At 39.0% G+C, this 72089-nt stretch overlaps 2 protein-coding genes across 3 annotated transcripts in view; one reads left to right on the top strand and one right to left on the bottom strand.

Annotated features, from left to right (window-relative positions):
* Window positions 1–15951: 15951 nt before the first annotated feature.
* On the top strand, window positions 15952–49518 carry smarca5 (SWI/SNF related, matrix associated, actin dependent regulator of chromatin, subfamily a, member 5). The gene is made up of 24 exons (XM_020533953.2): window positions 15952–16274; window positions 19933–20016; window positions 24778–24944; window positions 27682–27782; window positions 28972–29072; window positions 29333–29512; window positions 30507–30662; window positions 31621–31752; window positions 33061–33129; window positions 35210–35319; window positions 36472–36698; window positions 38433–38554; window positions 38820–38972; window positions 39772–39904; window positions 40438–40586; window positions 41509–41628; window positions 41728–41838; window positions 42648–42761; window positions 43539–43661; window positions 45598–45730; window positions 45900–46018; window positions 46167–46379; window positions 46533–46643; window positions 49234–49518. The coding sequence occupies exons 1-24, from the start codon at window positions 16137–16139 to the stop codon at window positions 49297–49299; spliced, it is 3132 nt and encodes a 1043-aa protein (XP_020389542.1). The 5' UTR covers window positions 15952–16136; the 3' UTR covers window positions 49300–49518.
* Window positions 49519–53674: 4156 nt separating this feature from the next.
* The window catches only part of hgsnat (heparan-alpha-glucosaminide N-acetyltransferase), a 38528-nt gene continuing 20113 nt past the window's right edge, over window positions 53675–72089 (bottom strand). Inside the window, exons 8-18 of one of the 2 annotated variants that reach the window (XM_020533951.2) lie at window positions 71638–71714; window positions 71135–71165; window positions 69574–69734; window positions 66810–66925; window positions 63716–63837; window positions 61162–61288; window positions 58113–58199; window positions 57404–57481; window positions 57249–57319; window positions 55624–55736; window positions 53675–54671 (exon numbers count right to left, since the gene is read on the bottom strand). In XM_020533951.2, coding sequence (XP_020389540.2) covers window positions 54490–54671; window positions 55624–55736; window positions 57249–57319; window positions 57404–57481; window positions 58113–58199; window positions 61162–61288; window positions 63716–63837; window positions 66810–66925; window positions 69574–69734; window positions 71135–71165; window positions 71638–71714 — 1165 coding nt within the window. In that variant the 3' untranslated portion in view covers window positions 53675–54489. The remainder of the gene's footprint in view (window positions 54672–55623; window positions 55737–57248; window positions 57320–57403; window positions 57482–58112; window positions 58200–61161; window positions 61289–63715; window positions 63838–66809; window positions 66926–69573; window positions 69735–71134; window positions 71166–71637; window positions 71715–72089) is intronic. The other variant, XM_048602532.1, reaches the window with a different exon arrangement.

Below are 72089 nucleotides of genomic sequence, written 5' to 3'. Positions count from 1 at the left end.
TCTGATTAAAAATCTACCTATCTCAGCCTTGAATACATTTAATGACAGCCCTCTGCAGTACAGAATTCCACAGATTCGCGACATTCTGAGACAATACAATTTCTATCCTAAAATCGGTGACTCCTCACTCTGAGATAATCATTGCTCCAGTAAATGGATTGCCTTTGATTTGATCATATGGATTATTGATTAGTTCAGAACTTTACAGGAGTTAAATAATTGAAGAATTCACAGAAAGTTATTTCACTTTAGAAAATAGTTTAAGCAAATGTTTAAGGGTCAATGCAACCTCAGCGCTGCATGTTTGGATATATTTACAAGTTCATTAACTTGTTTGATGTTATGATCTGCTTTTTGAAATATCTCCAAAATTTGAGTCCTTTGCCCTGTTTCTTGAGTGTTAATTTCCTCATGTAGTTTGGCCACATTCTGCTCTGGATGCTCTAATTGAATTTGCATTTTCCACTTTGCTGTTTTGATGAATACTGATTAGAATGTCACTTAGGTTTCTTCCATATTTGCAACATATTTAGATTCAATATACAATGACAATCTATCTATTAATATAATGTGCTTCATTCTGACATCCAGTGTGATTGCATTTATTTATCAGCGTGGTGATATATTCAACTAGATTGTTGTTCTTTATTGGTAGCATTATTAGAGGAGCTGCATCCTGGGGCAGTGGGTATGCTATTACCTGATTGAAGGCTGCAGCAAAAATTGATTGGATTAATGTTGAAGAAAGTAATAGAGATTAGCATTATTTATTTGTTCTCGGAATGTGGGCAGGGCCACAGCTGTCACCTCCAGACAATCAATTCCTTTTTTTAATAAATTCTGTCAAACCCTCCATTCCCAGCAACATCCTGGTAAATCTTTTCTAAATTCTCTCCAATTTAATTATATCCTTCTTATAGGCAAGGCGTTCAGAACTGCATACAGTACTCTAGAAGAGGCCTCACCCAAGTCCTGTTACTACCTCAACATTATATCCCAACTCTTATATTCAAAGGTTTGAGCAATGAAGGCAAGCATGCTAAACTTTTGCATCCAACTCTGAAGGCACGATGACAGTAATAAACAGGAGTCCAATAAGCAGAATCATAAACGTTACATAACAGTGGAGCTAAATGCTGAATAATAATGGATCATATAGAGTGTTCTTCTGCAATATTTCATTGAAGAAATCAGTTGCTTTGTTAGTTGAATTTTGAAGTTGCTGAAGTGGGATGACGCTTACAATCCTGTGCAAATTAGTTCTAAAAACTAATCTACTGTGTGTCAAGGAAAGGACACTAATAGTTTGCTCGCAGTCTGATCATCTGCTTTTTATACCAGCTGATTTTGTTTTACTTCTTACAATGCATGAATGAGAAATTATCAACACCTGTGAGTTACATATTTCCTCACTTATGTAAACTCACTTATGACAGTTTTGACCCCAAGTTTGAAGATTATGGGATCACATCTAATGGTCATACAAATGTTAGGTAAATACAATGATTCTTTCTTTTAAACTGATATGTTCAAGACTAGGGACATTGGTACTCAGCAATATGCACTGGGCAGGCAGTCACAATGTCCAGCATTTCCTAATCAACTATACAATAGGCTTATATAGCTTTGTCCTCTTTGCCTTACTTTAAATATTATCAGCCCTCTGCCCTCAGAAGTTCATCACATCATCACGTGTGTGATTTATCTACTTACAATGAATTAATCATTCTGGACTCTACAAATAGGAATAGAAATTAATTATGTATTAGGAGACAGTGCCATGTCCATTGAAAGCTGACCGGAAAAATCAATAAACTAACCAAATTTAGGATTCTCAACATCCATCATCGATGATAGGTTTTTATTCCACAAGTAGGGTTTCAGAACTAAAAGGACAATCTATTAACAAGTAGCATCCTACAATTTCCTCCACCTCTAATTTAATGCATTTCAAAATTAGCCCAGCATCTAAAGAGGTAAGGACATTTAAGAATTCATGCCTTGCCCCAAGTTTCTTCTGTTGTCTCTCTTCATGCCATCTGGTGATTTCATATTGCCTCTGCTTTCCCCAGTCTTCCAGACTGCTTTTCTCCAGTCACTGCAGACAGAGGAAAGGAATTCCCAAGACCCCAGTTCCGGTTTACCTAAATTCTCACATACGGACATCCTTGTTTCACAGACCTTGAGGACCCGGTAAGCTCGTGCCAATAGCAAACTCAACCCAGAACATGACTTTGGAGATGCAGACATCATCCACTTGGCTGACTTGAATCCCTGACTTTAATGCAATTCCAGAACTATAGGGAACTTACAGCGCAGAATAGGCCGTTCACCCCATTGTGTCTGTGCCAGCCTTCTGTTAAAAAAAAGTCTAGAACGAATCTCCATTTAATTTTCACTTTTTTCTGCTTCAAATATCTATGTATTTTTCTTTTCATGAAATCTGCCTGAATGGTTTCATGTATCAAAAATGTTCCCACAATTCCTTGTGTAAACATTTTGTTTTAAACCCCTCATCGCTGTAATACATTGAATTGAGGATCTCCTTATCACTGACTCCACAATCAAAGGAATAGATAACACCTACATAAGACATCAAACTGAAAATAATTATTGGAGCAAGTGCTTTTTACACAACTTCAACTCTCCTGCCATCTTAGCCATTACATTAACCCCATTCACGCTGATGTTTAATGGGAATTACTCTGCTTTCATACTCCCTTGCTTATATTTTTCACTTTCTGCCACCATTAAAATCAGTTGAAAAATTACCTACAACATTTTTGTCATGTATCTCTAACTGTATAACATGCAACCATAAGGCCTGGTAGTGCATTGATAGCATCACTACCTCAGGTCAGATGGTCCAGCCTCAAATCTCACCAGCCCTTGGAGGAATGTTGTAACATGCCTGATCAGAACAATTTAAAATATACATATAAACAATGAACAACTTTCTCTCTGGTCTCCAAAGTGGAAGAAGTCACCTTGACAGCATTCTCTACTGTATTCCAAAACAAAATGGAAATGATACAATAATTAGAACTGAGTGAAGTGAATAACTCAACAAAAGTTAGAGTTGACTGCGTAAAATATTAAATTGTCAGATAAATAAAACAGTTTTAGATTAAGAGAAACTTTACTGTCAATATTGCTTTCATTTCATGGTTTATATTTTCATAGACTCCAGCTTGTCATGTCATCAGAATAAATTCCAGCATCAGATGGATTTACCTGCCTTTAACTGTAGGTAATTAAGTAGACTAAGAGTTACTGGAATGGATGCATCAATGGCTATATATTGATGATACTTTTCCCATTAGCAGTGTCAAGGATGTGAGTAACAGTGACAGGGCTGGGTTTATGCTCCATGTTTGTTTGTTCTGAGGACATCAAGAGATAACTCATTGGATGGGGAAATGTGTAAGCCCATTGGTTACCTCACCTGAAGGACATTAGTGAACCAGTTTCAATCATCCATGATCATTACCTGGTGCCAACCCATAAACTGATCAGACTTTGCTATCAATGGCATAGAAACAGCACTTAACCCCGACCACAAGGTAAACCTCAAAAATCCAACGAAAATGTTCTCTGACGTGGATTTCACCTTTTTTGGGCTTAAGACATATCACCCTCAAATTTCACCACTACTCACGCTCTATATCAGACATATTCACCTTTGGGAGACAGGATGTGCTAGAGGTGTGCTCACCTCACTGAGTAATATAAAGGTAAAGTTAGACCATAACACCATAAGATATAGGAGCAGAATAAGGCCATTCATCTATTGAGTCTGCTCCACCATTTGATCATGGATGATATGTTTCTCAATCCCATTCACCTGCCTTCTCCTCATAACTTTTGATCCCCTTTCTGATCAAGAACCCACCTCTGTCCTGAATGCACTCAATGACTTGGCCTTCACAGTCTTCTATGGCAATGAGTTCCACAGATTCACCATCTTCTGGCTGAAGAAATTCCTCCTCATCTCAGTTCTAAAGGATTGTCCTTTCACTCTGACACTGAGGTTTCAGGTCTTAGGCTTTCCTACTTGTGGAAACATCTTCTTCACATCCATTCTATCCAAGACTCTCAGTATTCTGAAGGTTTCAATGAGATCCCCCTCATCCTTCCAAACTGCACCGAGTAAAGACCCACAGTCCTCAACCGCTCCTCATATGACAAGCCCTCCATCTCCAGGATCATTCTTACAAACCTCCTTGGGACAATCTCCGATGCCAGCACACCCTTCCTTAGATACAAGGCCCATATTGGGCCATAGTCCCAGAGGGCCATAGGGCTATTCTGACCTTGGAGAGAGATGATTGCTGGTGAGCTTAACCTAACCTGCACAGTTTGTGTTACTCTATATCAGAAACCAACCATCCAGCCAACTGAGCTAACCAATTGCCAAAAGTGTAATCATGAAGGTACCAAACCCAGTGGAACTCTTTGGAAATTGCTGTCAGATTCAGCAACTGATTCAAATGGATATGACCTTTTTTTAAACTGAGAATATCCAATCAACATTACCATTCAGAAGGAAGCCATTTGGCCCATCCGCCAGCTCCTTTTCTTCTCTTGGTTACAGCTAAAAGCTGGGGGTTCTCTTCCTGCTGTTGGAGTTACATATTAGGCGATCTGTTTTACTGAATATGCCTTGACTGAACTTGCCTTTGCCAAGGATGTGTTTATGGATATTACTATCTTGGAACTGTTTAGTGGTTAAATAATCTATTATTCTGTTAAGTTTTCCAGTACAGTTAAATTATTTCAATTTGTTTTTTCTTTTGTTGTATTTAACTGCAGTATACAAATAAAGTGTGTTTTGCTTCAAGTCTGGTGGTTTGTATAATCGAATTGCATCCAGAATGCAGTGCCTGGCACTTACTTTTAAAATAAGAAAAAGTTAGGGTCTAGGTTATATTCTGAACATTTTGAGGAGGTTTGGTCTGGCTCAGATAAGGGTGGTTCCTTGAGAGAATCTTCATCCACAACACCCAAGTACAGCTTTGAATTGTTATCCTTACCCATTTTAAGACCTAAACCCAAAATTTGCAGGTGAGAAATTCTGCTCGAAGATTGATGTTATGTATGGTTTTGACCAGTACACTTTGTGGAAGAATTCCAAGAAGTAATAACATTCTGAACTCCATTTCCAAGGTGCTGTTTTCAACAATTACCCTTCTGGCTATGTACGACCAGGATTTCTCCTAAGCTCATACAGACTGCACAATATCCACTGTATCAGGATGTACCTTTATCATTGATGATGTTGCTATACCAGGAAGAACAAAGCAAAAACATGACAATAATCCACACTTATTGGTACATGCAACAAGCAATGAAGCATTGCTGTTGTTAAGATCATATTATTTTATTTTCTTTCCTTTATTTGGTTGTGGACTAAAATGGAAAATGATTGCTTCTAAAACCAAGGGCTAGGGAAGAAATTGCTGCACTTTTGAAAACAAGTTACTTGAACTCATTTTAAGTTGTGTTACATTGCTGCTTTGTAAGCAATGTGGGGGCTGGGGGGTGGGGTGAGTGACTTCAGAGGTCCATGCAGAAGAAATAAACTAGGGGAAATGCAATACGTGAGTTTGTGTGTGAGTGAGTGTGCCTGTGTGTGTATATGGAGACTGATTCGGACAGGAGCAGACAGCTATTGGATTATGCAATTGTGCCCTGTTGTGGACACCAATGATCATCACCCTGACAACAAATCTCTGATTGGTTTCTGGGCAGTCAAACAGCGTGTAGGCGTGAACAATGCAGAGCAAACGTTTTCCAGACTTGGAGAAGCCTTCTCACTGCTGAAAGTATAGGTTCTGTGTCTGTAACAGTCTACAGTAAAAGCGCCTGAAGTCTCCTTCAGGAGTCCTGAAGAAAGCTTACACCCAAAACGTTGACTGCTCCTAATCTCCAGATGCTGCCTGGCCTGCTGTGTTCTTCCAGCCTCCTGTTTGTCCACCTCGTTTACCTACCCCTTTCATATCTCTCTCGCTCTGGACTCTCTCTCCACCTTTCTGCTCACCTCTCCCCTTCAACCCGCTCCCCCATTTGGGCTTCAGCATAAATATCACTTTCTCCAAGCTACTAACAGTTCCGATGAAGAGTCACTGGATTTGAAATGTTAACTCTGCTTTCTTCACACAGGTGCTGCCAGACCTGCTGAATTTCTCCAGCAATTTCTATTTTTTGTTTCAGATCTCCAGCATCTGCTGTCCTTTGTTTCATTGAAACAATAATTCTTATTAAGAAGGAATCTAGTCAGTGTTTTCTGTTAACTTTAGCCCATCAGCTCCATATATTGGTATTTTTGTGAACATCAATTTTTTTATTCATGTGTGGGACATGGGCATCGCTAGCTGGTCAGCATTTATTGTCTGTCCCTAGTTGTCCTTGAGATGGGGTGGTGAGCTGTCTTCTTGAACTGCCACAGTCCGTGTGGGTTGACCCACAATGCTGTTAGGGAGGGAATTCCAGGACTTTGGCCCAGGAACAGTGATGTATTCTCAAGTCAGAATGGTGAGTGGCTTGGAGGAGAATTTTTGGGTGGTGGTGTTCCCATGTATCGGCTGCCCTAGTCCTTCTATATGGAAGTGGTTGTGGGTTTGCAAGCTGTTTTTTAAGGATCTTTGCTGATTTTCTGCAGGGTATCTTGTAGATAGTATACACCGCTGCTACTGAGTGTCGGTGATGGAGGGAATGGATGCTTGTTGATATGGCGCCAATTAGTGGGCTACTTTGTTCTGGATTATGTCAAGCTTCTCAAGTGTTGTTGGAGCGGCAATTATCCAGGCAATCTCAGTAAATTGATTCAGGCCCCAAAGCCTGCACCCTGCCCCTCATTCTTCCACAAATTTTTCCCATCGTTTTCTCTAATTCCTCAGCTGCCTCCTCATTTCCGGTCCCTCTCACAATTTGGAAGATTCTCCATTTTGTTTAAGTCCAAGACCAGGACCCAGAACCAACCCTTGAAGTCCGCACTCAGTACTGATCTCCATCCTGATCTGAGTCCTCTAAGCATCGTTCATTGTTTCTGATCCTTCAGCCAACTTCTTATCCATTCCCAAAGTATCTTTGAATCCCTGCAGCTCTGAGTTTAATGAGTAACTTTTCATGCTGAATTTTATCCAGAGATACTCTATGTCAGAGGGCTGACTGCATTTTGCTGGAGCTGTCACTCCATGAGAGACTCTGAGGAGGCTAAATGTTGAGGCCCAAGCTGACAACACAATTGAGTGTGCCCTCAGTACCCAAACCCTAGGCTCTGGAATTCCCTCCTTATGATTTTCCTTGAGGAGCACTGAGTCCCTCTGCTCGCTTCAGCCAGGTTGAGCTATTGCACAGTGTGGGTCTAGGCATAAATGCTTTGCACTGGTGCCAATCCCAAAGAATATGATGCATTAGAGATGAATGGCACATGTAAAGTTGGGAATACATCTTTGTTGATTTTTTTTTCACAGGCGTTTTCCAGCTTTCAAGATCATCATGAAACCTCTGAGATGTTGGCAGTCTCAAACTGAATCCTCTCTCTTTACACTGACCAACCACACCCTCTGCTGGCTTTTATTGATATAACAGTTCTATATTGCTAAGACGGTCCCTACAGTTTAAATTAATTATGGATCCTAAGATGCTAATTACAAAGTTACTTGCATTTAATTAGCATCTTTAACAGAGTCAAATATCTGAAAATGCCTTGCAGGAGGGTTGTCAAAGGCGATTTGACACAAAGTCGCTGAGGAAGACAGATGATCACAATCAAATAAATAAATTTAGTGAGTGTCTAGAAAGACTGTGGTAGAGAGGTCTGAGGAAGGAATCCCAGACCTTAGGTGCTATGCAGCTGAATGTGTTGTCACCAACTGTGAACGAATCAAGATCAAGAGTATCAAAACACCATTGGAGAAGTACAGAAATATCAGAGGGTTATAGGATCTGAGGAGTTTAAGGAAAAGGGGAGCAGTTTGGTGATGGACACATTTGAAAACAAGGATTAAAATTTTAGAATTGAGGTGTTGTTGAACAGGGAAACAGTGTAGACTGTCAATTCCAGGGGTAATGGACTTGGTGTGTGCTCTGATGCTGTAGAACGTTTCAAGCTTTTCTTTTAATGTTGTATCAACATGAGCTACATGATGTCATGCATCAGTATGAATGTCTTTACTTTGTTTCTAGCCTGATCTCTTCTTAGTGAAGATTTGTTCAACTGTTGGGAGCTAAAATAAAACAAACTTTTGTGAAGTCATGGATTGCAAAACACCCATGAATGACATTCACCACATTACTCTAGGAAGAGTTCACTACTTCACTGAAGTGCCAAATTTTTACAAAAAAAAAGTCTCTTCATTATATTCTTGTATCATTTATTAGTGGAAGTGTCCTGTTTGTAATGAATAGTATCAAATAGTATCACCCAGATCTCTCATGTCTAAGTATGAAAAGCTGAGAAGGAAAGAGGAAGGAAGAAATAGAAATCCAAAAGAGGAACAGACAGATAAGAAACCAAGAGAAAGTGAAGTTGGTAATGAAAGAGAGAAAATGACAAAGAGAATATAGAGGAAGGGAAACAGAGACTGTAAAGAAGAGAGGCAGAGAGATGGAAGAATAAAAGACATGCAGACTAAGAGACAAGGACAAAGAGAAAGAGGAAGAAAGTCAGACATACATTGTACATCTGGGAAGAGACAGAGAGCAAGAAAGAGAGATAAAGACACAGCAAAAGTGAAAGAGGCCAAATTACATTTTATAAAACATGAGACAGCTGTAAGGAAAGAGAAAAAAATGAAAAAAGAGGAAGTTAAAGGTAGAACAAAAAATGGAAAGGACAAGGGTGGTCATTAAAAAAAAGTGATACAACAACTTGTATTTCTATGATGCCTTTAATGCTGCTGAACCAGGTGCAGCAACAAAACCAAAAACTACATTTTCTCAATGTATGCACTTCAGTGATAATTGAGCAATATGCAAGGGGTTTGACCATGTGTAAATGAGACTGTAGTTCTGCATCCCTGGAATACTGACTGAGTGACTGGTGTATAAACCTAATGAGGAGCACAAGTGAATGCCACAATCGCACAAAGCATTTGTTACTGATATTACTAACAACCTAATTTTCTGTGTTTGAAATAAATTTGGAGAATTAAGAGGTAAATATTGTCCAAGTTACAATCTATAATTTTATGGCTGCATTACAAAATCCTGTGCAACACCCTGTGCCTCATTAGTGTGTTTTTGAATGCAAGATTCCTCCTCATTCTTCCCCACCCCAACTCTTCTTCCTAATCATGCAGATGGTAGCATTGACTACTTATAATAAGGTGGCTCACATTAATCATCAAGAAGTGTCACTTTTACACAAGCAGGTTCCTATTTGTTATAAATATTTTGTGCATGTGCGGTATCCAACTCTGCTCCTCAGTTTATGCATGTGATGCATAACCTCCTTCTTTCATCCTGTTATTATGGATTAAATTATGCATTTTCCATTTCCTCTTATGCCCACTCACCCATCCCAGAGTAGACCTGGAACTTATGATCCAGCCATGTGCACTGAGACTTATAGAACCAACAATCTCCATTACAAATGTAACAAGCACAGGAAACAGCATGTCATGATACTTGATTTTGTCTGAAGAAGGTCGTTCCTAATCAGCTTTTTTTCAGTTGCTTACATAACACAGGTTTATGATACTTTTGTATTCATTTGAATTTCAGCCTCATGTAAATTACAGCTCTGATCAAATCATCTCTGCAATAAATCTACTAGTCCAGAACCTACAAGCCCCAAGGCGGACAAAACAGGGCCACAAACACAAAAACAGAAGCTGCTGGAAAAGCTCAGCAGTTCTGGCAGCATCTGTGAAGAGAAAATCAGAGTTAACATTTTGGGTCCGGTGACCCTTCCTCAGAACCCTTCCTGCCCCTGGTCCACTCTTCCTTCACCCTCAACATACCCCCACAGCACCACGGCACTTTCCCCTGCAACTGGCAAAGGTGCAACGTCTGCCCATTTACCTCCTCCTTCCCCACTATCTAAGGGCCCAAACATACCTTCCAGGTGAAGCAACAGTTCACCTGCACTTCCCAGAATCTAGTCTACTTGCATTCGCTGCTCACAATGTGGTCTCCTCCACACTGGGGAAACAAAGTAGAGATTGGGTGACCACTTCACAGAACATCTACGTCCTGCTCACAAAAAAATACCCTGAGCTACTCTGAAAATGAAGAAGGGTCCAGACCCAAAACGTCAGCTTTCCTGCTCCTCTGATGCTGCCTGGCCTGCTGTGTTCATTCAGCTCTACACCTTGTTATCTCAGATTCCAGCATCGGCAGTTCCTACTATCTCTGATATGTGAATGTGTTTTGTTATGATTGCTTTATGTTCAATAATTTTTTGAACATGAGTTTCAAGATTATGAAGGCCTGGATTTTTTTTACCAGTTCAGTGAAAGTTTAGTTGAACTTATTTTGAACAAGGCATTTCTTGAAAGACACATATCTTGTGAAAATTACTTGTTTACTGCTTTGATTTATGACTGCCATATTACAACTTAGCCTTTCAGATTGTTTGAAATTTTTAATCAGTGCCCTGTCTGGCAAAGGAAATGAGCTACCCAGCTCAGCTTTCCTGTTTCTGGAAAATAAATCTCTTCTTGTGGGTACAGTGTCAAACTGGTTCACTCCAAACCCCGATTGTCCTCTTAATGGGCATTTGGAAGAATCCGCAATAAATCCTGAGGCAACTGTGTTAGCAAAGATCCCAGAGACAACTACCAGCATTTGGTGAAATCCCTCTGCTCAGTGTGTCAGAGCATGAACCATCATCATTTTTAGCCATCTAGAACTAAGACTTATTGGCCAAATGTGTTTTCTTTCCAAAAGCGAATCTCTACAGAGGAGAATCTGATTTTTTTTTCACTTTAACTAGTGTGTGTGTTTAGCGCAATAAACATCTATTTAAATGTGCAAGCATTTATATTTTCATATTAGAAACAAAGTGTGTTAAGTATTTTTGCATTGTCAGCGAATATGTTAGCTTAAAATAAATCAATAATGTTCTCTTTGTGAAAGAAACTGGACCTTTTTTTAAAGTCTAATATTGAGAAAGTAGACAATTAGTCATATAAGGAACACAGTAAAACAATAACATTTATGTTGTCACTCTTGAGTAGTGGAACTAGAGAACTCAATCATATCATCATCAAATCCCTACAGTGTGGAAACAGGCTCTTCGGCCCAACAAGTCCACACTGACCTCAGAGCATCGCATCCAGACCCATCCCCCTATAATCCACCCATCCCTGAACACTACAGGCAATTTAGCATGGCCAATCCACCTAGCCTGCACATCTTTGGACAGTGGGAGGAAACCCACGTAGACACGGGCAGAATGTGCAAACACCACACAGACAGTCACCTGAGGGTGGAATTGAAACCTCAGTGGCCTCCTGACCTCAACGGTCTCTCCTTACCTCAGACACTGCTGGGGATTCTATTGAATTTGATCCTAGGTTGTTGCTGAGGAGCAGTTCAATCCTGTCCATAAGTAGAGAGTGGATGATTCACACAGTCATGATTGGGAAGGGAATGAAGTTTTTTAAACTCCTCAAACAGAATTATTTCTTAGAAGTTATCCTAAACGGCTTCTGGTTAAGTCTCCCCATACCCACTGATCAAAAAAAAATGCTGCTTAAGCCTTCTAAATACCAAATACATCTGGTCAGGCTGTTTCGTAAGAGTATGGAATTTTTGACAGTATGTCTCTGGCACTAACTGATATGCACTTAAAAGACCCTTTTTTGATGCCTGGTAATCAGTGGCACTTTACTTGGACAAGACAAAGTAAACTTCACGAGCTTTATCTGAAAGCTTACTTTGCTGTAATAAAAACCAATGGTGGACTGCCCACTGTAATTGCTGTGTTGTGTGCTTGAAAGAGATAAAGAAGGCTTCCAACTCTGCTTCATCAAACATAGAGATTAAATGAGCAAACTGAATTTTCTCTGTCTATAAGTCTGTCAATATCTATGGATCAGTTGTGAAGAATAGACAGCGGATTCTTGATGTTGCAAGTTAATTGAAGTCCTTTGCCATTTTTCTTTTGACGGTGTTTGGTTGACTGCGCTCAGAATGAGAGAGTCCTCTTCTTGTCCTGTTTCATTCTGACTGGCTGGGTATGTGGCTTCTAATTCTTAGAGTGAGAGAGTAATTCACCTGCAATACAGGGGCAACTAACATAAGAACTAGGAGCAGAAATAGGCAGTTCAGCCCCTCGAGCCTGCTCCACCATTCAATATGATCATGACTGATCTCAACTCAGACCCAACTCCAATTTTCTGCCCACTTTCCATAACCAACCCAAACCATTACTGATTAAAAATGTCTGTCTCCTCCTTATATTTACTCAGTGTCCTGTCTTCCACCACACACTCTGGGGTAGTGAATTCCACACATTCACAACCCTTTGGGAGAAGTTATTTCTCCTCACCTCAGTTTGAAATCTGCTACCCCTTATTCTAAAACTATGACCCCTTGTTCTAGATTGCCCCACAAAAGGAAATATCCTCTCTTCATCTACTTTGTCAATCCCCTTTAGCATCACCTATACCTGAATCAGATCTCCTCCCATTCTTGTAAACTCCAGAGTATCAGCCTAAGCTGCTCAATCTCTGTTTGAAAGACAAATCTCTCACCTCTGGAATCAATCTAGTGAATCTCCTCTGAAATGCCTCCAATGCAATTACATCCCTCCTTTAAGAAAGAGGATCAAAACTGTCTACAATACTCCAGGTGCAGTCTCACCAATTTCTTGTACAATTGAGCAACACTATTTACATTTTTACTCTATTCCTTTCGCAATAAATGCAAAGATTCCATTTGCTTTCCTTATTACCTGCTGTACCTGCATATTACTGTTCTGTGATTCATGCACCAGTGGGTAGTTCTTCAACTGTGAATTACACAGCACATTAGCACTCAAACCAGACTAGTACACACAAGTATCTCAGCTCACTAGTATAGCTTCTTCCAGTAGCACACACAGGTCAGGGTTGAACTGGCTTTGAACTCTTGTTCTTGTGTATTCATGAAAGGGAAGACACAAAACATATCTCTTGTCCAGACTGCTGTCTGTTCAGTGTGAGTTAACTCCAAGGAGATTACAATTTGATTGTCCTGCTTTTTCTCCCTTTTAAATCCATCACTTTAAAGTTTCCTTGACACTTTGTTGGTTGTGACATTCCAGAGTCTCTCTCTCTCTCAAGATAGCCCACTGAAACTACATCCATAGTAATTTTAGTTGTATCAGTCCATGTTTGAATTAAGATTTGATTTGTCCGTTGGTGATCTGGGTTTACGAATTGTAGTCATAACGATGACCCTTTTCAAAAATTAAAATGGGACACCAGTATACCCGAACTATTATGGATATGGTTACTCAATGCCCAGAGGCCATAAGCTTGAGAACAACTACTGCTAAGGTAGTGATAGAAAAGCTAAACAAGTTCTTCACTTGATTCAGATTACTTGTAGAAATCCAGTCAGATCAAGGATTCAATTTTATGTCCACACATTTGCAGGAAGTTATGAATATTGTGGATATAATGCAAAACTTTCAGTATAACCTTCATATACATAAGGAGCTTAAGAAAGATGCAATCAAACCTTCAAAAAGATGTACATGATAAATTGTCATGAATATATGTGTGATTGGGACAATGGATTGGAATTTCTTTTGTTTGCCATGTGAAGGTCATCTAATCAGTCTGCTGGTTTCGTTCATTTGAATTAGTGTGAGGGCATGACATAAGAGATCCTCTAAAAATTATCAGAGAAATATGTTTAGAATAGAGGGATGAATCCTCCATGTTACTCTGTATATATGTGATTCAGGAGCAGCTCAAAGAAGCCTGAAAAGTAGCTCAATAACATCTTACAGCATCCCAAGCCATGAGGAAATGGGCCATTAACTACATCAAATCCTGAACATTCAACAGGGGATGTTTGTATTTCTGTCTTCACAAGATGAATCATTTGAAAAATGGCTCAGCTGTTCATACAAAATAGTCAAAAAAGGTTGGTAAAGTACATTGGTTCAGCTGTGTCATATTTATATGTTGAAGCAATACCATCACCATAAATGAAATCAATTGAAAAACACTCTGCCTGTGTCTACAACTGTCGTGTTTCAGAGTCTGCCTTGGAGATTATATAGAATATTTTGTTGGTAGCCAGCCTGGGGAAGGAAAAGAACTTCCCAGATTACCTCTCCTGTTTCTGAAGCGATGTTTTATTGTAGGTTCATTGTGGTATGTAGAGCCCTGATCCAGTCTTAACACTGATTGTGCACCTGACAGTGATTGGAAGAATCTTCAATACTGTGTTTTTCTGAGCAAGCTACATTGGCAAAGAAACCAGATACAATCACTGGGGTTTGTTGACCTTCCTCCGAATACCAGAATGTCAGTCCAACATTCCACACCTTGTCTTTTTCTGTAGCCATCAACAACTAAAACCTAATGCCCAAAGCACCTTTGTTTCCCCAAAATGCATCTCTGCAGCATGCAATCTGATTCTTTTTCCTTTACCCAGCATGTTTACGCACTTTTCCTTGCATGTTTCATTATTTCAGAAGTGAATTTTTATATTTTCAATTGCAAACTAAGTCTGTTAACCAGTGTTGCAACATCCTGAATAAGCTTGTTTATAAAAATCAATAATTTTGTGTTGCTTGCTTGATATTATTTTAAGTTTAATATAGAGAAAGTGCATGACTCACCATTTAAGGAAGCGGGAAATAATTAAATTTATGTTTGATGCAGCAGGACTAGAACCATCTCAGAAATAACAGGATTAGTGGGGCTAGATAATGGTCACTTCCAACAATATTTTCAGGAACTAACCAGGAAATAAGCTATTTGAGACATTAATATATAACGTAGGATTAATTAATAACTTCATTGTAAAAGATCAATTGGGCAAAAATAATCATATGATAGATCAAGAGAGATTACACAATAGAGAAACTAAAATGACCAATGGTTGCTAAGTTTCTAGGACCCGTTGACCTGCGTCTTAGCTTCTTGAAATATGTAACTACACAGTAAGTGTTGGATTGGTTATAAACTTCCAAAATTCCACAAATTCTGGAAAGGTCCCAGAGATCGGAAAACTGCAAATACAAGAACTCAGTTTCAGAACGGAGGATCAAAGAAAGCAGAAAACTATGGAATTAGACTGTAGTTTTTCGTCATCAATTCCATTCTTTTATTCCCTCCTACTACCTTCCAACCTGCCCCATCACTATCCTACACCTTCCACACTGCCTCACCACCTCTATCCTGTTCCCTGGACACTCTTCAATCCCTCCTACTTCACTACCTTACACGTTCCATGCTGCCTGGGCTACCTCCTCCCTGCCGCCTAAAGATGCCTCATACTGTCTCAGCTCCCTGACCCTTCACTACCCTACACCTTCCACAATGCCCAGCCACCTGCACCTTGCCTTGCACCCTCCTGCTTCTCTGCGCCCTTCCACCCTGCCCTACACCCTTCCTCACCGCCCTGCAACCTTCGACACTGCCCTGCAACCTTCCACCCTGCCCTACACCCTTCCTCACCGCCCTGCAACCTTCCACCCTGCCCTGCAACCTTCCTCACCGCCCTGCAACCTTCCACCCTGCCCTGCAACCTTCCACCCTGCCCTCACCCTTCCTCACCGCCCTGCACCCTTCCTCACTGCCCTGCAACCTTCCACCCTGCCCTGCACCCTCCTGCCTCTCTGCAACCTTCCATCCTGCACTCTCTATTCCCGCCACCAAACTGTTACTTAGCAACAGTTCAAACCAAAAGTAACAATCCGGGTAGGTTCTCGCGAGTGCGGTCCCTGGGGGCGAGGGGGCGGAGCTAAGTCTGGCGGGATTTGGTGAGGGAGTTCTCGCGAGAGCCGGGCAGCGGCGGAGGTGGATGAGTAGGCGGTTGAGCGGAAGATCGGAGCCGGCTGAGGAAGCCGGAGGAGCCGACCCGGCGGTAGAGTGGTGTTGGAGGGAAACGGCGTGAGAGGTCGGCTCCGGTGAGGCATTCTCAATTCAACCGAGGGGAGGTACGGGAAAGGAGAACGGAACATGTCGGAAGCCGAGGAGAGGCCGAGCGCCAACTTGAACCTGAACCCTAACCCGGCCGAGGGGCAGGTGGAGGAGGCGAGCTCGAAGCCTGGGGCGATGGCGGCCGAACCCCAGATGCAGACTCCGGGCACGGACCAGGTGAGAGGGAGAGAGATCGGATCCGTCGACAACCCCGTCCTCCCGCCGCGAGAGCGGCCGGTTACCCGCCTCGTGTTCATCCTTATCGGGTCCCCGTCATGTAAACAACCCCGTTCCTTCCATTGCCGGTTTACCGCCCGGGTCCTGTCTGCCCTGATAACGGGTGGTGGGAGGGATGATGGGGGCGGGGGGAGAATACGGTCGCCGGCACTCGGTGTGTGTTGGGGGAGGGGGAGAGGGAGAATAGGACTTGGTCCGTCGCTGACGGCGCACGCGCAGTCCGCTTCCCCTTTCCCCCTTCTTTGTCTGATCCTCTCCCCCTTCCTCAGGAGGAATCCTCCACCCGGGATCCGCTACGCCAACCCGCAGAAGGTGCCAGAGGAACCCTGAGGGTCTCTGGAAGCCTCCGAGAAGAAATAAACGAGGCGCGGGGGGTTGGGGGGGGTGGAGGAGGAAAGGATCAATGAATCTTTATGGCTCTGCTTCGTTCGCTCGCTTCACTTTCTCTCAAACACATAGTCTCCAATCATCTCTACCTCCCACTCCCCACAACTTCTACCCCCCAATACACAAGCTCCAAAACGCCCCCTCATACCCTATTTAACCCCCCTTCTCTCACACCCTCCCTAACTCCCCACCCTTCATATACCTTGTTTAACCCACATTTTTCTCTCTCTTTCACACACTCCCTTTGTCCCTATTACACAATCCTTTCACGTTCCTCTGTCACCGTAATCCCTTCTGTCCCCCGTTTGCCTTATCCAGCATTAGCCCATCCCCAAACCACCTCCTCCCTTTAAAGAGACGTCAGTGTCTCAGCTAGTCTCCCGCATCTGCTAACTTCAGAAAATACTCATTAATGTTTCAGGGCCAACATCTCTGACAGGGGTTAATTGCAGTTTTAATGCATTTTATTCTGGGTCTGATTGCTGGTCAGCAGTGAGTAGTTTTGTTGGTGCCCTATTTTCATCCCTCTGCTACTGCTGTTCTTGGTTTTGTTGAAGTGTCTGTCTATTCAATACTTCCTGATTCCAATTTGGAATTTGACCCACTTATTCAGCTGGGCTGGTTTTGTGGTACCAAGGAAATAACAAGAACTTTTGGTCTGAAGCCCAGATGTAACTTTACTGTCGTTCTTCCGTGCTAGTTGGCTGTGTAAAAGGTAAATTGTTTAACAATTTTGGGTGAACTACTGGCCAAGCTATTTATAGCCAAATCAGTATATTTACTTTGATGAAGAGAATCATCCTACAAGGTATTGTTTCCAAGACAGAATGCTCATTATGCCAGTTTATATCTCAAGATGGTGCGACAGTGGTTTGATGGAGATCAGGCAATTTGTTTTTTGTTTCAGTTTAGAAATTGAGAGAATAATTTTGATTAAAAGACAAAAGACATGACTACTTTATAATAAACTGGAAAATTAATTTATTATTGGTACATGAACCTCAAATACAAGGAGTTACACTTCGGAGGAAAATTTAAAAGTTTGCACAATGCTAGAAAAAAATGCAACAAAGGGATCTCTGGAGTCCATCATTATAAATAAAAGTGCACATTAGGAAGACCATTTTAAAATTGTAAACTAAGCACTTGCGTTAATTTCTTGGTGGCTTACCTGACATATACTGGATGAGCACAGGTTTCTCCCCATCTCAAGATTTGAAATACTGAAGGCAATTGTTTTTAGGCCCCACTGTGAATTCTGTTCCCTAGCCACCAGATGCTTCCCCCTCATGGTTGCTTTCTGAGAGTGAGCCAGAAGATTTAAAACTTTTTGACCTCCTGACTGTGTATTCACACTGTTACTAAAATATTCCACTTCCATTTAGTAGCTGAAACCTTTATTGACATCATAACTGTCCCATCGTAATGGCCACCCTCCCATTTTCCAAACTTCATAAACTTGAGCTTATTTAAAATTCTATCTGTATTGGCACCAAATCTATTTACCTGTCACCTCTGTGTTTGCTGTCCCCTAATCTTGCAACACCTTGATTTTAATATCTCCATCTTTGTTTATAAATCCTTTATTACCTCGCCCAGTACTTTTTCTGTAATTGCCTGCAATCCTGCCAGGTCACTCTGCTGTTCCATTTCTGGCTTCTTGCACATCTCTCATTTTAATTATGTTTAGCTGCCTAAACATGAGCTTCTGAAATACTCTTTCTAAAATTTTCTGTCCTCTAAACTGACCTGTAGATTACATCGATCCTAATACTTCTATCTGTGGCTCATTGTCAGTATTATGTGATAATGTTCCTGTGAAGTGCTTTGTATGTTTTATGTTAACATAGTTTAATCACCAATTTTGTATTTATACACTATCTCTCAACACATTGCACAATTCTGGTTTCTATTTTGTAAAGAGCTACGTAGGCACTGGAAATGATGTAAAAGAAAAACCCACAAAGATATACCTCGAGAGGCTATCCTCTAAGGAAATAGCTGGAGCTATTTAATCTCAAAGAGAGGCTGATCCATGGCCTAACAAGTATGCATACATACATTTCCTCCTTCTTGTGAGCCCTAACTCGGTACTCTTGGTTCTCAGTCAGAAAGTGATTCAATTAGCACATCAACGCGTTGAGAACTGAAATTGGGCCTAATTCTATGTTGTCAAGTTTACCTTTCAAGTGAGACGGAATGGAAGGGTATTATTAAACTAGAGAGGGTTCAGACAAGATTTATCAGGATTTGTTGAGAATGGAGGGTTTGAGATATAAAAATAGACTAGAAATGCTAGGACTTTTCACTGGCATGCAGGAGGTTGAGGGGTGACCTTTTATGAAGGTTTATGAAATCTTGAGGGGTATAGATAAGGTGAATGATGAGATTTTTCCCTAGGTTCAAAACTAGGAGTGTATTTTTAAGGTGAGAGGAGAAAGACTTAAAAAGGTCAGGAGGGGCAACTTTCTTACACAGTGGTCTGTGTGTGGAATGAACTGCCAGAAAAAGTGGTGGATGCAGGTGCAGTTACAACATTTAAAAGACATTTGGATAAGTTCATAAGTAGGAATGGTTTGGAGGGATGTGGGCCAAACGTAGGCAGATGGGATAAGTTTCGTTTGGAAAATTTGGTCGGCATGGACTAGTTGGACCGAAGGGTGTGTTTCCATTCTTATGACTGACTGTGTTGGAGGTAGATGGTCCCAGCTAACTACTTTGAAGGAGCACTGGAGTCCAGGCTGATGTTTGCCTCTCAATTAACATCATAAAAATGGAGCATCTACTCAATAATTGCTATTTATGAAAGAGTTTGTGCACAACTTGGCTGGTTTATCTACCATGCTTTGACTGTAACCATGATTGCAAAATGTGCTATGCTAGTTAACTCAGCAATCTGAGATCAGAAATTTGGCAACATAGGCTATTGAGTTTTCAATGGCAAAAGGCTGTTTTATAGCCTTCACATTTTTTTCCAAACCTGTGTATGTTATCCATTTTAAAATGTATGTTCCCAAATTACATTAGAAATGTTTCTAAAATGTGTAATGCAGTTCAGCTTGCACATCTGCTTCGACAGTGCTTTTTGTTTTACTTTTATTCCTGAAATATCATGAGGCTTGACATTCAATGTAGTGTTCAGGTTCAATAATTCTGTATATTCCAAGATCTATTTTTTAAACCTTTTATGTTTTTCTTTGTCTGCTACTAGATGGATAGCGGTGATGCAGCGTTTATATTCAAAATGCCTAAACCTGAAGTCAAAGAGGAGGATCCTGCCTATGAAGAAAAAATGGTAAATACAATAAAGGAAATATTTGATTAAATTGCTTTCATTTATAGACATAATTACAGCACATTCACACATGGAAAGACAGCTTGCTTTACTTATGTAGATGATGGTTACAACTGACCAGAAACTTAATTGGACATGTAGAGTCATAGAGCGCAGAAACAGACCCTTTGGTCCAACCAATCCATGCCAAACATAATCCCAAACTAAACTAGTCCTACCTGCCTGCTCCTGGCCCATATACCTCCAAACCTTTCCTATTCATGTATCTATCCAAATGTCTTTTAAATGTTGTAATTGTACCTGCATCCACCATTTCCTCAGGAAGATCACTCCACACATGAACCATCTCTGTCTAAAAACAAAATTGTCTCATGCCTTTTTAAAATCTCTCTCCTCTCACCTTAAAAATGTGTCCCCTAGTCCTAGAGAAATGACAGCTGCCATTAAGTCTACCTATACCTGTCATTATTTTATAAACTTCTATCAAGTTTCCTTTCAGCCTCCTACGCTCGGGTAAGAAAGTTCCAGCCTTTCTTTATAACTGAAACCTTCCATACCTAGTAACAACCTGGTAAATCTCTTCTGATCCCTCTCTCGACTGATAACGTCCTTCTTATAACTGGGCAACCCAGAACTAGAGACAGTATTCCAGAAGAGGCCTCACCAACGTCCCGTACAGCCTCAACATGACTTCCCAACTCTCCTATTCAGGACTCTTGTATTCAGTGATGGCAAGCGTGCCAAAAGCCTTTTCAACCATCTAGTCAATATGTGATGCAAACTTCAAAGAATTATATTCCTGCATTCCAGGTCTCTTATCTCTACAACACTACACAAGGCCCTACCCTTGTTTATTGTACCAAAATGCAACACCTCGTATTTATCCTGATTGAACTCCATCTGCCATTTTTCAGCCCATTGACCCATTTGATCAAGATTCCTTTGTAATCTCAGAAAACCTTCTTCACTGTCTACTAAACCACCAATTTTGGTGTCGTCTGCAAACTTACTAGCCATGCCCTTTATATTCTCATCCAAGTCATTTATATAAATGACAAACAAAAGAGGACCTATAACCTATCCCTCTGGGACACCTCTGGTCACGGGCCTCCAGCCTGAAAAACAACCCTCATTCATTACTCTGTCTCCTGCTGTTTAGCCAATTACGTATCCAATTGGCAAACTCACCCTAAATCCCATGTGACCTTACTTTACTAATTAGTCTACCATGTGGAACTTTGTCAAAGGCTTTACTAAAATCCACATAAACAATGTCTTCTGCTCTGCCCTCAACAATCTTTTTGGTAACTTCCTCAAGTTTGTGAAACACTATTTTCCTCACACAAAGCAATGCTATCCCTAATCAATTTTTGCCTCTCTAAATGTCCATAAGTCCTATCTTTTGTAATCAGCTCCAACAATTTACCTAAACCGAAGTCAGACTCTCAGGTCTATAGTTCCCCTGTTTCTGCTTACAGCCTTCCTTAAAGGTACAACATTAGCCACCCTCCGGACATTAGCCTCCTTACCTTTAGTTGTAGATGATGCAAATATTCCTGCAAGGGGTTTCGTTATTTCCTCCCTTACTTCCCACAATGTTCTGGAATATATTTGATCAGGTCCCAGAGATTTATCCACCTTTAAATTCTCTGAGACCTCATGAACTTTCTCTTCTGTAATGTGAACTGTTTTTAAAACATCAAAGCTTATTTCTCTGCATTCTCTAGATGTCACTTTTTCTTCAAAGTAAAAACTGATGCGAAATGTTCGTTTAGTATCTCTCCCATCTCCTGGGGTTCAACACAAAGCTGACCTCCTTGATCTTTAAGAGGCCCTACCCTTTCTGTAGTGACCCTCCTGCTCTTAATGTATTTGTAGAATCTCTTTGGATTATTCCCTAACCATATCTGTCAATACTATCTTGTCCCCTCTTTGCCTTCCTGATTTCCCTCTTAAGAATGCCCCTACACTCTTTATATTGATTAAGGGATTCAATTGAACAAAGTTGTCTTTATCGAAAATAAGATACTCTTTTATTCTTGACTAGAACCTCAATATCTTTATTCGTCCATTATTCCTTAATCTTTACCAGCCTTACTCTTCACTCTGACAGGAACAAAATGCCTCTGAACTCTCATCACCACACTCTTAAAGACCTCCCACTTGTCAGACAGCTTTTTGCCTGCGAACTGTCCACTCCAAACAACTTTTGACAGTTCTTTTCTCGTACCATTAAAACTTACCTTACCTCAATTAAAATCTTTAACTTCTATAAAAGGCGTATTCTTTTCCATAACCATTTTGAAACTAATAGAACTGTGATCACTAGACCCGAAGAGTTTCCCCACTTTTACTTTAGTCATTTGCCCTGCCTGATAGCCCAAAAGAAGGTCTAAGTTTGCTCCTGTAGTAGGAGCATCCACAAATTGATAAAGAAAATTTTCTTGAACACATTTGATAAATTCTTCACTATCCAAACCTTTAACATTATGGTAGCCCCAGTCAATGTTTGGAAAATGAAAATCCCCCATTATTATAACTTTATTATGCTTAAATATATCTGAGATCTCCCTACACATTTGTTTCTCAATTTCCCTCTTACTATTGGGGAGCCTATAGTAGAATATCATCAAAGTGATCTTTCCTTTCTACCTATATATCTTTTTTGCTGGATGATTTTTCAGGAATATCTTCACTAGTTACAGCAATAATGTATCCCTTAATCAAATTTCCCCCCCCCCCCCTCCGCCTTTATTTTCTATCCTTCCTACAGTATCTAAAGGCTGGACTATTGAGCTGCAAATCTTGTCCATCTCTCTCTCAAGTTTCTGTAATAAAAATGACATCCCAATCCCATGTTCTTAAACGTGCTTTGAGTTCATCAGCCTTACCTGTAAGATCCCTTGCATTGAAATAAATGCAGTTTAGTTTTTCAGTGTTACCACGTACTCAATTCTCTCGATTCTTTTTTTTAATTGACATGCTCTCCTCACATTCAGAACCTTCCCATTAATCCTTCTGTTTACACTGCTACTTAGAATCCTCCATTTCCTCCTCTCTATCAGTATAAAGTCTCCCTTAATGGAATGAGCATATCTCCTTGCAAAGATATTGGTCCCTTTCCAGGTTAGGTTAGACCCATCCTTTTTGAACAGGTCTATTCTATCCCTGGAGACATTCTAATTGTCCAAAAACCTGAATCCCTGATCAATACACCAGCTCTTCAACCATTGATTTATCTCCTTTAACCTTTTGTTCCTTCTCTCATTTGAGTTGGGCGTTGGGAGTAAACCAAAAATTACTACTTTCACTATTCTACTTTTTAATCTTCTCCATAACCTCTTAAATTCACTCTGTACTGCTTTACTCTTTTCCGTAAAAATGTCATTCTTACCAATGTGTACAATAATTTCTGTCTGTTCAATCTCACCTTTAACAATATGCTTGAAACGTTAAGAGGCGTCCTTAACCCTAGCACCAGGAAAGCAGCAAACCATTCTGAATTTATGCTCACTGCCACAGAATCTCCTGTCAATGCCCCTGGCAGGAGAGTCCTCTATAACAATAATTCTATTAAATCTTGTCAAACACTGCCTAATGTAAGAATCATTGCAAGTGTCCAAAAACTGACTGCCCCTTCCATTTGTTTCAGAGAAACAATGCCGCTTATCTTGCACAAAAACAAGGACCAGTTTTATTTTGTTCATGGGAAGGTGCTGTTGAAGGAGGTTTGGCAACTTGCTGCAGTGTGTCATGAAGATGCTTCACACTGCAGCATCTCTGCACTGGAGGTGACTGAAGCAGTAATCAAGTGGGCAGCTTTGCCCTTGGTGATGTTGAGCTTCTTGAGTGTTGTTGGAATTATGCTCATGCTGGCAAGTGGAGGGCATTCCATCACACTCCTGATTTGTGCCTTGCAAATGAAAGGACCGGCTTTGGGTAATTACTTTGGTGTTGCTGTATCCTCTGAGCAAATAGGCAATTTTGGGAGAATGGTAATGCCTGCAAACCTTTGGAAATAGTATCAAATAAAGTTTATTAGTGATTAAGCAACTATTTTTGAGACAGCGGAGGATAAGTTATTACTATTACCTTCAGACATTAACTACTAAGTTACTCTTTCTCTCTAGTAACTTCTAGTTTCATTTTGCAAAACATTCCACTAACATATGCTTTCAACAGTTCCATAGTGAATTAATCGTGAAAACTGCTAAATTTGAGGCTGCCCTACTTGATGTATGTATTGAACTTGTCTATTATCCTGTTGTGGTCGAAAAGAAATATGTCTTTAGGCATATATTCAGTAAAGTGCAATGGCCATAATACAGATTAAAAATATGACTACTTTATGCAGCTTTTTTTAAGTAAAGAGAAGCTAATATAATTTGCACAGGCTTTGGCTTTTCGAAACATAGCTAATGTTTGAAGAGAGCATTGTTGAATTTAATATCACAATGCAATCTTGGTTACACTGGGAATAGAAAAAAAGTGGGTTTTTTCTTGCCCTGCTTCCCCCTTCCACAAATGTTATATAATGGTCCAATTTGCAAAATAATACAAGGAGAATGCAAATCAGTTTACTAATAAAAATACTGAGTTTTCCAAAGACATCTGTTAGCTTTTATTAATAGTAACTCTGCATCTCCCCTTTAAGGAAAACTTACTATTCAGCATAAATTAATTGAAAAATGTTTGCACATTGTGGTGTCACTTTTTTTCTCTATTCCTCACTGAACATTTTTTTTTCTTTTTGCTTTACAGAAAGCAGACAGGGCAAATAGATTTGATTATCTGCTGCAACAGACTGAACTTTTTGCCCACTTTATCCAACCTGCTGCACAGAAGACTCCAACCTCACCTTTAAAGATGAAACCTGGGCGTCCTCGCATAAAGAAAGATGAGAAACAGACACTTCTTTCGGTTGGAGAGTAAGATATATTACAGGCAATGTGTTTTTGAATTCTTCATGTCAGTTCTATGCGATTTCAAGTTGGAAAACATTCCTCATGTTCCAAAGCCAAAAGATTGTTAATAGTTGATTAAAATAGAATAATGGAAATAATTTTTTTATTTAGTCTTGAGATTTTGGAGCCTTTCAATACCTTAGATACTACATTATTTCTTAGTCCACGTTTTCATGAGAGACCAACTTAGGAGCAACCACGAGTTGTGGGAATTACATAATGAAGTTGCAAAGTGACACAGATCATTGAATGGGTAAAACTGTCTGATGGAGTTCAATATGGGGAAGTGAGTTCCCCATCCTGGGCCGCCTCCAGTGTCACAACGATGCCACCCGGCCTTGGGAGCCCTAAAGTCTCAATGTGGACTTTACTAATTTCAAAATCTCCCCACCTCCCCGGCCTCATCCCATGACCAACCCTCCCTCTCATTCCCGCCTCCTTGACCTGTCTGTCTTCTCTCCCACCTATCCGCTCCTCCCACCTCACTGACCAATCCCCACCACTGCCTACCTGCACTCCCCCATCATCCCACCTACCTTCCCTGGCCCCACCCCTCCTCTCTCTCTCTTTATTTCAGAGCTCCCTTCCCCCTCCCCCATTTCTGAAGAAGGCTCCCGACCTGAAACGTCAGCTTTCCTGCCCCTCAGATGCTGCCTGGCCTGCTGTGCTCCTCCAGCTCCACACGGTGTTATCTCTGACTCCAGCATCGGCAGTTCTTACTATCTCAGAGTTCGAAGTAAGACAAGTTTGAGCTCCTGATTTTTGTTACCTTGTCAGGTGCGCAGAAGTGGTGGAAATTCAGTTCTGTGAACCTGGCATTTAAAAATGGTCACCAATCTTCAACTTTTGATGTGGTTGTGGGTCTGGTGTTGAATTGGATCAGGAGGCCCGATGAGATCCTAAGATGCTGCCAGTTTCTGAGACGGACTTGGTGGAAAATCTGCATCAAAGCTCTAGCACTGCGGTGAAAGTTCTAGAAACAGATAAAACATTCCTCCTGCTCAGTTCCCTTCAATCCCCCACACTTCATACACCATCAGTACCACCTTATGATACAGTATCCATCATTATGGCTTGTCATAATTCCTAGGCAAGTCTTTGCCCATATCCCATTAGCCATCATACCTCTTGTGTCCTCATGCCACAAATTATACCCATGGCCCTTTATAGCTCCTAGGCCAACTATGTCAACTGTACCAACCCCAAACCGCCATCCTATGCCCTTCTCTCCATGTCATTTGGTATCCAGCATGAAGTCTCAGGAAAAATCCCTGACCTCCACCACTGTTTGGATTGTATCCAAAGGGGCATGTCAGTTCTGAAATGCACTTACATCAAGTAAAGCAAATTTTTTGTAATCTAAACACTAGGGTCCTGACACCAGGGATTGCAGAATCCCATTTCGGTGGAGGTGGCTGATCATTTAAATGGCCATCATGCTTGTGGTAATTGTGTGCAAATTATGGCCTGCCACCAATACTATTTGATGAAAATGAGAAATGCTGGGACAAACTTGGCTTTGCCAACATCTTCCAACATTTCACCACTACAGTGATGCTCTCCATGGAGCCAGAGTGTTTTCGACAAGAGAGATCATTTCCTGTAGAAGAGCAAGAGGAGTTTGGCTGTGCATGTATACAAATCACTCTCAATATTGTTGCATGGTTACAAGAAGTAATTGGGGCCTAAAAGAAAGCTGACCTTGTCTCACAGGGATTGGAATGCAAAAATATGGAAGTTCTATCGAGCCTTGGTCAAACCCCCATAGAATGCTGTCTTTGTTTCTGTGCACCAGACTCAAAAACAAAAAGTTATGTTGGCCTTGTGAGGAGTTACAGTACAGATGCATCAAGATTATACCTGGGTTTCATGTTAAGCTACAGAAACAGGTTACATAGATTTGTTTTGCATACCTTTTGAGAAAGGGTTGTAAGGTTACCTATTTGAGGCATTTAATATGTCTGGGGAGTTTAGTATGCTCAGTACAGAGAACAATTTCTTTTGGGTGAATCCAGACCGAGGGGTTTCATCTTATGGGGGGGATTATGGAAATCCCCCACAGCCCTTCAGTTTTCTGAACTGAGATCAATAATTATTTTTAAGTGATGGAAAGCAATAGCAGATAAATGGAGTTGTGGTCTAGAATAGGTATGATCTAATTGAGTGTCTGAACAGGTACCAGAGGCTCTCTGGTCTACACCATTAACTCAAGTTGTAGAAGTAGTATCGTTGTCCCTGGTGTAAAACATCATACAATTTTTTAGAATTGATTTCAAGTTTCTATTAACCTTGCATTAAAAGCCTACGGTTCTGAAAATCGTCACAAGTGAGATTCATTTATTAAATGAAACATGTCAGTTGAATGATCTATTGCATTAACATTTTATCCTACATTTATTTTATGAAGTACTAATATACCCTGCACATAATGGCCTTGGAAGGATGCAAGTGTTTGAATGATAACAGATTTCAGAATTGAGATTTGAAGTCAGCTTTAAATTAAAACTGACCACCTGCAATTGAAACTGAGTTTTAATTCTGTAACACATCATACATGTGCTAAACCTGATAACAAAGTCAGTGCGCAAATCTATTGTTTATTCTGACATGACTAGTTTTGAAATTAGCTACAGTGATACTTAACTCAGATTGGCAAATAATAGTAACTCCTTGCACCAAACAATTCACTTTTAATCCTTAGCTATCGGCATCGCCGTACAGAACAGGAAGAGGATGAAGAATTACTGTCAGAAAATAGCAAGACAACCAATGTCTGCACAAGGTTTGAAGAATCCCCATCATGTATGTAAAGCCATTTTATTCATTATTTCATACATGAGTTAATGTAGTTCAGACTTTTCACTGTTTTTCCAGTTGCTTTCATACTTTTAGTCACCATTCATTGATTTGCAGTATTCAGTTTATTAATATAGTCAAATCTATACTTGTCATTTGGGGCTGCTGTAATTTAGGTTTTCAAATTATGAACAACACCTCTTGTTCTCCCAACTTAATTTGCTATACTTGATAGCCTAAGATAGAACAGTGTGAATGACAATGGGCGCACTGACTCAATTTAGCCTAACTTACATTTTAGTGTCTTTGAACTCTCAACTGGATTTTGTCAATTTTCGTGCATTTTGATGTCAAGTCCAGCACAGTTGAAATGCTGGGTGATGTTGAAAGATCATCTTAATGCAGGTATAAAATAACTGTCATTACAATGGCCTTTGACATGTTTTGTATAGCTCTGTGCTCACAGGGACCCAACTTGAAACTGCTTCAAATTATTTTTCATGGGACCCTAGTAGCCAATAAAAGGATGAAGTCTTTATCTTAGTCCAGGCCACATTGAATTGAGCTATTGTTTTAGTAAGGAAAACGAAATAATTATACTGATTGCAAGCACTGCTCTGCTTTTTATGAGCATCAGATATGACCACTTTCTTTATCCTATGAAATGGTGAGCATAATTATCTGGTTCTCGCCTGAAGATGTTTCTCCAACTGTAACATTTAAAAAAAAAATCCCTGCAGTAACAATAAATAATTGTTTGGTACTACCCACAGTTCAGTAAACTGGTTTTCCTTAACATCATCCCCTCCCTGGCCACCCTGTTTTCACCCCTAATCCTACAGTTGCCTACCTATATGAAGTTTTGTACTCTGTTTGACTGTTTGTCTCTGTATTATTTGGCCTTGTTTAATTAGCTGCTATAATTAGCTGCTATAGAGTGGCTGTAGTCTGTGAAATATGCCATCTTTGATTTGGAGTCTGCGTCTGAATGCAAACGTTGAGACCCTGATACCAGTTTGATTGAGCTGCTTGCTTTTTGTTGTCTCAAGCTGTCAAGGTGCTTTCAGTTAAATGGTTCCTGATATAGTAATACTTTTCTTTTTGGTCATGCTATGGTTTCATATCCACTTAACTCTGTTCTCTACAAACCTTTACAGCGATTTCAGACTCTAAATGTTTGGGATCTCTTCCACAGATATTAAAGGAGGAAAACTCCGAGACTATCAGATCCGTGGATTGAATTGGTTGATTTCTCTATATGAGAATGGCATCAATGGAATCTTGGCAGATGAGATGGTATGTATATTTTGGATTGTAGGAAAAACAGTTGTTCATTTAAGGTATTTGAGATTAAGGGGCGTTGATTACTAAGATGTGGAGCCAAGGCGAGGAAAGGAGTTAAGATGTAGATAAATCATGATCTGATTAAATGGCAGAATATGTTTGATGGGCTGAATGGTTTATTTCACTATGATATTCAGAAATGCCTTAAGGCGACTCGGATTGAAAAGCACTGATAGCTTACAAGAGGCTTAACTCTGTACTTCATTCAACAGGGTCTTGGGAAGACTTTGCAAACTATTGCTCTCCTTGGGTACATGAAACATTACAGAAACATTCCTGGACCTCACATGGTTCTAGTCCCTAAATCCACACTGCACAATTGGATGCTTGAATTCAAGAGGTGGATACCGACTCTTCGTGCCATTTGTCTAATAGGTGACAAGGATCAAAGGGTAAGGAACTGAGTTTTATTTTCCTAAAAATACTATTGGACAACACAAGTAATGTCTGGAGTTTAATTGTTGAGTGCTGCCCATTTGTGCTAGTATGTTGTGCAGTGGTAGATGGATCAGCTGATATGTTTTGGCTAACCCCAATGTGCAAATACCTTGGTACCCTGTATTGGAAAAATTATCCAGAATTCTTAGAGCTGGTTGCTGTCCTCTCATCCTGTCACACTTGCTGAATACAAATTAAATGGTCTGCTAGAATTTTCAAAGAAGACTGGAGAAGAATAGCTGCTTTGGCGAGGAATTGAAAGGTATCCAGTATCTATCAGACAGTATCAAGAAAATCAGTACATTTAGGCGGCGAAGAGGTTTTTCCAGCAGTCTTTTTTTTAACTGAATACAGACCATTCAACCTTTTCAGCATAGTTCTGATTTTTCTCTTGATTCCCCAAATAAGTAACAACATTTTTGCTACATCTAACCAAACACTTTGTGTAATAAAACTACAACAACTAAAGGACATTTAAAACTTGGGGCAATTTTAATGCAAAATTTGAAAACCTCCATTGAAATCTTGCTTTGGGTTATTATTCTTTGACATTGATCATATCTTTTGCTTTCTTGGTTCTGTGTTGCATTGACTTGTGTTCACCTCCCTCAAAATATGTTTGCAGAACGAAAGTTGATCTGTTACCATTTGTTAACGTCAGCCCTCGCAGTACCTCAAGACTAGCTAACATAACCTGCTTTTTTATGCATGTATAAAATCAGAAATTTGCCTCAATCTCGTGAGTAAAAATGCCCAAATATGTTGTAGTTTATTGCTCACTGTCACATTAAGGGAGAATTATACTATTATTTAATAAGTTAATGTTTTATTCCCATTAAATTGGGTTATTTAATTTCCACAAGACCAGTTTCCACTGTATTTGTGTTGCTGGAAAAATGATTATCTGGTGTTCAGGCAGTTGAAACCTAACTCGCTTTACATTATCAGGCTGCCTTCATCAGAGATGTACTCCTTCCTGGAGAGTGGGACGTTTGTGTGACGTCGTATGAAATGCTGATCCGGGAGAAATCTGTTTTCAAAAAGTTTAATTGGAGGTATTTGGTTATAGATGAAGCCCATAGGATCAAAAATGAAAAATCTAAGGTAAGTTTCTCTCCTCTCCTCCTCACTCACTCACTCACCACCACTCCCCCAATCACTGTTGCTTTTTTTTGCTCTCACACAACATGTTCACTTACTTTCTTCTTCCCACCTCTTTCTGGGTTTCTGGGAACAACATTGCTGAATGAATTTTTGTTGGATTCTGAAACTTGCTGGTTTTTCCCTGAGCTTTGAAGCTAGTAAAGAGAGGGGGTCAAAGATTAGTCCTGCCTTTTCAGGCTTTTAATAATTTTTCTTGATTCTTTCTTGGCAAGATTTTTGCAACAGTCATTGATAGTTTCATGTCACTATTACTGTGACTGGCTTGCTTTATTTCCAGATATATTGACTGCATCATTTGCCAGGCTGGGATTTGAACCCTTGTCCCTAAAACATTAATCTGGGTCTCTGGTTTAGTTGTTTTGTGAAGTAGAAATGCACCACTATTCCTCTTGTGTTCATGAGATTTCTTTTTTTAAAGATGTTTTAACGAGCTTTCACTTTTCCATGCTCACTGTTGCTGTGATTTGAAGAAAAAGAATCAGTGGAGGATCTAGGAAGTGCCCATACTATATTCTCTTATTTTCAAGTTTACGGATGACCATTTGCAGTATTATTGTAGTGTTGCTGGATTTATTTCTCTATTTTCTAAGATTTTGTAGCTAAAGAAGTGATACCTAGGTACTGTGGTTCCTAAGATGGCACTGTCAGTTGCGGCATATAAACTTTTCACTGTACTCATTTGAGTACATGTGACAATAAAGCTAATTTTAATTTGCTTCAGCTTCCAAATGCATGGCATTTGACTTTTGGTATGTTGCTCTACGAATGCATCAAAGTCACTCTTACAAACAAATTCAAATAGTTCAATGATATTTTAAATTCACTCTGAATTTAGCGTGATGGTATAATTTAAATTTGTAACTTATGCAGTAAGGTTTTTAATATGCTAAATTTGCAGCTATCTGAAATAGTGAGAGAATTCAAAACAACAAATCGGCTGTTACTCACGGGTACACCACTTCAGAATAATCTGCATGAACTTTGGGCTCTGCTTAACTTCCTTCTCCCAGATGTCTTCAATTCATCTGCTGTAAGTACAAGGAAAGTAAATTGTCAGTGACTGCAATATTAGTTTATGTTAAGGATCTATCTGAAACTTTCTTGTACAAGGAATTCTACAGCTTTTTGTCCCATCAATGTAAAGTTAAGCTGTCTGTCTCAATTGAGAGGTATTGTGAGATGGGATTCCTTGCATTGCACAAAGCTAGGTAACCAGTTCCAAATTCCCTAAGGATCATATTCACCATCTACAGAAAAAAAAGTATAAAGTCAAACTGGTAGTATCTAGTCCTCACCAGACACTACTGTCATGAATATTTAACAGTCTGTATATCACCAGCCTTGAAGCATATTGAATCTGTTTGATGTTTCCTCAGTTGACCACTTGAACAACTCTGCCATCTTGTGTCATGAACAAAAATTACATTAAGAGCAAGTTGGTTCTGAGGAAGGGTCACCAGACCCGAAACGGTAACTGTTTTTGAGGAGGGAGCAGTCCAGGAAGGGAATTCCAGAGGTTGGAGATGCCTTGGTAATAATGGGGCAACTAAAATCCAGTGCAAAAGACTAAAATTGGAGGAGCATGCATCTCAGCGAATGGAGGCAATGCTGTAGGCATTAAGGAGGCTTGCCGTGAGGAGAATCTCTAAGAGACAATGGAAGTTTTAGGAAAACAAGTTTGGGAATTTTGAAACTGGCGCGTTTCCAAATAGGTGCCAATTTAGATCATTGCTCACGGTGATTAGTAAACAGGTCTTGGCGCAAGTTAGGATTTGAGTAGCAGGGTTTTGAATTAGAGATAGTAGGAACTGCAGATGCTGGAGAATCCGAGACAACAAGGTGCAGAGCTGGATGAACACAGCAGGCCAAGCAGCATCATAGGAGCAGAAAGGCTGACGTTTCGGGCCTAGACCCTTCAAATTAGCTTGTTTATAGAACTTGGGGAAACACAGAGCATCGGAATTGTCACATCCAGTGGTAATAGAGGCATTGGTTGAGGGTTTCAACAATAGTTAAGTGGCAGGTTGAGTTCAGTCGTGTTTGCCTACTTCCATCTCTAACAATCTAAAGAATAAAGTTTGAATGCTTTCCTTGTCAAACCATTTGCCTGCCTACCAGAAGAAAGTGAACGGTAAAAGTTAGGAGCTGTATGTCTCCATTTTATGATAAACTATTTGTGAACAACCTAATTTGGGTGCTACTTGTATTTGTTGCTGTTCTTGTGCTTCTAATAACCAGTTTTATTTGAGACTATCACATTTTGAGGTTAATTGAATCAACATGTATAATCAAATTTAACAGATTAGAAACACCAAAACATGCTCTTTGTCTTTTGCAGGACTTTGATTCTTGGTTTGACACAAATAATTGCTTTGGAGACCAGAAACTAGTTGAAAGGTTGCATATGGTAAGTCTATTCCTTCAGTTTGTTGCTGGTGAATTATTAAGGTGTTAGTATAATTTAAGCCCCATTGTCATTAGAATCATTATTCTGAAAATAATATTTGTCTAATATATGTAGAGTACTATGAGTGGGAATGAGGCTATTTTGAAGTAACAGCAAGATTCAACAAAATATGATACCATATCCTTGCTTTGTTTAAATTGAGTTATTGTACAAAGTGCAAATTAATTTGCCTAATAAACTTAATAAAAGACAAATAAAATTAATACACTCACCACTACTTGCAAACACAATCGTGCAAACATAATTTAACCATAATCTATGATTGCTGCAGTGAAGTGTCTTTACTAAAACTCAACGAGAATAGGTTTTCTGAGTCTTGGATCTTGTGCCTAGTGTTGTCCCATTTCAGTCCAACTACTTGGAAGGGATAAGAAGTGTTTAAGGCATGGGCTGGTTCGACCCAAAGGGTCTGTTTCTGTTCTGAATGACTCCGATTTAAAAGCTCATTAAACATTAACAAGGTGTTACGTACTTGTTCTTTCATTCAGTGCACGTTAATTGCTGCCTGAAATAAGCACGGCATTTAAAGTGCCATTATAGGCAATTTCAAAGTTGGTGTAAGTGCAAATAGATAATTACTTTTTGGCTGATGTATGCAGCTGTTATGGATGTTAAGGATTGAGTAGACGTTCTCTACCCAGATCTGAATCTCTTCGGGTATTAAATGTAGTAAAGGGAAGTGTTTTTTTTAAAACATCATCTACTCATAAAACTATTTTGTTCAATCTCCATCTATTGAACACTCAACCAAATTTAGTAATAAGACCCATTAACATCTCCATGTCCGGATTTCTGATCCTTTGTGAGTTATCCAAATAAATGCATTTTTGTTGTTGGATTTCCAGAACTGATTACTAATCAGGAAGCATATTTAGTTTGAAATGGTCAGTAGTCGTGTCCTTGCTTCGGAAGACAGAGGGCCGGGTTTGAGACTCACCTGTTCCAAAGGTGTATAACTATCTCTGAATAGGTTGATTTGAAATATCTAGTTTCAGATGTCAGGACTTATTTTCTCTTCTGTGGAGATACAAGAAAAGGGAAGTAAAATAACTTGATTAATAACTATTGAGTCTTTTTCTTCCTGCTGTATTCACTCTTTCAGTAGCCAAAATGTGGGGTTTGAGAAAGATGTTCAAAGTTGCTCTTTTGTGGACACTGCAAATTTTATTCTCTAACCTTTCCGTTACATCTCCCTCTCTGGTCAGGCTTAACCAGACTGTTTGGAACCATCACAACCTAATTGACCATGAGCTGAATTTCTGCCTTCATGTTCTCTTGTCTCCCAAGGCCACTATTGTTTTCTTTTGCCCATTACTGTTTGATGTCTTTGTTATCACTAATCTCTCTTTCCACTTTGCACCACATAAGTTTGATCTCATCCAAAACTGTTAGTACGCATCAAACCCTGCCTGGCCTATGCTCACTGATCACCTTTTTGGTCTGCTAATGCCTAAACAATTAATATTCTCATCCTTATCTTCAAATCCTTCAGTCAGCTTAGCCTTCCCTATCCCTAACTCTCTTTATAACTCTCCAATCTCTGCACCCTTGAAATTTGAGCCATTTTCATGTCACTGGTCAACCTTCAGCTGTTTTAAGCCCCACAGCTCAGGGATTCTGTCTTCAGTTTCTTTACCTCTGTCCGCCTTTTAAGGCACTGCATACAATCTGATTTGATCAAGATTTTGATCGTCTGTGTTTGGGTGGTTGATTTTGTGATTTAACAATTTAAGATTGATTTAATTTCAACTGTTATTGACACCAACTCTGCATCACAAAATGTGGATTTGCTCTGCTTCAGATCCTATGACCTAGCAGGAACGGTAATTGTATCTAACCTGTCTGTTGGAAGTATTTTTTAATCTGAATTTCACTGTGGCTCTGCAGATGTTCAAACTTCATTTTTATTTTGAACCTCTGCTTCAGTCCACAAAATATGCCTTTTGGTAGCTGCATTCTTTTGCTTAACTTCCATGGGCACCACCAGTGAGTAAACAGCATGTATTCTAACCTGATTTAGGTGTTGCGGCCTTTCCTCCTCCGACGTATTAAAGCTGAGGTAGAGAAGAGCCTACCACCGAAAAAGGAAGTTAAAATGTATGTAGGCCTTAGCAAAATGCAGCGGGAATGGTGAGTATACGATATGTGAATGTTAATATGCCACATTGTTTAGCATGGCATAATCTTGCAATAGTTTATTGAACTTGGGACTGCACTCTAAACATCAGTTAGAGCATTTGTACAACTAAGAAAATAACATTGATTTAACCAAGGCACTATGCTATCAAATATTGACTTGATACTATGAATGGTTTTGCTTCCTTATAATCTGCATGGCTTTGTGCTTGAGAATCTAACATGTCTCAGTCACTTGAATGACTGTTGCTCTAATTCAAAGAAAATTAGATTACCGTTAGATTTATACTGGACTGTTGCTAGACACATGACTACTGCAGTGTTTTAAAATCTTGCTCTCATTTCCAAGCTTTCTTTTCTCGTCTTTTATTTTCCACCCAATTTTTTATTTTTAAAAAAAAAGTCCACTTGGCTGAACACAATCCTCCTGAAACCTGATGAAATACCACTGGGGCATTTGCTCAAAATTCATATTAGTGATATCTGTCTAATAGATCAAGGAAAAGTCAGTAATGTTGTTTAAAACTACACTGTTTCTGTGGCAAACTAGAGAGCTGCCAAAAAAAATCTAATAAGAATTTAGAAAAAACTTCACAAAATGGGAGAGTGATTTCTGTATTGCAGGGAGCAGTTGAGATGAATAGAATGAATGCATTTTAGGGAAGGCCACCAAAACACAAGGGACAGGAATAAAAGGATATGTTAATTTGGGTTAGATAAAAGTAGGAGGAGGATTACGTGGATCATACCGAGGCATTGAATTATTAATCCAGAGGACTTGTTTCTGTGCTGCGTTGTCAAAGGTACTTCACATTGGTTTTGTTGGTGTATCTATCTCTTAAATGCTCCCATTCTGGCATGTAAAGTGAGATTTTCTTCCTCGCATAAAACCCTGGACATCAGATTCCTCTATCCCCAGTAGTTAATGGATCGTACTTCCTTTCAAAGAGCGAAGACCTTTTCTGGGTTTGCATCTGAGTCTAGATCGAGCACCCTGTTTAAATGTGCTAGTGGGGTGGTGTTTCTAGGCTTTGATCTATAGAGCAATGCAATAATGTTGGGTAATAATCACCTTTTCGGCTAAGTTACACAAAGTAATTTATCTTCAAATATGTCTGACCAGTTTTGATTCTGGCTTGCTCACAGGTACACCAGGATATTAATGAAGGATATTGACATCCTGAATTCCTCAGGGAAAATGGACAAAATGCGTTTATTGAATATACTGATGCAACTACGCAAGTGCTGCAACCACCCCTATCTGTTTGATGGAGCTGAACCTGGCCCACCTTACACTACTGACACTCACTTGGTAGTTAACAGTGGAAAAATGGTGGTATTGGACAAACTGCTGCCAAAAGTGAAGGAACAAGGTCAACTGCAGCCCTGTTTTTAAGGCTCCTTTTCCCTTTCTGTAGCGGTAAAAATTGTCTGGCTCTGAGCCATTCAGGCTAAGACACTATAGAGTATTGAGACCAGAGACGACAAATGTGGTTCCAACATGCCAGAAGCATGAAGCACAAATTTACAATTGACAAAGTATAGTGTAACAGAAATGGAATGAAAATATTCCAAAGGATTACGTAAATTAATTACCAATGCCAGTATTTATTGCAAATGATTTTAGACAGAATAGGATTTGAAAAGAAGATTACTTGAGTGAGTTGGCTCAGTTAAAATACAAGGATACCCCAGTAGCTGATGATTGAATTTTGAAAATGTGTTCAATAAAATTGAGGTAATAATAAAGATATGGCTTGTGAAATACATGACACAATCTCAATGAATTGAGAATTGGATTGGCATTAAATATTGCAAACCTTTGTGACTGGATTCAAGTGTAATTGATAATTCAAAGAGCATGTGGATTACCCAAAATTGAATGAAAGACCAAATTAATTTGGACTCTTCAGGTCAGGAGAAAGAGGTAGCCCATTTATCAAGTCACCCAGTGGAGTGTAAGCTACTTGGGATCAACTGTAACAACAGTCCTGGTCATATTCCAAGTCATATGACAATATTTTTGTCAGGCTTCAGAACACCACTGTGCTTATGCTGCAGGGTGAATGTTCAAAAATGAACCATTAAGCGATGAATTGCAGGGAAATGAAAGGGACCCATAATATATGGCATTGATAGTCTGCAAGGGTAAAAACAGGCAATGGCTACTAAGAATTTGAGAATGGTTACTGGTGATACCGTGGTGGCAAATTGCACACTGTTTTGGATTAAAAGTCACTATGGGTTGTAATGAATTGAAAACAGGGCTGGAAATAATCTGTTGGTTTTACAACATTTGTAGTAGAGAGGAACAGGATTACGAGTATGCATTTTCTTTCAACTTCTCTCGTTGCTAGATTTGCTGAATATTAGCTGTATTCATTTCTATTTCAGATTTCCCAACACCCACCGTGTTTATTGTACAGGTTTAAAGACGTCATTCACCATGTCTGCTTCTGAAATTACTTCCAGTTTTAGTCACTTTATTGAAATAAATGTAATTGCATTGAAAAAAGTTTAAAAGAAACTGTTCAAGAAGGTTTGAGTAGCTGCATAGTTTTTCTTTGCTGAAGGAACAGAAGGTTTATCAAACAAACAGATTTAAAATGAAGAAGGATGTGGGTGACATTTAAGATAGCAAGATGTTTAATTTGGAAGGAAACATATAACCAGAGAATGAAATTTCAAAGTTTTGTAAGCTTCAAGGTGATTGTCCTGTTGCATGTCATTGATGCCTGGAGGGTTCCTAAAAAGCTGACTGATTTAATGCCATTAAAATAGGGGGTTAACATATTGGTGAATGAAGTAATTATGTGCTTTGTGTGTATTTCTGAAACTGGGCTAGAATTTAAAGCCCTTCTAACTTTACTTCAAAGATCATGGACAGTACATGTTGCTTGAAATAGAAACTAGGAGCTGTGTTAATTTATGATTCCTGTTTTGAGACTAGCTTATTAAATTACTATAAACTGTGTATTTTCTCACAGTTGGAGGGGTTTGATTTTCATTTTGCACTTTAGAAAGAGTATAGTTTTGAAGCATTTTATATCTGTTATCTTAACTATTGACTAGTAGATTACTCTGACATATAATCTTCAATTTCATAGGTTCTCGTGTGTTGATCTTCAGCCAAATGACCAGGGTGCTGGATATCTTGGAAGATTATTGTATGTGGAGAAACTATGAGTATTGTAGACTAGATGGACAAACCCCACATGAGGAGAGACAAGTATGTTTTTTACCCTGTGCTTTTGAAGCTAATGTTGGTCTTCTGAAAATTCTCACTCCTTAAACTTGGGGGGTGGGGTGGGTCTGTTGATCAGAGTCGTGTTGTCTCCTATAATAATTCCGTATTTGAGTTTCAAAACTGACTAGCTTTTCAAACACTTTGAATCTAGCTCTTTTGAGAATGGAAATCCACAGCAACTTGTAGCAAGATTTGCTCTTGATTATTTGTACACTTCCGCTTTAAGTTTTGTCTTTATTTCCTTCAGGATTCTATTTCTGCTTTTAATACTCCTGGGAGCTCCAAGTTTATCTTCATGTTAAGCACACGTGCTGGGGGTCTTGGTATAAACCTAGCTACAGCAGATGTAGTAATTCTGTATGACTCTGACTGGAACCCTCAGGTTGACCTGCAGGCTATGGTAGGTTACTGAGCAAAATTTGTGAATTGTAAGTCTTCTATCATCGATCTGGATATCGTGTGTAATCTGAGTGTGCTAATAAAGCAGCATTTTGTTGTGGTAATGTTTTGGTGTAAATGCAAGGATGTACCTTCTGTTTTCCATAGAACAAGCAAGCCACTGATTTCACTTGAGCACTTTCATTTCTCCTTGTATGCAAGGGCTTTGGGGATTCAAATCCCATTCAAATCATGAAGTTTAAATTAATATAAAAGTCCTGGCTGGCAGCAACTGTAAGGGGGCCTGGCCACCAGTTGTCCAAGTGATTCACCAATGTCTTTCCACACTGCACAAGCATAGTGGCTGACCCTTATTCCACACTGAAATGAACTGACAAGCTGCTAAATGCTCTCTTTTTTTTCCTTAAACTTCATAGACCCACCTGCTATGTACTTTAATAAATGCACCCAAGGACAAATATTTAAATACAGGTGCTGCTTTTTGACTTGGTTTTCACTGGCACATCAATTCCTAGTAATAACTGGGTAATTGGAGAGAATTAAAAATTTTAGGAGATGGGCCTATGCTGTTGTACGTTTGTTTTTTACTGATCAGGATGGAGATATCTGGAAATTGCTTTATCTGATACCTCTACAAAGCTAACTTGTTTATTAGGATTGAAGGGTTTTTGTTTCTATAATTAAAGAGGCTGTTTGCCATAAAGTACATTAATGTGCTATTTTTACAACTGTATACATAGAAATAAAGTTATTGCTTGGTCATGTGAATCTGCTAACTAACTTGTAACATTGTTTTTTAGGATCGAGCCCACAGAATTGGTCAAACAAAAGTAGTCAGAGTCTTCCGATTTATAACTGACAACACTGTAGAGGAAAGAATAGTAGAACGTGCTGAAATGAAACTTAGACTGGACTCTATTGTAATTCAGCAAGGTGGGTATTTTGGTGGTGTGGAAATTGCACAGGGAACGATAGAACAGTTGTCCAGTTATGTCTCAAAGCATTGAAATGTATTACGTTTAGATGAAATGCAAGTGAACCATAGCTTTCTTTCCACAATTTCAGCTCACGCTCTTAGATTCTCAGAGGTATGGCACTGATATCCAATTGAAAATTTTCTATTATGTCACTGCTGTTCAATTTCTAATGTTCAAAACATGTCAAAGTTAAATGTGTTTAGAGAGCAATAAAGCTCTATTTTGTTCTGCTTTATTATACAAATAGTGACCTACCTACCGCCCAAAGGAACCTGAAGTTGCCATCTAGTACAAATTCCTACTGTTTTGTGAAATAGTCTTAATGCAATTTCACAACCTCCTAAAGAAAAATATGTCCAAACCTCCTCCTCTACCACGCAATAGGATATGAACAGTCAATGAATGTGCACTCCACAGCAAATGAGTTCAGTAGTTTCTGCTTTATTTTTATAGCCTTATGTCTTTAATTGTGGAACTGAATTCTTTTAGGAAGGTTGGTCGATCAGAATCTCAACAAACTGGGGAAAGATGAAATGCTGCAGATGATTCGTCACGGTGCTACCCATGTGTTCGCTTCTAAAGAGAGCGACATTACAGATGAAGATATTGACGCTATATTAGAAAGGGGTGAAAGAAAGGTAAAAGTAATATGACCGGAATGGGGAAAACCCTTTGTTCAGCTCATTCAGTGCTGCTGTCTCCTGAGTCACTTGTTCAATACTGGTCTTACTGAGCTGGTAGTTTGAGTACAGTAGGTATCATGTAACCTGGATCTTTATAAAGTTCTGCAAACTTAGTATCAAAAGCAGATTACATTCAAGGGATTGTAGTGTGATCGTTTTGTGCAGTCTTTTTCAGCATTTGTACAATTGACTTGGGGTCAAGAGAGGAGGGCTTAAGTTTAAGTAATTGGAATGAAGAGACTCTTAAATTCACCTTTTTAAATTGGGTATATTGTGGCAAGATGATTATCTTAGTCATTGCATTTGTGGTAAGCTGTTAAAAAGAGTTTTTTTTTGCAAAGTGAGTTCACAAATCTTTGTGAAGTTGGGACCATTGCATCAGTTTTGCCACACTAATGTAAAATGTTCAGCTGGCAGTTATTAAAGCGCAAATGTCTCGTCTGAAGTGGTTATCGTGGACCTTTTACGTCAATTTTTTTTTTCTATTCTGCAAATAATTTTGCAGTATTTATACACACTTCACATCTCTTGGAAATAGCTTTCAATGTAATAGTAATTAGTATTCTGAAAGCTAAATTAAAATTACATTATTTAGACAACTTAGTTTTAAATGTGATGCTGTTCCCAATTTCGTGTTGGTTATGATCCAATGCCACATATGTGAGACACACCTTGTAAACCCATTTGAGATATCATTGCTGATTATTCCAACCTTGTAAACTTGTGAATTTTAAACGCGTGCGTTTTTCTGGATGTTGGATTTTCTTTAGCACGCCCCTCCGTGAAATGTAGAAGGACAGCATCCTGTGAAGTTGTATCTATTAACAACAGTTACCATTCAAACTCTGACAATCCTGTTTGTCTGTTTTGTCTACAGACAGCTGAGCTGACAGAAAAGCTTTCACATATGGGTGAAAGTTCACTTAGAAACTTCACAATGGAAACGGAGGTCAGTGTGTACAACTTTGAGGGTGAGGACTATAGAGAGAAGCAAAAGGTAAGTTTGGTTTTGGCTGGATATTTAGGTTGATATAGATATATATATTTTTTTTTTAAAACCAGTTTACTAAACACTAACTAGTCATTTTATCCATAGTTGGCTCTAACTGAATGGATTGAACCCCCCAAACGAGAACGTAAAGCAAACTACGCTGTTGACGCCTATTTCCGAGAGGCCCTTCGTGTCAGTGAGCCCAAAGCACCCAAAGTAAGTTTGGATCGAGTCTTTACAATGAGATGCTTTCATTCCCCCAACGTTTAGTAACCAGTTTGGACTTTAATACCATTTCAACTGAAAGAATTTTACAATACTTGTATTTCAGCAATTATTGATGATTTATCAGAAGATCAGTGTGAATACTATCTTGTATTAGCATGCAGTTGAACGGAGTGCACAGTTCTTTTTTAATCTTGACCTGAGAATTTTTTTGATTTATTCATGGGATATGGGCATTGCTGGCTAGGCAAGGGTCATCCCTAATTGCCCAGCAGGCAGTTAAGAATCAACCAGATTACTGTGCGTCTGGAATCACATGTAGGCCAGACCAGGTAATGATGGCAGATTTCCTTCCCTGAATAACATTAGTGAACCAGATTGCTTTTCTGACTATCAACAGTGGTTTCATGGTCATCATTAAACTCTAAATCCAAACTTCTCCAACTGTTATGGTGGAATTTGATCCTGGGTCCCCAGATCATTACCAGGGTCACTGGATTTAATGGTTTAGTGATAACACCATTAGGCCATTGTTTCCACCTGAGGGAATACTCTATAATCAGTTATCCCTTTTATTCTGAACACAAAAGAATTAGGGGAACAGCTGCTGGTCTTATTAAGGCTTATATTTGAAATAAACGACATCTAAAGTGTTCTCCAAATTCAGACGCAGCTTAGTTAGGTTAAATTTCTTAACTTATATAAATGAAGGTGAACAGAAACATCTTGTGCGTTTTATGTTCTCATGTGGATCTGACATTGCTTGTAAGTATTTAGCTTTGTGCTTTTTGTTTTCCTAGGCTCCTCGTCCACCAAAACAGCCCAATATTCAGGACTTCCAGTTCTTTCCTCCTCGATTGTTTGAACTGCTAGAGAAAGAAATCCTGTATTACAGAAAAACCATTGGTTACAAGGTGAAGTGTTCATTATCTGAAAGTTGGTATTTGTGAATTAACTAGAATGAACTCTCCAGATTTTGTACTAGTATTAATATTCAAACATAGAGTGATGAAAGCAGTCATTGACCTCTAACACCAAGACACCAGTGACTGGAAAACTATCAGTTTTTATTTGCATGTGTGCCTTTGAGCCAACAACATCCACTGCATTTCTATAAAGGGACGCTGGGAGGTACACAGTATTGAACTGATGTGTCTGATCCTTTGGTTTCCTCTCCTCTTTCAGTGTTTGCCCGAATTTCCCCACGCAAGCACTTTGCTGGTTCTTTGCTCATGAAAAAGTATAAACAGAATATTAAAAGATGTTAAGCTGTGATATTTTTCTTAAGATGCGAAATAAAGTGCATGAAGTTTGTGGAAAACACTGATTTGAAGCAGTGGCATTTACTTCTGGGGTTAATGGTTGAGACAGGAAATATGAACGCCAGATTGGATAGCTGGATTAAGATGAGGGATAACAACTTGATGGGCAAATGTTTTTGGAACTGTTTGCCATGATGTAAATGTTGTATGGCCTATTTCAATGTTGCGTCTCTGGATTTTCTAATCATCAATGTGCCTTAAGAGGCATGGTGAATTTGCTGTTGGAACATTAGCCATTGGTTGTTCGGTCTTCATCTAATGAATGTCCAGCGGTGTATTTTTAATGTAATTGAGTTGGTTGGTTGGTTAGCCAAGGGTGAGGGAGCATTGAGCCAATGCATCAAATAAAAAATATGAATTTCACTCTAGGTACCACGTAACCCTGATCTACCAAACTCAGCTCAAGTACAGAAAGGAGAGCAGTGCAAAATTGATGAAGCTGAACCTCTGAATGATGATGAGCTTGAAGAAAAGGAGAAACTGTTAACACAGGTAACATTGCTATTTCTGAGTACAGGGAAATCTCCAGCAGAACTTGCGAGTGAAACCTAAGAATACAGCTGTGCATGGTTCTGGTATTTGTTATTATCAAGAGCTTATGAAGCCACTGGAGTTTAGTTCTTGTATTTTATCAAGTATGATTGAACAGGTTTAGAGCTTGTTTTCTTTATCAAAGAGAAAACTGAAAATGACTTGATAAAAGCCTTTCAGATTCTGAGAGGGTTTGATAAAATGGACTAGATTTTGGGAGAGGCCATAACTGAGACATGTTAATTCCAGTAGAAAATTCAGAAGAAGCACTTTTCAAGGTTTTTCAGATTTGTAGTTTGGGTTGTTGACTTGCTTATCAAGCTGGTAAGTTTGTTCACAAATGTTTCATCATCAATGTGCCTCCGGTGAAGCATCGTGTTCTGTCCCGCTTGCTGTTTGTGTCTTGGTTTGATGGAGTTGGAGGCATCAATTCCAGAAGTGATGCCACCTACTCCAACAAACCAAGACACACAAAAAGCAAGCAGAACACTGACATTTCACCAGAGCCGCACTGATGATGTTACCTAGCGTGGTGATGAAACGTTTGTGAACAAACTTACCAGCTTGACAAGCAAGTCAGCAACCACAGAAGCACTTTTATTTGTGCAATGGTTAGGATGTGGCACTGTACCACAGGAGCAGTTCTGGTACTGAGATAGTAGGAACTGCCGATGCTGGAGAATCTGAGACAACAAGGCGTAGAGCTGGATGAACACAGCAGACCAAGCAGCATCAGAGGAGCAGGAAAGCTGACGTTTTGGGTCTAGACCCTAGCATTTCTGAAGAAGGGTCTAGACCCGAAACGTCAGCTTTCCTGCTCCTCTGATGTTGCTTGGCCTGCTGTGTTCATCCAGATCTACACCTTGTCAGCAGTTCTGGTACTAATGTGTTCAGGTAAGATGAGCCCATGTGGAAGAAGGAAGTAATAGGTTGTTGTTCTGGTGGAGAAGGGTTGGAATGACCTATTTCTGTGCTGTACATTCTGTGATATTAACACACCCTTGGTAAACATGGTATTATTTACTTCAATCAAATCAAATCAAATACATTAGATTAAAAAAAAACAAAGTTAAAAATGATGCAAGTCATCTGACACTATCAGTGAGAAAAATAAGTTAATATTTCAGGTCAGTTTGGCTTTTGTTAGAAGTCATTAGTATCTTTGATCATTTTACCTGTTTTTTATGAAAGTGAAGGCTCCACTGCAGTTGAAGTTAATGGTTTCCTGTTTTGGTGAATCTCCAAAGCAGTGGTTATATATTACATGTTAAGATTCTGATATTTCTTCCCTGGAAGTTTTTGCAAGTTAATGTTTTAGTACATGACCATTGTGACAATAATATTTGCATGTATATTCAGCTCTAACTTTCAATTCTGTTTAATTGTAAACGGAAGAATTTGACCCTTTTTCATTATGGAAGGAAGTTATCCTTGGTGCACTTTTGCTCCTGAGTCAACTTTGCTTGAGTACAGAATCCAGGCTCCTATGTTTGTTGTAGCTGCTATTTTGTGGATAAGATATTAAATAGATTTTTCATCCGCCCTGTCAGAAGCCAGTGATCCCATGGCAGTATTTAAGGAGAAAGAGGAGTTCTTCTGGTATCTTGCTAGTATTTATTGTTTAGTTAACATCAGTAAAATAGATCATATTATTTAAATAATTTCTCTCAAATTTCCTGAAACTCTCCTTGGATACCTAGAGGGCACCAGTGTTTCAGAAATGCAATTTTTATATCAAACACAAAAATGTTGACTTTTTAAAAAATGTATAACAAGTTCTAACTATGTGCCCCATTACTTGGTTGTGCAGAATCTGCAGTTTCCTACCATCTTCTGTTGCTTGTTGCTGTCTTGTGTAGTTGTGTGTCTATTTGACAGCAAATGTAATGTTTGACAGGGATTTACCAGCTGGACAAAAAGAGATTTTAATCAGTTCATCAAAGCAAATGAGAAGTGGGGTCGTGATGACATTGAAAACATTGCCCGTGAAGTAGAGGGGAAAATTCCAGAAGAAGTGATTGAATATTCTGGTAAGATTTTCAGCCTTTATTTCAAGGTTTATGTCTGTCTGCCTTTTTCTGATTATGACCTTGTTTTGCAAAGTATCCATTCTCCTGTTGTTTTGCTCTTATCACCTGCACCACTTGTATTATGGATTGCTCTTGTTGGAGATTCTCTACTGGCTACTGTTTCTTCTAGCTGTGTTCTGGGAAAGATGTAACGAACTCCAAGACATTGAGAAGATTATGGCACAAATAGAAAGGGGAGAAGCTAGAATCCAGAGGAGGATCAGCATTAAGAAAGCACTAGACACAAAGGTAATGCTCAGCTATGTTCCAGTTCTAGAAACAAAAGTGCATTTAATGCACATAATAGTCAAACGTTGTGCATATCACAATTCACACACCAGTTTGCTGTCTAGCTGTGCTGTTTTTCCTACAGTAATATTTTCCTATCCTCCAACAGATTGGCCGTTACAAAGCACCTTTCCACCAATTGAGAATAGCATATGGTACAAATAAAGGGAAGAATTACACAGAAGAGGAAGACCGATTTCTGATCTGCATGTTACACAAGCTGGGGTTCGACAAAGAAAATGTTTACGATGAGCTTAGACAATGCATTCGAAACTCTCCACAATTCAGATTTGACTGGTTTCTTAAATCAAGGACTGCTATGGTAACCATCTTGCAACTTGGCTAACTAGATTTTCCTATTTAAAAATTTGTTCCAGCTCTAGTCAGTGTCATAGTTTGTTTATATATCTAAATATTCCATCAACATACTATAACATTTAAAAAGAATTACATGCATTTGTTGCTTCACATTTAGGAGCTGCAAAGACGATGTAATACTTTAATCACTCTAATAGAAAGAGAAAACTTGGAACTTGAAGAAAAAGAGAAAGCAGAAAGGAAAAAGCGTGGACCAAAAACTACATCGGTAACATTCTTATTCATTATGCTAAGCTTCTTTTAGGTGTAATACCATGAAATATACCCTCCAATTGTACTTCCTATCTCCCCCAGCTTCCTTCTGAAGCTGTAGCTAAGTTGCAGAGATTGCTTTGCTCTGCTGGTACTACTTTCTGTGGAAGAGGCAACATTAGGTTGAATATTTGTGCATACGGGTGCATAGATCTTTAAAATGTCACAAATTGAAGCAGCACAGGGGTGGCACATTGGTTAGCACTGCTGCCTCACCCGGGATCAATTCCAGCCTCGGGCAACTGTCTGTGTGGAATTTACGCATGTTTTTCCACATGGTGTTCCGGTTTCTCCCACAGACCACGGCTGTGTAAGTTAGGTGGATTGACCATGCTACATTGCCCATATTATCCAGGGACGTGCAGGCTAGATGGATTAGCCATGAGAAATGCAGGGTTACAGAAGTAGGGTAGGGGGTGGGTCTGGGTGGGGTGCTGTTTTGGGGGGTTGGTGTGGATTCAGTTAGCCGAATGTCCTGCTTCCACACTGTAGGGATTCTCTGATTCTATGAAAATAATCAAGAAAATGAATGGAATGCTGATCTTTATACCTAGAGGACTTTTTAAAATATAGTCACTTGTGGGCATAGCTGACTGGCCTGCACACATTGCCTGTCCCTAGCTGCCCTTGAACTGAGTGGCTTACTAAGCTATTTCAGAGGGCAGTTGAGAATCAACCACATTGCGGTGGATCTCAAGTCATGTGTAAGCCAGACCAGGTGAATGAGCTAGATTTCCTTCCCCCAAGAACACTGAGCCAGATGGGGTTTTCCCAACAATTGGCAATGGTTTCTTAGTCATCAGTAGATTCTTAATTTCAGATTTTTACTTTTGTTTAATTGAATTCAAATTCCATCTTCAGCCACAGCAGGATTTGAACTCGGGTCCCTGGAAAATTAGCTGAGTTTCTTGATTAATAGTTTAGTGATAATACCACCTAGCTCATCACCTCCCCTTAGTACAAAGATGCAAAAGTTATTAAGCATTTGTACAAAACTGATTAGTATCCCACTGAACAGATCTGGGTACCATACCTTACAAAGGATATATTGGCCTTGGAGGCAGGACAATGTAATTTTATAAGAATTATACTAAATAAAAACTGCAAGAACTATGAATGCTGTAAATCAGGAACAAACAGAAGTTGCTGGAAAAGCTCAGCTGCTCTGGCAGCATCTGTGAAGAAAAATCCGAATTAATGTTTCGGGTCCGGTGACCCTTCCTTAGAACTCAGTTCTTCTGAAAAGGGGTCACTGGTCCCAAAATGTTAACTCTGATTTTTCTTCACACGTGCTGCCAGACCTGCTGAGCTTTTCTAGCAACTTCTGTTTTTGTTACAAGAACTTGGACTTCAGGAGTTGTTATGCGGAGAGATCATACGAATTAGGCTTGTTTTCCTTTAGAATTTAAAAGATTGAGGTGATCTGATTGAAGTCTTCCAAGATATTAACTGGAAAAGATAGGGTAGATAAACTATTTTTTTTCCATTTGTTGAAGATTCTAAAAGTAGGGGGTGTTGCTTGAGAATTAGGGCCAGAGCTGCTCAGGAGAGATGATAGGCAACACTTCTACTTGCAAAGACATTTGGAACACTCCCACAACTAGCAGTGCATGCTTCAGTTAATTTTGAGAGATTTTTTTAAAGAGATACGCGCCAAAGGCAAGTGTATGGAATTGGAAATCATATCAGGCTTGATGTCATTGAATGACACAACTGGCTTGAAGGGCTGATGGCCTATTCCTATGTTCCTAATACAGCTCATATCTGACTCCTAACACTTCAATTTTACTAGCTGATTTTGGAAAGAACAGGCTTTGAAAGGAATGTAGGAGCGGTGTTGGAAAACCTGTTTACAGTTTGTATGGTGAGAAAATGCTGTCATGGACTGGTTGGGCTGAGTAGCCTAAATGCAAGCAGTAGAATGAAGTTACTGGTTGACATTAGTTCTGCAGAACAGTTGCTGTCTTGGCTCTATTAATTAATTATCTGTTGATGCTCTGCCATATGCAACTAGCAATAGAAGAGCGAGTTTGATAGAATGTAAAGAGTATTATCTTCAATTTTATAAAATTTTCAACTTTTATAATTATAAAAGTAAAACTATATGCTTGGTTTTTACCCATCTTTACTCTTTTATACAATTGCCTAAATTGCTAGAAAGCAGGTACTTGACCAAATCGATGTCAGAGCCTAGCCTCTGTATCGTAGGCTTACTCTTAAGGGAAGGAAACCTATTTTGCTTTTAACCACAATCCAAGAATTTCATATTAGTTGATTTGCATGTTTTGTTTTTAATTCTTAAAGTATTTGAGTACCTAGATTATTAGCACAAGTCTCTGTACTCCAACTTCTGTAATATGATTGTAATAACATGTCCCTCTGAAACCTAGGGTGTTCTATACACAAGCTGACAAGGATGTTTATTGGTACAAATCCAGTGGTGTCTCTTTTTTGTATCTATTAAATATTTTAAACTAACCATGTTATATACCTACAATTAAGTGTGCAACTTTTAATATTCAGAGCTGTTAATGCCTTTGTTTCAGGCACAGAAACGTAAATCAGATGGAGCACCAGACGGACGTGGCCGAAAAAAGAAACTAAAACTTTGAATTGTCTATGCTCATCATGTCTGCATAGTTAATGTATTTCAGTTCTACTGAGGATGTATAAAGCTTTGATAGCAATCTTGTATGTGGTATTACAGCATCATTCCCACTGTAATAGTAGGAATTAATGTAGTCTAGAGTTTATTGAATTTTAAACAGCTGTGCTGAATATTTTTTTCTACCATGTAATAAAATGGCTCCCATTAAAATCCATTATTTCTACACATTGTTATAAATGAGCTAAATACAACTTTGTCCTGTTTCTGGATGTTTGGTTTATTTTCCCCCTGAACTCTGGGACAACATAGTTTAACTACTCCCAACTGGTGGTAATCCAAGAATAAAAATTTGACAGACTTTGGTTCTTTGTTAAGATGGTATTAGTCACAAATGCAAAGCTGCAACTATTATTTTAAAAAAAAACTTTTTGCATGGAAGACTTGAAGCAGGTGAAGAATCCCTATTATAGAGACTGATTATGCTGGTTAATGACACAAAAGACAGGTGTGGTTGGTGGGGGTCTGTCATTTTGATGCCAGAGTATTCTACAGAAGTTCTTCAGGATAGTGTTCATCGGTGACCTTCCATGATTCAGATTTTGAAGCAGCTCATGTCCAATGTAGCAAGATTTAGCTAATACCACTGTTTGGGCTGACAACTCGTAATATTTGCACTATAAAGTATCAGACCATGATCATTTTGAACAAGAGAGAATCTACCATTCTTGACCAGTTACTCTCACTGAAGCCTCCACCACTGCTATCCCAAGAGTTACCATTGACCAGAAACAAAACTGGACTTGTTCTAAGGGTGGAGTTGGCAGCTAGAAATCCTGCAGTGAGTAACTCACCTGATATCTGGAATATTCCACTACTTTGATGTGTGCAGACACAACACCACAAATGTTCAATATCTCTGCAACCAATGCTCAATAGCAGTGTACCATCTACAAGATCCACTGCAGAAATTCACCAAAGCTCCCTGGATTGCATGTTTTGATCCCCATAACCACTACCAGCTAGAAGTACAAATAATCTCAAACACATAGGAAGACCTGCAAGTTCTCTTCCAAACCAATCATTGTCATGACTTGGAAATATACAGCTTTTTTTTGTTAAAAAAGCTATGCTGGGTCAAATTGCCAGAACCCCCAACTGCACTATGGCATATATAATACACCACATTACTGCAGCAATTCAAAAAGGCAGCTCAGCCAGCAATGCTTACATCCAAGAACAAAAAGTCCACTGTCCTACAATTTTAACCTCATGTATACTCTCCAACACTGTCACCTCTTTGACATTTGCATATTACTACCCCTCATCCCACTTGGCCTATCTGCATATGGTTGGTCACATCCGCTTCTCTCTCTACTATAATCCAGGTCAATGGGACTATACATATCTGGTTCCATTCTTTGGAAGTGATTCTGTATGATTTCTTTCCACTGCTACAGCCTTACTCTTAAACATGCAAGTTGACCCAAGTCATGTCCACTTTTCCTTCCTCTTATTTTAAAGTTAAACATTCAAAATCAATAATCTTTATTCTTATTTTCAGTGTTAGAATTCATACAATATGCTAAATGTATCTGTGTTCTCCATTTTAAAGATGAAAGTATAATTGAGTGATGATGGATAAAGATAGCAAGAAAATGAGTACTGGAAAGCCAGAAATTGAAGCTGTATTCAGAAGGATTTAACTGGAGACATTCACTGACACAACCATAGCTTTATTCTTAGTAATAATGGGATATATTAATACATGGCCATGGATCATACTGCATTGCACTACCATACAGAATTAAATAGAGCTACAACCACAAACCCCAGAGCAGTGACTGAACCCCAATGTTTTACATGTTGATAAGAAATCTAAAATCTCTTTCTTCAAGTAAAATCCCATTTAAACTAAAGTGAGTGACAGCAATCAAAATGGGCTATAAAAGAGATCAAGTACAAAAGCTTTACATTTTGTCAAACAAATATTTTAAAAATATTACAATGTCCCTTTTGTAGAAACAAATAATTCAGATCCAAATAATGAGCTCCAAAGAACTTAACAATCCATCTGACTTTGCTGACATGAAGAACTGGCCAACAGTGAGCAAGGCAAGTGTCTCGTGGGCATGGTGCTCAGGTGCTATAGATACCTTTCCAGGTTTGAAGCTGGTAGCACAGGTCTACCAAAGTAAAATGCACCATGCTTCCTTTAGAGGTCAACTAAAGCAGTAGGTTTCAGACATTTTAAAAAGTAGTTCAAATGTAAATATTCAGGGAAAGAAGTTTTTTTTTTCAAATCCGAGCAGTTTACAAGAGTTTGTTCATAACTTCCACAAGCTTGAAATATGTCAACATTAAGTGTCCCCCATGAGGTATCTGAAAAGTGACATATGCTTTAGGTGACTACCAAATTAATAGTACAGGTTAAAAGCATCTTAATTACAGAAAAACAAACAAATTATTTCAGGTTGCCACTGAACATTCTCCAACATGAATAGGTGGACTTGATTTCAAAACCCTCATAACCCATTTTTAATTTCAACTGTGAAGGTCCCAGCTAAAAGCCAATATTACACTCCCAGTCTTTGCCTGCATTCAGTAATCATTTACCTTTATTTGATAAAATTTATGCCAAGGACCAGAGACTGGGAACTGGAGACAAGCACCTGCACATTTCAGGCACCTGGTATAAATATCAAGCTGCTGGTTAAATACTGCACTAGAGAGAGTGAGACACACTTGATCAACATTCTCAAACTGGTTACATTCTGCAATGAGACATTTCAATTTCTCTCGCCATCTTTGGAGCCTGCAAGTGGACATCAATGACAGCAGGTAATGAATTGGGAGGAAAGGAAGAGCTTTCCCCATCCACGCTGTTTATACTCAGCAATTTCCTTTACATGCATCAGATGAAGAAAGTTTTTATCCTTTTACTCGGTGCTAGTCAAAATCAAACCTCAAGGGACTGTGGCAGGGTGCTCAGCCACCTTGTCTAAATTTTTTTATTGACCTGCATCAGAAGATGGTGCAAATAGATGTTCTGGTCATTTCAACAATTTGTTCACAAAATTTTGAAACAATAAATCAATAATTGAATGCAAGGCAAGGCCGGGAGCAACAAATGCAAATTAGGTACAATTGTCAAATGAAGAAAATCAGTAAACAAGTCAAAACTTGATATTGGAAGCAGAAACTGTCATTTGGTAGTACAGGACTTGAGTATCACTAAAAGAGAGACATAATTGGTATTCTTGCAAGTTACCCTGATGAATGCTCCAAAGCTTTGACAAATTAAAGGGGAAAACCAACATTTATACTACATGAGAGGAGTGCTGAGAGTTTGGTAAATGGACTTTGGTAGAGGCATGGAGAATGCATCAGTTAATGACAACTACCAGTCAATGGTTAAGTTTAGGTTACATTTTGAACCAGGCAGATTGACTGATGTCTCAGGGTAGTATCTCGACCAAAACAGAAAAGGGCTGTCACCTATTTTATTGCATTGAAACAGGTGCAGTGTGTACATATTCTGATTGCAAAGGACAGGGCCCTTTGTTGTAGACAGTAGCATGCAGTACATGCAAGCGAATCACACTGAGTCTAACTGCACTCAGTATTATTTAGCAAATGCTATCCAATCATGGAATCACATCTAAATGTTGCCCCATACTTACAAAACTCACAACATAATGTCCAACAGTAAATGTGATTCCACTAATCAATTGCATTTGCTAAACAATCTTGACTGTGCAAAGAATTGCACAGACAACAGTTTGGGATTGTCAGTTAGGCATGCAGAGTGGTGCACTTGCATGTACTGATAAACTGCAAGTATTAAATATACAGTGCCCCATTTTTGTAGACATATTATGTACACAGCTTGCCTGTTTCAATGCAACAAAATAGATGACAATCATTCTCTTGGTCATGCTTCAGCACAATGCCTGACCAATCAACCTGCCTGACTTAATAGTTAAGCAAAGCCCTGACATAAAAGTTAGTCGTCATTAACAGCGTGCATTTTCCTTGGCAATGCCTCAACCAGAGACAACTTGCCTAGTAATCAGCAGTCTCATGCAGTATAAAACATGGTTTTCCATTTACTTTGGTATTTCGTGCACCTTGTCCTGATGCTTGCAAAACAAATAGACATTTTGTCAAAGCTTTCTTTTCAGCAAATACTCTAAAGTGGAAGACAATGAAATCTGATTGGTGTAGCATACAAGAATTTAGTTTAGCATGATTGTATGCAATTAGTAGACACCTTTTAAAAAAGTCAAAACACATTAAATTTAGTTTCCCAGTTAACACAAATAAGTTAAACAATTTCTTTTTCAATGCCCTGGTTTTCAAATATCTGATCAAAAGTCTTGCATTGTCCAAGTGAGCAATATTTAATATCTGAAATAACACAAGACATTAATGGTTACATTTTAGTGAGATTTTCAAACAGTACATTTTCCCATTCTTGAATGAGCATACAATATTTCACACTGGGCTCTTCACAAACTCAGCTGTTAAGCAAAAAGAGACGAATTTTGAAAGCTGTGTCTTTATAAATTCACACATCCCAATTTAATTGCTAGCTTGAAGTTAGCCAATTCTTCCTTGCTTCAAGTGGTTTAAACGATTAGAAGTCCACTATCATAACTTCATCAAGAGGTCAGCCACATCACACAGAAGTGAACAAGAGAATCCTAATCAACATGCAAAGTTCATGTCACAAATAGAAACCCACCGTGACCAATTTGCTTAAGTGAAGTTTCAACCTGGATTAGGCAGTTGATGAGCAAACAAAACCAAAATACTAGTGATGAAGCGTTGAATAGGGTAGAATACAGTACATATAAAATCTAGGATATTGGCATAGCAAGGGAATATAGGAGCAGAGAGCTTGTGCATTAATGCTTTGATCAGAACATCACTTTTATACAAGTCCAAATAGACCAGTTGGCAGCGATGGCACATATCGGTTGTGAAGATTTGCAATAAGTAGGCCTGGTTGAAGATTAACAGAAATTGGTCATACAATCATTGGTTTACTGGCCATTAGACAACTTAAAAACTGATAGACTTGTGTTTCCACTATTAATACAAAATGCAAATACATCTTGTCCATTTATTCATACATATAGAAAAATATACTCTTCTACGTCACAAATTCGCCAAAAAAAAAATTGATCCCTGATCAAATTTTCCAAAATATCTTCTTTTTGTAAAGAATGTAAGAAATAAAAACCCAGATGGTGGTAGCAAGGAGATTCTGGGCCAAGTGTTCACCGTGTGAACGGTCATTGAGCATTTTCCATTTGAAGGGGAAGTAATGCTCAAACACCTCATGTCCAACGTACAGCAGAATGGAGTTCATCCCTGAAGAGTTAGAGAAAACAAAATTGAATGTCAGTGTTCACCTGAATCCTATGAACTGTCTGCATCAGAATATTTAACCATAGCTGGATCAAGTTGCTACCACCCTTTATGGGCAGTTCACCTACAATTAAACCGGATATCAGACAACTAAGCTGAAACATCACAACAATGTGCAGCTGAGAAGCAATGAAATGTCTAATTGGGATTCCTATTAATCTAGTGAATTAGGAGACTATGAAACACAATCCAAATCCCGAATATCTGTTCAGTTAACTCCCAATCATGTTCATTGTCTTCCAAAAATGTAATATTTTGGAAGAGAAGTTTTTCCCTAGTTCATGCATTTCCATTATGGAAACAAATGCACTCATTAACCAGGGCAGAGTGACTCGAGCAACTGAGAAACCAACCTGGCTTGCTTGCCCAGACAGCCATTCATGTCTGGATTCAGGCATGAAAATAACAGCTCTCTTCCTTGAATTCAATTAGAAGACAGACAGAGAGGTAAAACCATCATAAGAATTCTTGGCACAAGTATTATTGTTAATATCAGTGTCTCATCAGTTTTCAGCTACTCCAAGAGAGGAGGACCACATGAATTGGGAAGGCTAAACGTACCAATTGGGTCAGCCCAATATCAAATTTAGCAATTTCTCTCAAATATTGAGAAACCTGTGTATTTCCGCTAAAACAGTATCTATGGCAAAAGAAAAAAAAAAAGAGAGAAAATCTCATGTGTCAGTGCATGCTATGTGAAGACGTCATTGTTATGACACACTGACTGCCATCTCTACAGCAAGAGGAAATACCCTCTTCTCATCTCTATTGAGCTGAGATTTGTGCTCATCACACCACCCCCTGATGGAAGATACTTTTCCAGAGTGGGAGGGAGAAAAATGAATAATACAGTGGGAAAGAAAAACTGAAAAAGGGATTCTGGAATTTTCCATACCTGGATAAAAAAAGGGAGCTCCAGTCCAATGTTTCTTTATGTCTACCAGAAAATAGATCAGCAAGAGGAGAATGTAAGCGAAGCAACTGAGTGTCGTAACATAAGAGATGGACCTGTCCATGGAAGGTAAAATTGGAAGGTTTGAAGAAAGCATTTAAGTAAACCAACAGCTTACCTCCATGAAAAATTTTAACTAATAGTAACACAATTTCCTTAGTTCTTTCTATCATCCTAGAATACAGAACAAAAAAAAGAGAAATGGATTTGAAGATCAGGTGAAAGCACAACTTGGCTCAAAACATGGTGACAAGTGCTAAAAAACTATTTCATTATGGCCACGAGAGGTTGGCATTGAGGAGTGAATTGCTGTAACTCAATTGGTTCTCCTCCAGCCTTGTATGACATTGGTAGTCAAATCATATTCCAACTGCAAAACATTAACTTTAGAAGTGTCACGTTTGGCACTGTCCACGATTTGCACGCTTAACTCTCGGCAACATTATCCATAAGCTTTACCAAATTAGCATCCCAAACTTCACATCTTTGTTACTGTATCCAATACTAAATTGTGCAAGAAAATTCACAGCACAACTTGCTTGCCTCCTTTTTCACCCTCCCGAAACTGTCCCACTGTCACTTTACCCCTTTCTGGATATCTCAAGCTTAGTTTCTACCCCCATTTAGACCCTGAACTAACAAAAACCACTCTGTACTTCAATTTCAAAATCAAAGCCTCAGTGACTTAATCCTTCCCCAATTCAACCATCCACCTACTTCCAACATCTTCCAATCCCATCCTAAACTCATTGTCACTTATATTGACATGCTCAACTACATCTGTACCATCGCCCACCTGAACCCCTTGCTGACTGCCTGAGCTCCATATTACAAAGTTCCAGTTTATTCAGAGCCTTTGCTCACATCTTCTCCTTTTGAAAATCTCAATTGTCTTCTTCTCCTGCCACAGGAGAAAGACAGAATTTTGAAATTCTGATTGTTGCTAAACCCCTTGCTTCTGCAGCTTTATATCACTGCCTGCTTTACTCATGGTGTTCTGCTACATAACAATCCACACTCTCCCAAATAGAAAGAACCTTCAGCCAGCATTGCTGCCAGAGTTAGGAACTCAATTCCTGTTCCACTTTCCTTGCACATCTCCCACCATGATAGGTCACCTACAGATTATTTTTAAACAATTGTTTAATTGGGCTTTACATTTGTAATTTGCTGTTTAACCAGCCTCTACTTAATGACTGAGGCATTCACACTCCAAGAGCAATGGCAGTGAAGGGAACATTGGATAGCACTGTCACAACTTGTAATAAACTTACACCATGACCCATTTTACAAAAAACCTCTACAGAAGTAGCCCTCTATGCAGAGACCCCTGATCTCCTCTTTGTGATGCTGCGAAAGGATTTCTCATTGCAGAAGCAGACAACTTGGAGATAAAGTTATAATTAGTATGAAAGAGCCATTTAAAATCGGTGATAAAACTACATTAGTTCTGCAACACACACTTACATACAGGCCAGATTTTATGGGGCTAGAGGAATATCTAACATTTCTGGTTGACTGCAGTGCTGTACTAAATTGCCGACTCACTTCACGGAGGACATACGCACCACAAATTCTTGTTGACTGGAATGAAACCATGGTCTTTCGAACATTTTGTCAGGATGGCTGAAACAATACCCTAGGGTCAACAAGCAAGTCAATGGATTAGACAAACAAGGAACATTTCACCAGGATGATCCTGATCTACTAAAAATTCACTCACCAGCAGTGTACTCCAAGTAAAAAATCGCAGTACAATCTGTTTATTTTGACCTTTGTAAATAATGAAAATCTTCCCAGCCTGTAAGGGGGAGAAGATACATGGAGCTATTTCTTGTCTGATACAAAGTTGCAACTGAGGTGCTGAACACATTGCCTATTTCAATCAGGTGGACACATCTCTCGAGTTTGGTACTCGCCACTTACTTTCGTGCATATTTGCATCATTTTACATAACAATACAGACCACACTTAAATACTTAACTGGCAGATAAATATTTATGGATGCCCAAAATCAAAAACACTTTATCAACACAAGTCAGCATTTCTTTCTTAATCCAGTTAAGTGCAGGCTAAGTCTATGCAGGTATCTAACAAATCAGTATAACAAGAAAGGAAAAAAAAATAATTTGATCAGTATGTCATTTGTCATTGAAGACCACTCTCCCAGTTACTTAGCAACATCCAATCACAAAAAAAACAATTCATCCATCAAGATTGCATGAACTGGGAAGAGCTTCTTTTTCCTCAACCTTCAACCTGAAAGAATACAATACAGCCCAAATGTTCATCTCACTTCCTCAGACAGTACAGTCAGCACAGAAATATCACTACAAATTTGTATAAGTGGATGCAGTACATTCACATCAAGACAACATGTATTATGGTTATGTACCATTCAAAAACCCTCACTGTTACTCAGCAGCTTTTACCTGTAATCCCAGAAATGCCATCACAATCGAACTGATTAGTCCCAGCAAGTTCTCTGGATCAAATGGCACCGTAGTGTGATAAAGTATCTTAAGAAACAAAAAGATGCAATTTATTGTAGCTCAAAAATATTTTAAAGCAGATAGAACAGGCTTCATGAAACTCCAACTCAGAATAAATCCAACAGGAACAAAATAAGGATGGTAAGCATTTCTAAATGTGAATTTGCTATAAAAAAAAACTTTCATAGCATTTAAATGGATTGTTATTTTGTGACATCAATGTTCCGGTGGAAGCTCAATCCTTTGTCGTCATTCTCAAGGAGATGTGTTATTTGCATGCATAAAGATTAAAAACCACATTTGTATTGATTCCTCTCATTATTTGTGTTGTACATTCTAACTGAAGCTAAAGATGAGAAAAGGTGTCTTAACCCCTTGAAAGCTTTTTCACAACCACTTTTTCACTGTGTATTTTGAATAATCCCAAGGTGCTTGCTTCTAAATCTACTTGGCAGGCCATTCCAAATATCTGCCCCTCAGACCTCTCTTCGGTCTAATTTTCTTCTAAAATTTGAAGAAATTCTGAGTTTACCTAACCCATACTAATTAAATATTTGATTTGCGCAGTTGATTTATTTCCAGGGAAGAACAGAAAGTGTTCCAGTCTTTCGTATAACTCATCCTACACTAACTATTTTTAAACTAACCAAATTTGTCTGGGATAAATGGCTGTTTACTATAAAGAGGGTTAAATGGATTGTTACAACAAGTGTTGATGTTTCCTCCTTTTGCCCAAATAATCAACACTAAATCTCAACCGAGCACAGTTAGCCGATTGCATTACATTGTGTTTAACAGGATATTTGAGGGGAGGCGGAGTAGTTTGAGCCTGTACTCATTGGAATTTAGAAGAACAAGAGGTAATCTTATTGAAACATACGAGGTCTTACGGAACTCGACAGGGTAGATACAGAAATGTTGCTTTATCTTCTGGGAGTCTAGGGCTGGACAGATTGAGGTGTCATATTTTTAAGACACAAGTGAGGAGGAACTTCTCAGTCATGAATCTGTGGAATTCTTTACTGCAGGAGAGTCTGTAGATGCTGGTTTATTAGAACTGCTTATCTCAGCCTTGAACATATTTAATTAGTAAGGGAATCAAGGATTATAAGCAAAAGGCAGGAAAGTAGAGTTGAGGATCAGATCACTCATGGTCTGACCAGATGGTGGAAAAGACTTGATGAGCTGCAGGCCCTGCTTCAGCTCCTATGTCTTATCGTTTTATTTAAAAGAAAGATGTGGCTGCAAGAGAGGGGAGGGCAGATGAGAAACACGAAAGGAGATTCAAAGAAGCTGACACAAAATGTTGTCACTCAGTTCAGTGAAAGTGATATGCCTACTATAATGGATTTCAAGCCTACGGTCCTCGGGTATTGGAATTGCACTACATACCTATTGTAGAGAATGGCGGGGTTGTAGGTGGGTGTGGGAAGACATGAATAAAATCCAATGCATTAGTGTTTAATTGCTCGAGTGTTAATCGGTTCATTCAAATCCAGCAACTTTGAGATCAAGGCTGTGCCAAATTTTGGCTCTTTCTGAATTTCAGATCAGGTGGATTGGTAGCAGTCACTTCAGCTGAAGTCAGGTGGAGTCAAGGCTACCTAGACTCAGGATACAATGGTAAACGTAGATGATATCTGGAACCACATTATGCTCATGTAGCCCCTAGCTGAATTGTCCAGGGAAGTTGTTTTAAAATTTTACACAACTAGATTTGGACATTATGGAGTATTATAAAAGTATCTGGATTCAAGATAACTAGTTTTGGACAACCAGATATGCGGTACTGTACCTGCCCAAGGGAATCATCTGCCATTAAAAGGATCACTTCTTTCCAGTAAGAACCTCGCTGTGCACTATTTGATTTCTGCATTGACAATGGACTGATTATTCTGTCTGGTTGCTCCGAAGTGTCTGCAGAGTACCTCCTTCCTGCAAGATCAACCACTACTTACAACGGAGAGTGGTGTTGAGTGGTAACATCCTCTCTTCTGTATTACAACAGGAATTAAACAGTTGTTCTGGGTTTTAGAAACAGTTTGTGATCATTTTTAAATCACCTTGGCATTCTAAGAGCTTGACTTCATGTCTTAAAAATTAAAATTTCATAAAATTAGCTGCCAAGTCTGTGGTGCTATTTTGTTTGATTTTTGTTCATACTCATTCATAGGATATGGGTATTGCTGGCTGGCCAGTATTTATTGCTGGTGCCTAGCTCCCTTTGATAAGGTGACAATGAGCTGCCTTCTTAATCTGCTGTAGTCCACTTGCTGTTGGTTGACACATAGTGCCATTAGGGAAGGAATTGACCCAGTGAAGGAACAGTGATACATTTCCAAGACAGCATGACTACTTGTTGTATGGGACTGGCTATAAAGGACTGATCAGTGGCTTCCCTTCCCCTCTTCAGAATGTTATAAACAAGTCTTGTTCTGAACCTGCTAAGTATCTTTACTGTTTTTCTCTCATTGCATCTTGTGATGATATTTATCAAAATTAGTCACTAGACTTAATCGTGTGTGACATGGACATCCTCAGTCCACTACATTAAATCAAAGACATACAAGTCTGGTCCTCAATTGTGAATGTTTCTCCCAACCACATTGCTCTGGATGGCACAGCAGCATCAGGGGAATTCAAAAGGAATCCCTTCCTTATCACAAAAACACAATCTGTAACTTGACCTGAAGCCAAAGTTACACAGGGTACAATCTGGGATGAGCCAGAGGGGAGCTGATAGTTAATTGGGAATACTAAAGATTGTTGCACCTAGCTTGCCCAACTATTCTGTTTGATGGCGAGTTCTGTAATTATATTAAAAAAAACAAAAATTGTAGGATCTTATCTTCATCCTATTTAATCCAGGAAAACAGAAAACTCACAATGCCATTATCATCTTCACAATTTATTTCTGAATAACCAACATTCATTACAGATGACAAAAAAAAACTATTTATAGGATGCCCAGTAAAATTCAGCAGCTTACTTTGCAAGAAGGGTGCTGATAAATGTGCTTCTCTCCAAACAACCACCGATCAATGTATCCTGCTGCTCCTCCAGTACAATTAACAAATTGTCCAAAGTCTCCAATTCCTCCAGGACCAAGATAACCTCTGAAAAGCAATACAATCACTTAACTGAATCAGAGATAGTAGGAACTGCAGATGCTGGAGAATCCGAGACAACAAGGTGCAGGGCTGGATCTGCTCCTATGATGCTGCTTGGCCTGCTGTGTTCATCCAGCCCTGCACCTTGTTATCTCACAATCACTTAACTAACAGCTTTTAATGAGGGACAAAAAACAACATAAGTAGCACAGATGTGACAATTGACAGAACAAGATTGGTCACTGGTTCACATCTGGGTACAAGCAGAGTTTGCTCGTCTCCGGCAGGGCAGGGATGGGGGCCAATGCAATTCTGGTATTGAAAGGTTACACCTCCCATTCCTTTGGCACCATAAGAAAATGTTGCAATATACAGCACGTTACGGTCAATGAAATATGTTTAAAGCATAGTTTACTGTTGCAAACTAGAAAAGTGTAGCAGTCACACAGCAAGACTCTACATGGGGAGATGTGAAGTTTTTTTTTTAAAACAATGGAGGTTGAGAAGATGACATTTTCAGACTGTCTTTAAATTAAAAAAAAAAGGGTCAGGCAATCAGATTAATGGGGACCCAGATTGTTTTACTAGGAAGAGGGTGCAAGGTGTTTATATTTGGAGTCAATGGTAGCAGCTTGTGCCAAAGCAGTTAGACAGGGAGTCTCCAAAGGTGGTGGGAATATTGAGCTATAAATAGATATGGTCTATTAAATCCAATGGTCTATTTACTTCAAACTGTGTGTTGGGGTCTTAAAGAAAATGAAACAGCATTTCTACCTGAATACCAGTCCCATATGATTCTCATTACCAAGGAAGTGAGTCAAGATCCAGGGACAATTCTGAATTACCTCAAGTTCACAGAGTCAAAGTTGGAGGGTCAGTCAGGAGGTGCATTAGAACAAACTCTGGAGGTAAATGAATCAGGTACTCAGCAGAAGAAGAGTTGAGGCAGAAGTGGAGATGGGTGAAACTACAGCAGAAATTGCTGATAGAATGCTCATCTTGAGGTCTGAGAGTTACAAATGAAGTGGTTCAGCCTCAGGCAGTTATTAAGGAGAGGTACAGAGTAGGTGGCAAAGGGAGTGAGCTCGTGGTGGACCCAGAGACCATGGTTTCCTGCTTAACATTTATTTTTAAAAATCTGCTCACACAGCACTGGGCGCCAGCAGTAGTCTGAAATTCAGATACTATGGAGGGGTCACAAGACCTGGTGGGGAGACAAAGCAGTTAAGGGAAAAATGTAGAAACTGATATTATATTTTCATATATAATCAAGGGACTGCATGCGGATGAGAAATAGGAGGAGTTCAAGGACAGGTCATCAGGAGGTCAGAGGTAAGTGTACAGGAGTGGGAAAGAGGTCACAAAATCAATAAGAATGGAACCAGTGCCATCTGACTGAATAACTTTGGAATATCTTGGAGGTGGGATAGTGTGATCAACTGCATCAAATGCTACAAACAGATCAGGAATGACAAGGAAAGATAATTTCCCTTTGTCACAATCACATAGGATCCCATTTGTGACCGAGAATAACTATTTTGTTTTAGTAGAATTGGTGGAAAACTGACACCAGAGGAATTCAAACGTGGGAATTATGGGAAAGATGGATACAAATTTGGGAGTTGATATCACACTCAAGGATTTTTCAGAGGAAAAAGGAGACTGGAAATGGGCTGATCATTTGCAAGAATGAAGGGGTCATGGGTTGGCTTTTTGAGGGGTTGAACTGAGGAGAGGGATAGAGTCCAAAAATAGAGAATTGGTAATAACTTAAACTAACATGGAACGTAACAAACCTAATCTGGTCAGTACATTGTTGAATATAGGGTCAAGAGAGAACGTGGGTCTTTCAAACAGGATGAACTCGGAGTGTTTGAAAACAGATAGGCGAGAAACAAGAAATAGGCAATAAATGCCAGCAATATTAACATTCTGAAAATGAATACATAAAAAAAAAACTGTTGTTGTAGTCTCTGTGAAGCTTGCAAATGATCATGATTAGGAGTAGCCAAAACCACACTTAAACCATCAATGATGAGAAAATCATTCCTGGCAAGTGTCAAGAATAAAAGATTTAATGAATGCAAATTTAAATGAAAAGCATTTACAAAACCTTAAAATATCAAAAAATGCCTCAAAATACTCTTCATCTTGTTTGAGGACAGATTGAACAGTGGTGGAGCTACTGAACACAGTTGCTCAGGGGCACCTCCACCCATCCTACTTATTGTGAGCTTCCATTAATCGTGGTATAATCACACAGAGGCGCTATCAGTGTTGACACGATTTTGGGTAACCACTTCAACCCTCCCTGTTTGGAAACCAATTGAATGTGACCCTCCTTTCTTCTCTCCTTGCTGGAGACTATGTTTACCTCCCTGGAAAGTAAGTCTTTTGTTCTCCCCTTAGCATCGCAGGAAAGTGAAGACTTACCGTGGGCAATTAGGTACAGGCAAAAGGAAAGTCAGGCAAAGCCAAGCGCACTCCAATACTAGAATCATGATCCACTGGGGCCAGTAGATCAGAACATCTCTGACTGGAGACCACCAGCTATCCTACAAAAACATGAGCAAATGTCAAAATAATGCAAGGATATTTAGCAAAAAAAAGACAACTGATCTGGCTGTGGTCTCAATTCCGTTTTCGTCTGGCCCCATAACCCTTGACTCCCTTGTCAAAAATGTATCTAACTCAGCCACAAATAAATTCAGTGACCCAGCCTTCAATGCTTTAATGGGGAAGAAAATCCCACAGATTAAGGACCCACAGAAAAAGAAACCTAATCTCCATCTTAAAGGGAAAGCCATTATTTTTAAAACAGAATCTGCTAGTTCTAGGCACTCTCAAGAGACTCCGTCTACTCCATCAAGGCCCCTCAAAAATCACGTTTCATCGAGATCACTTTTCATTATTCTAAAATCGATTAGATAATAGCCTAATTGGCTCAACCTTCCTTGATTGGATAAGTCCTTCAGTCTAGAAATGAATTGAGTGAATCTTCTGTGAACTGCTTCCAGTGCAGTTATATTTTTTTTTAAAATACTGTAATGATACCAAGCTCTACACTGACTCGCGATATGGTCTCACCAAGGCTGCAGTAACATTTACCCAATTCCATTTCTCTTGCAATAAAATGTCAACATGCCATCTGGTTTCTGAATCACTTGCTGTACCTTCATATAAACCTTTGGTGATTCATTAACCAGGACATCCAAATCCCTCTGTACTATTAATACCGCAATCGCTCTCAATTTAAATAGTATACGGCTTTTCCATTTTTCCTGCTAAATTTCAGATTTGGACCCACAACATACACCCATCTACTATTTTATGCAGCAACTTTTGCTGTAGCATCTTCTCAAATAACTTTTGGCAATCCAAGTATGCCAGATTGACTGTTCCTTGTAGCTATTCTGGTCAGGAGTTCTGCTGCATCATGGTATGCCACGCCCACCTGTCTTGTGTCATCGCCATATCCACTGTAGCTTGCCTGCAACCATTCAGACGTTCATCACCCAACAACACCTAAGTCAGCCAGTTTTCCTGCTATTCACCAATCTAAGAGAGGGTTCTGTAGCTTTTCAACTCTAAGCAAATGGCCAAACTACCACATCTACAGTAAATAAAACAAAGAGCTGCAAATGCTGGCAACCTAATGCAAAAACAGAAATTGCTGGAGAAACTCAGAACTGAAGAACGGTCACTGGACACAAAACTTTAACTCTGCTTTCTCTCAACAGATGCTGCCAGACCTACTGGGTTTCTCCAAGATATAGTCCAACTTGTCAGCCTTTAGGTCCAACAGTTTTCCCAGTACTTTTTCCATGTTCATGTTTACTTTCAAGTTCCTCCCTCCCTTTCACATGCAGATTTTGAAATATATTTAGGAAGGTTTCCAAATCTTCTAGGAGAGACAGCTACAAAACACTTGTTTGGCACATCCACCATTTCTATTATTACTACCCCATTCCTTTTTAAATACTTGTATAAATTCTGTTTTTCTATTTCTACTTGTCAGTAGAAGTCTTTCTTCACTGAAAAATCTTTCCAATTTTGACCTAATTTATTTATACAGAATTATGTTTCATTCATTTTGTATTATCCTTGACTTCTTTACTTAATCCTTTTCAAAAGGACCTCGTTCTTAATTAAATCAATCTTTGCGTTAAACATCTCTACTGTTCTCCCTTGTAATATAGTTTCCCAGCTTACTTTAGCAATTCTGCTTTCATATTGCACTTAGGTTTAGAATATTAGCTTCTGACCCACACTTCTCACCTTCAAACTGAAAGTGAAGTTCTGTCATATTATAAGTCACTGTCACCCAGATGTTCCTTTATTGCGAGGTTATAAATTAATTCTGTCTCATTGCAGATTGCCAGGTCACGAATAGCTTGTTCCTGGTTGCCTTTAGAACATACTACTCTAAGAAACTGTCCCAAATACACTAACTCATTTTCCAGGCAACCTTTGCCAATCAATAAGAACAAAGTCATTCATGATTACTGCAGTACCTTTTCTTACCTGTCTCATTTAGACTACTGACGGAGGCCTGTAAACTAGTCCAAATGACTTATCTTTCCCATTTCTTATTTCTGCACAGGTATTTGCAGTTGGAAATCATATCTCAATAGCAGAAGTTTTAAAAACCAAACATGTGACAAGAATTATAACCCATATAAGTTACCAAGGATCTTTCAAGTTTACACCATGAAGGAGCCAAACTAACCGTTAATACCAGTTAATTGAGAACTTGTATAGGTTATTATCCCAAAGCTATTTATTATGCCACATTCACACAGATCTGATGGACAAGGCATTGTAAAATTTATGTCAACTTTTTTAGGAAGTGAATTCTAGAGGTGTGTGCATACATTTGTTTTCTGTCCTTTGTAACCCAGAGAAGGTGGTGGACCATTATCTTGAACCACTGGTTTGAAAAAAAAAATTATGCCAGAGGCCAGTTAAGAGTCAAATGCAATGGCGAGAAGCTGGAATTGGACCTGTTCCAGACTGGCTAAGGAAAGCAGGTTATCATCCTGAAACATGGCCACTAGTGAACCAGTCGAATTTTTAATGACAACATGAAGTCATGGTCACTTTTACTGACATCAGCTCTTGGGTTTTTGAGTAAAACTGATTTCAAATGCTCAGTGGGATTTGAATTTACATTCTTTGGAATAAAATTCAGGCCTCTTGATTATTAATCCAGCAACCACTACACTACTGCTCCAGTAGTGCGCTCTCTGCAATATGAACAGAAAGACAACTTGCAACTTAAGAGCGAGTCCAGTATGTCTACATAGCTCAATCTGTGCTCCATTTTAAGACACAGCATTACTAATATCACAATTGGCCAACAGAAGTATCAGAAGGTAATCTTAATTTCTGAAAGCCAAACAGCATTTGCTGACTGGGCAATAGGTAGTCCCAATTCCTCTAATACTCAGTCCAAACAATAACAGCAAAAATATTCAAATTACTCAAGTGTGAATACAGGGTGCAGAGAAATTCAAAGTTTATTTACCAAAAAGAGAATTTCAGGCCAACATTTTCCACACAGCAGTTCCATGACAGCAACCACACCATAGGTAAGACCCAGCCTCTGAAGTACACCAGGGATCCGCAGGGTATCCCAGGAAACTACATAATGAAAGCACAGAATCAAAAATGGCTCATCAGCTCATCAAGCCTGTATATTCCAGAAATAATTCCCTCAATTGGCTTCAACGTCCCAAAAACAAGAGCCGGTGAATGCTGGCTGTCAGTGCCTGTAATTTTACTGCAGAATTAAGAACAAACCTGTTTCATCTGGCTTCATGTGAAATCTTAAAAATGTCATCTGCCTGCAGAGTTTCTCTAACTGGTTCCTTTTAGGAGTCTACATTAGCCTGCCGTAGAGTCCGAAAAACATTCAGAGCTCATGTCAACTTTGTAAACATGTCCGGTAGCAGGCATAACATTGGAATGAGACCCATGGACTCAGGGGCTTATCAAATCTGTCTTTTCTTAGTTTGCCCAGCTCTCCTCATCCTTAGCTCACCTTCAAAGAATAAGTGTCTTGGGGCTCACTTATTCCATTCCACTTAGGTCTTAATCTTTTTTTCCTTATTCATTTATGGGAGGAGGGCGTCACTTACCCAGGCTGCATTTATTGCCCATCCCTAACTGCTCAGAGGGCAGTTGAGAGTTCCATTGCTGTGGGTCTGGAGTTACATGTAGGCCAGGCCAGGTAAGGGTGAGAGATTTCCTTCGCTAAAGGAAATGAGTGAACCGGATGGGTTTTTCTGACAATTGACAATGGGTTCATGGTGGTCATTAGATTTTTTATTCCAGATATTTTACTGAATTCAAATTCCACCATCTGCCATGGCGGGATTCAAACCTAGGTCCCCATAACTTTCTGGGTCTCTGGATAAACAGTCCAGCAATAGTACCACTAGGTACTTAGTATGTTAGACACCTCAAAAACCCCTCCCATTTTTCTCCACGATGAAGCTTAATTAAATTCTTCGAAGATGTTTTAACAGTTTGTCAACAAGTTTGGGATCTTTATGCTAGATTCCCTGGCACATATTCAAGTGGGAAGTGCATATTGAGAGCTCATAATTACATTTGATATTTTGCACAAAAAACTTCAGGAAAAATTCTCATTCAGAACAGCTCCCTGGTATCCCATTTGCATACTTGCAATATAAATACACGATTATGAAGTTTGTAGATATGAAAATTGACCACGCAGTTGGTCGACAGAAAAGTGGCTATGGATTGCAGGAAGATATGAATTAACTGGACAGGCGTACAGAAAAGTGGCAAATGGAATTCAAATTAGAGAATTGGAAGGCAATTCATTTGAGAAAAGCAAACAAAGGGGACTGAATGCACAATAAGTTAGAGGACTCAAGTGTAGAGGTACATGGGAATCTTCGAGTGCACATCCACAGATTCCAGCAGTGGTAGGACAACCAGTTAACGTTAATAGGGATACTTATACCTTCAGCTTGATCAAGCTAACAGTAAGGAGCGGGTGTTAGATTAGAACAGTGTAAGACACTAGTTATGCCATAACTACAATTGTGCATCCTGCTCTAGTTATTGCATTACAGAAAAGACATGAACACACCAACAAGGATACAGAAGAGAATCAGGAAAATGTTATCAGGACTGGAAAACTTTAGATATAATGAAAAATTGCATAACCTGTTTTTGGTTTCTTTCGCAGAGGTAGCTTTACATGCAGTGAGATGCAATCGAAGGGCATTAAATTAGATGGACTCATTTCCCTTAGAGAGAGGTCTTTAACCAGGGTGAATCGGTTTTAAATAATTGGAGCAGAATTGGAGGAAAGAATTTGCATCCAGAGATGGGTGATGGTATCTGAAATTCATGGCCTGAAAGGGTGGCAGAGGCAGAGACCATCATCAGCACATTAAAAAAAATGATACTTGACTTTGAAGTATTCCAACCTACAGTATTATGTATCAAGAGATGGAAAATGGAATTCAGAATAATTCTTTCACAGCCACTTTGTATCGAGATCATTTTAGTACTTCCTCATATTTAGCAGATTCAGAAAACTAAATCCATCAGAATAAGTTCTTTTATTTTCTAAGCATCAGGAGCAAATTCATTATGTAGCTTGTGAAGCAACAAATGCATATCTACTTCCACCCATGTATCTTTTAGAAGGATGCAAGAAACCTAGTGCTGGACTAATATCCCAATAGATTGGGAATTCAAATCTGCCATGTTAAATTCAACAAATACAGTCACTTGTCATGCCAGAAAATCAATGCTAATTTAACTGTCAAAAATATTTGATTCATTAATGTCCATCGAGTAAGGAAACTGACATCTCTTTTCCTGGTCTTGCCTATAAAGTATACTATAAAGTATCCCAATCTATTGGGATATTAGTCCAGCACTAGGTTTCTTGCATCCTTCTAAAAGATACATGGGTGGAAGTAGATAGCTTGTGAAGCAACAAATGCATACATAATGAATTTGCTCCTGATGCTATCCCACTACGTGGTTGACTTTTAATGCCCTGTGGCCAATAAATTGATTGTGCTTGCCTCATCCATATCACAGGAATAGATATACACATCTGTAAAATGACCTTTGTTTCTCAATCCTGGACAGAAATATAAATGTCTTTAAAAAAGGTGCACATACTATTCCACTTCACGTATGCAAGATGGGTTTTCACTAGAAACACAGTAAAATGGAGTTAAGAGACAGTTATCTTGTGAACAATTATCACTACTTAAAGAAAGCAAATAAGCACTTACTTGGTCCCTTGCAATAGTTTGGGTTGATGACAAAGATGCCTAGTAGTATTAGGGCTGCAGTTCTCCAAGCAATTTTACCCAACAGTCTCCACCTGGAGTGGTTAGCCTGCAATGCTGAGTTCAGGGAGAGGGCAATCGATGTTCCCATGATAAACACAAACCTAGAGCAGAAACATCCAGTACAACCTTGGTTAGACACATCAAAACAACAATCAGCATGTCAACTTGCTTTTAAATTTAGCTATAGTTTACAGTTTTCAGAAACAATGTGCAGGCATAAATAGTCAGAATCAGAGATATACAGCACAGAAACAGACCCGTTGGTCCAACTCACCCATCCTGACCAGATATCCTAGATAGATTTAGTCCCACTTGCCAGCATTTGGTCCATACCCCTCTAAACCTTTCCTATTCATACACCCATCCAGATGCCTTTTAAATGTTGTAACTGTACCAAAACTCCACCACTTTCTCTGGCAGCCCATTCCATATACACACCACCCTCTGAAAAAGTTGCTCCCTTTGGTCCCTTGTAAATCTCTGCTCTCTCATCTTAAACCTATCCCCTCTAGTTTTGGACTCCCCTACCCCAGTGAAAAGGTTTGACTATTCACCCAATCCATGCCCCTCATGAATTTAAATTTTTTTTTTTGAAATAAAATTCACCCCTCAGCCTCTGGCATTCCAGGGAAATTAGCCCCAGCCCATTCCTCCTTTTGCCCCATAATAATGGTCATGCACTTTTAATAAAACTGCAATGGAGGTATTTTTCTACTGCCTTAATTTAAATAAAAATCTAAAGTGCTTAAAGTAAAGAATGTTCTGAAGATATGCATTTCAATTTTCCTGTTAAATTTCAAGTTGTTTAATTCATGTCATCCATTTAAATTGAATAATTAAAAAACTCCTGTCCTGTTTAATTAAAAATGCATTTGTATTTCTGAAGAATTGAAACTGCTTCTATGATAAAAATGGCTAAATTCACAGGAAATCATATGCAATATAAAAGGGTATTTTGTAGACTTTCACTTCATGTTCTATTAGTCACATGTGCTGCATCAAACATTTATATAGCATTTTCCACAACTTCAGGATAGCCCCAAGCATTTTACACCCAATGTAGTAAAGTTGTAATTTAGGAAATGTGGTTGCCAATTTGCACTCATACAAGTGTTAAAAAGAGGTTATTTGGTCAATGTTAGCTGAGAGATAAATGTTGGCTGGAACGGAGGAAAACTCCACGGGCTTCACATTGTGCAAACTTTATACCCATCTGGTACCTTGTTTAATGGCTATTCTTGAAAGATGGCATCTTTGACATTAATGCATTTCCTTAGTACTGTACTAAAAGAAGTGTCAGGCTAGAATCTGAACTCAAGTTTCTGATGTGGGACTTGAACCCACAACCTTCTAGCCCCAAGGCAGTGGTACCAACTAAATAACGGTTAACAGCTTATTGGCAATTACAGGGTAATTGTCAGTCAAAGACTGAAATCTATTCTATAGCACAATCCATTTTAAAAATAAAAAAAAAAAAAAAAAAATCACAAAAGATGCTTACCATGGAAACACCAAATCTGCTACTGTTAATCCTACAAAATTAGAAATCAGAAAACAAAGCATTATAGATCTAGACAGAATTTGCACAAATTGCATGAGAAAAGCTTTTTAAAAATTAAACTAAAACATATTACATTTTCTTGTTCTGGAGAGTCATACCAGAACTGGAGATGTTCGTGGTTTCTCTCTTTACAGATGTTGGCAGACCTGCCAAGTTTCTCTAGCATTATTTTTATTTCAGATTTCCAACACCTACAATATTTTGTTTTTATTGTACATTTTCCTGTGCTGTGTTCAAATGAAAGTACTTAAAATTAGTGAATGGATAGGAGTAAGTCAGCACTTACACAATGAATTGAACAAACAAGAACAGTTTTTAAGAAAACGGCCCTCTGAACCCTTACTGCAAAGCCGAATTCATTCAGTATAACAAATGGTAACAGCAACAGGGACTAGATTAGTATTTGGTAATTGTAGACAGATACACAAAAAAATCTGACCTACCATTCCAGCTTTCATGTTTGAAGAACCAGTATCTCCCACCTCCATAGTTAACAAAGATCATGATCACCAAAGCCAGCCTAGAAGATTACACAGAAATCCAGTTAAATTCCAACTATTACATCTCCCTTCAAGCAGACTCACTTGTAATCCAGACTATAGAGAGCTACAGACATACAGCACAAAAACAGGCTATTTGAGCCAACTAACATTTGCTGTTTTCCATCCACAGCAGTCTCCTGTTATTCTATCTGCCTCACTTCAGATTTCAGCAAAGCTTTCTATTCCCTCCAATTCAGGGAAACTTTTCAAAAGCACTGAAGTTATTCACATTAATCACTTCCTACAGAAGAAAGTTGCACATCCTAACCACACTAAGTGAAGATTTTTATCTCCCCAATTGGATTTATTGATAAGTCACTTGTATTTATGACCATCAGTTTTAGCTTCTCCCA

This window comes from Rhincodon typus, chromosome 1 (genome assembly GCF_021869965.1).
Source record: "Rhincodon typus isolate 14 chromosome 1, sRhiTyp1.1, whole genome shotgun sequence".
Lineage (NCBI taxonomy): Eukaryota > Metazoa > Chordata > Chondrichthyes > Orectolobiformes > Rhincodontidae > Rhincodon > Rhincodon typus.
The sequence above is the reverse complement of the archived record's forward strand: the minus strand, read 5'-3'. Positions and strand labels throughout refer to the sequence as shown.

Excerpts from the sequence above, each read along its gene's own strand:
- smarca5 (XM_020533953.2), top strand. The coding sequence starts at position 16,137 with ATGTCGGAAGCCGAGGAGAGGCCGAGCGCCAACTTGAACCTGAACCCT. Across the intron at positions 38,973-39,771 it reads AGGTTGACCTGCAGGCTATG|GATCGAGCCCACAGAATTGG; the intron begins GTAGGTTACTGA and ends ATTGTTTTTTAG. Across the intron at positions 43,662-45,597 it reads AGGAGAAACTGTTAACACAG|GGATTTACCAGCTGGACAAA; the intron begins GTAACATTGCTA and ends AATGTTTGACAG.